Source organism: Triticum urartu, chromosome 5A (genome assembly GCF_056163025.1).
Source record: "Triticum urartu cultivar PI428250 chromosome 5A, HENAU_Tu73, whole genome shotgun sequence".
NCBI lineage: Eukaryota > Viridiplantae > Streptophyta > Magnoliopsida > Poales > Poaceae > Triticum > Triticum urartu.
In genome coordinates, this window is record NC_141877.1 from 42,303,443 (window position 1) to 42,374,379 (window position 70,937).

At 47.2% G+C, this 70,937-nt stretch overlaps 7 protein-coding genes and 1 long non-coding RNA gene across 10 annotated transcripts in view; 3 read left to right on the plus strand and 5 right to left on the minus strand.

Annotated features, from left to right (window-relative positions):
* Window positions 1-12,829: 12,829 nt before the first annotated feature.
* LOC147967847 (uncharacterized) lies at window positions 12,830-15,349 on the minus strand. Its single transcript, XM_087522569.1, has one exon. It carries the CDS (start codon window positions 15,347-15,349, stop codon window positions 12,830-12,832), a length of 2,520 nt encoding a protein of 839 aa, XP_087378695.1.
* A 5,306-nt stretch (window positions 15,350-20,655) lies between these two features.
* Window positions 20,656-21,928, minus strand: LOC125555538 (uncharacterized). Of its 2 annotated transcripts, none has more exons than XM_048718453.2 (3): window positions 21,775-21,928; window positions 21,418-21,673; window positions 20,656-21,341 (listed from the first exon to the last, which is right to left on the minus strand). In XM_048718453.2, the coding sequence occupies exons 2-3, from the start codon at window positions 21,637-21,639 to the stop codon at window positions 21,003-21,005; spliced, it is 561 nt and encodes a 186-aa protein (XP_048574410.2). In that variant the 5' UTR covers window positions 21,640-21,673; window positions 21,775-21,928; the 3' UTR covers window positions 20,656-21,002. The 2 variants fall into 2 exon arrangements, with proteins under 2 accessions (XP_048574410.2, XP_048574409.2); XM_048718452.2 differs by having other exon boundaries at window positions 21,418-21,648; window positions 21,775-21,927.
* A 6,462-nt stretch (window positions 21,929-28,390) lies between these two features.
* On the plus strand, window positions 28,391-30,604 carry LOC147967848 (uncharacterized). The gene is made up of 2 exons (XM_087522570.1): window positions 28,391-30,229; window positions 30,448-30,604. Exon 1 carries the CDS (start codon window positions 28,903-28,905, stop codon window positions 29,686-29,688), a length of 786 nt encoding a protein of 261 aa, XP_087378696.1. The 5' UTR covers window positions 28,391-28,902; the 3' UTR covers window positions 29,689-30,229; window positions 30,448-30,604.
* Window positions 30,605-41,398: 10,794 nt separating this feature from the next.
* LOC147967849 (uncharacterized) lies at window positions 41,399-43,948 on the minus strand. The gene has a single exon (XM_087523281.1). It carries the CDS (start codon window positions 43,946-43,948, stop codon window positions 41,399-41,401), a length of 2,550 nt encoding a protein of 849 aa, XP_087379407.1.
* Window positions 43,949-49,255: 5,307 nt separating this feature from the next.
* On the minus strand, window positions 49,256-50,528 carry LOC147967850 (uncharacterized). 2 transcript variants are annotated; one of them, XM_087525407.1, is made up of 3 exons: window positions 50,375-50,528; window positions 50,018-50,273; window positions 49,256-49,941 (listed from the first exon to the last, which is right to left on the minus strand). In XM_087525407.1, the coding sequence occupies exons 2-3, from the start codon at window positions 50,237-50,239 to the stop codon at window positions 49,603-49,605; spliced, it is 561 nt and encodes a 186-aa protein (XP_087381533.1). In that variant the 5' UTR covers window positions 50,240-50,273; window positions 50,375-50,528; the 3' UTR covers window positions 49,256-49,602. The 2 variants fall into 2 exon arrangements, with proteins under 2 accessions (XP_087381533.1, XP_087381532.1); XM_087525406.1 differs by having other exon boundaries at window positions 50,018-50,248; window positions 50,375-50,527.
* A 6,978-nt stretch (window positions 50,529-57,506) lies between these two features.
* On the plus strand, window positions 57,507-58,292 carry LOC147967851 (uncharacterized). The gene has a single exon (XM_087523282.1). It carries the CDS (start codon window positions 57,507-57,509, stop codon window positions 58,290-58,292), a length of 786 nt encoding a protein of 261 aa, XP_087379408.1.
* Window positions 58,293-58,644: 352 nt separating this feature from the next.
* Window positions 58,645-59,413, plus strand: LOC147967852 (uncharacterized). Its single transcript, XR_015603202.1, has 2 exons — window positions 58,645-58,833; window positions 59,052-59,413. It is a non-coding gene; the product is annotated as an uncharacterized LOC147967852 (long non-coding RNA).
* A 10,594-nt stretch (window positions 59,414-70,007) lies between these two features.
* The window catches only part of LOC147967853 (uncharacterized), a 2,550-nt gene continuing 1,620 nt past the window's right edge, over window positions 70,008-70,937 (minus strand). The window contains exon 1 of the mRNA XM_087523284.1: window positions 70,008-70,937. This exon is cut by the window's right edge and continues 1,620 nt beyond it. Coding sequence (XP_087379410.1) covers window positions 70,008-70,937 — 930 coding nt within the window.

Below are 70,937 nucleotides of genomic sequence, written 5' to 3' on the forward strand. Positions count from 1 at the left end.
TCTGGTCAGAACGCATCTAGTCGAGTTCATACTAGTTGAAAATATGTGGTAAACCTAAGTCCATCAAAGCAACAAGACAGAGGAAGTAGCTTGCTATGAAGGCCCGAGGGAAGGAGGACAATTTACTTGATCGGTCGACAAAGATGAAAGAAGTCGGCGATGCGTTCTTGACGTAGTTCGTCGAGGTCGGCCTGCACGTGCGGACGACCTTGATCTTCTCGGGGTTTTTGTGGCGTGTGGGATGCGGCGGACGGAGCTGACGACGCCTCGCCGGCAGGAGTCGATCTAGTCGACGACATGTGCGAGGAGGAGGAGATTATATACGAGGTCGACGCCTAGGTTGTCGTAACTTCCCTGTGGCCAATCTCGCGATCTATATTTTCCTCCGTTGAAGCGAGGCTGAACGTGCTCGTCAATCGTAGGATTAGGAACATATGGATTAGCACGATCCCAGAATTGTGTAATAGAACGGCAACTACTCCCGTGATCGACGTGCGTGTGATCGACGTGCATGGAAAGCGCAGCGTTGTGGGCTCCACAATATGGATCCAACACTTATTTGCGGTCTAGGCCGGCCCACCTACCTTTATTGTTTCTTCCCTCAAAATAAATATCATTGGTTCATCCCTAAAAAAACTCTTTGTGACACGTATTAGTTATTGTATACTTGTATATGTTCAACAATATTTATAGTATCTCTATCATTTCTACAATATTATACATGCATCGAGTGTCGGAAATGAACGATACTTGTCATGCATGCATGCCATGGTCATCGTAGGTTACGGATTAAGTTTGGGATCATTTTGTGAGATCGTAGGTTACGCATAAACCATTTTCAGACCTGCCTTCCGGCAGACCCGAATGGTCCTGCTTGTACATGTTGCATGTGGAAGCATGCATGAGATGACCCCAACTTTTGGGAGATTGTGGGCTTGGCCAATGTGGTCCCCCAGGCAAGGTGTGCATGAATTCGGACACAAAACGCACGTTGCGTCACGTGGGGGCAGTGTTGTAGGGTTTTGTCGCCAGAAAACCCTAGAAATTGCATCGAGTGTCGCAAATGAACGATACGTGTCACGATGCAAGCCATGGTCATCGTAGGGTATGCATGAAGTTTGGGATCATTTTGTGGGACCGTCAAGGAAAACAAATTTCAGACCTGACCTCCGGCAGACCCGAATAGTCCTTCTTGTACATGGTGCATGTGGAAGCATGCATGAGATGACCCCAACTTTTGGGAGCTTGTGGGCTTGGCCAATGTGGTCCCCCAGGCAAGGTGTGCACGAATTCGGACACAAAACGCACGTTGCGTCATGTGGGGGTAGTGTTGTAGGGTTTTGTCGCCGAAAACCCTAGAAAATGCATCGAGTGTCGCAAATGAACGATACTTGTCACGCATGCATGCCATGGTCATCGTAGGGTATGCATGAAGTTTGGGACCATATGGTGGGACTGTCAAGGAAAACCAATTTCAGACCTGATCTCCGGCAGACCCGAATGGTCCTGCTTGTACATAGTGCATGTGGGGGCATGCATGAGATGACCCCAACTTTTGGGAGCATGTGAGCATGGCCAATGTGCCCCCCAGGCAAGGTGTGCACGAGTTCGGACACAAAACACACGTTGCGTCACGTGGGGGCAGTGTTGTAGGGTTTTGTCGCCGGAAAAACCCTAGAAAATGCATCAAGTTTTGGAAATGAACGATACTCGTCATGCATGCTTGCCATGGTCATCCTAGGGTGTGCATACAGTTTGGTCTGAATTGGTGAGACCGAGAAGATAAACCTGCTCCTAGTACATGGTGCATGTGGAGGTATGCATGCGACTGTCCCAACTACATTTGATTTAATAATATTTCAAATATCAAACAGAAAATAAAATTTATAATTTGGAACGAAGAATTGAAATAATGAAGAAGTGCAATAGAACATAACATATTATCTTATATTTTGAAAATATTTCGAATATAAAGAAGAGAACAAATATTAGAACGAAGAAGTGAAATAAAACAGAACATTTTATCTTACAAACTAAAAATATTTCAAAAATAATAAAGATAAGAAATATTAGAATTAACAATTAAAATAAAACACACCATTTTAGTTTATATTTCGTAAATATTATCAATATACAAAAGAGAACGAACAGATGAAATAAAACACAACAGAATTTGGCATATTTTTTAAATTTTAGTAAACACTTTTAGAAATAATATAGAAAAAAGAGATTTGATTTTAAATATTAGAAATATAAACAAGAAAATACAAAACATATCAGCGCGCGGGTAAGGCTGCCCTGGGCCAGCCCGCCCGAATTGGGCCCAAGGCGGAGCCGCGCAGGGCACATGGCAGCGCACAGCCGTTGGGTGGTGGGAGTTTAGTCCCACCTCGCTAAGCGAGGGAGCGCCGCACTGGTTTATATACCGGCTGCGACTCCCCTCCCAAGCTCCTATCAATTGCAGGCAGTACATTGCCTAACTCTCGTCCCCTCTGCCCCGTGGGGCCTACTAGCAGCAGCGATATTTTGCACCACGGGCCTGCATCCTGGCCCATGCACCGCAGGGTTCCTAGTCGTATGCAGGCCGTGGAGTATGAATTCTCCTGCTCTGGTAGGTGGGCACTTTTTTTGGCATATTGCCATGTGTATTGATCTTCAAAGCACACACTAAATTATACACATGCTCACTTGCATTCAATACACAATTTTTTTGTGCATACATGACAAGTTAATGTTTTGACCTTCAAGTCATCTAATAAATTTTACACATGCTCACTTACATGTAATACACATGGATATTAATTGGATTTCAACAAAAATGAGGCCGTGGTGTATGAATTCTACTACCACATGCATGCCATGGTCATGGTATGGTGTGCAAAAAGTTTGGGATCTTTTGGTGGGACCGTCAAGGAAAACCTCTTCCAAACTTGCCCTCCGGCAGACCCGAATGGTCCGGCTTGTACATGGTGCATGTAGGGGCATGCATGAGATGACCCCAACTTTTGGGAGCATGTGATCATGGCCAATGTGCCCCCCAGGTAAGGTGTGCACGAGTTCGAACACAAAACACACGTTGCGTCACGCCGCGGCAGTGTTCTAGGGTTTTATCACCGCAAAACGCCTACAAGATGCATAGAGTGTCGGAAATGAACGGTAGTTGCCAGGCATGCTTGCTATGGTCATCGTAGGGTGTGCATAAAAGTTGGTGAGACCGAGAAGAAGAACCTGCTTGTAGTACATGGTGCAAGTGGAGGCATACATGCGATTGTCCCAACTATATTTGATTTAATAATATTTCAAGTATGAAACAGAAAATAAAATTTATAACTAGGAAAGACAACCATGAAAAGTGAAATATGAGAGAACATTATATCATACATTATTTAAATTTATAACTGTCAGAACAAAGAAAAGAGGAGAATATAGAAAACATAAGAAAAAAATTGAACGAATAAGTGCAATAAAAGACAACATATTATCTTACATTTTGGAAATATTTCAAATATAAAGAAGAGAACAAATATTAGAATGAAGAAGTGAAATAAAACAGAACATTTTATCTTACAAACTAAAAATATTTAAAAAATAATAAAGATAAGAAATATTGGAATGAAGAATTGAATTAAAACACAACATTTTAGTTCATATTTCGTAAATATTATCAATATACAAAAGAGTACGAACAAATGAAATAAAACAACAGAATTTGGCATATTTTTTTAAATTTTAGTAAACACTGTTAGAAATAATATAGAAAAAAAGAGACTTGATTTTAAATATTAGAAATATAAATAAGAAAAGAAACAAAGAAAATATAAAACGTATCAGCGAGCGGAGTAAGGCTGCCCTGGGCCAGCCCGCCCGAATTGGGCCCAAGGCGGAGCCGTGCAGGGCACATCGCAGCGCATAGCCGTTGGGTGGTGGGAGTTTAGTCCCACCTCGCCAAGCGATAGAGCGCCGCACCGGTTTATATACCCTGCTGCGACTCCCCTCCCAAGCTCCTATCTATTGCAGGCAGTACATTGCCTAACTCTTGTCCCCTTTGCCCCATGGGGCCAACTAGCAGCAGAGATATTCTGCCCCACGGGCCTGCATCCTGGCCCATGCACCGCAGGGTTCCTAGTCATATGCAGGCCGTGGAGTATGAATTCTCCTGCTCTGGTAGGTGGGCACTTTTTTGGCATATTGCCATTGTGTATTGATTTGATCTTGAAATCACACACTAAATTATACACATGCTCACTTGCGTTCAATACACATATTTTTTTTGCATATATGACAAGTTAATGTTTTGACCTTCAAGTCATCTAATAATTTTTTTTGAATTTGTTTGAATTTTTTATTAATTTATAATGCCTTCTAGACTGACTGGTCAAAACATCGGTCTATACCTCAGGGGGGCATTGTAAAATATTCTTTTTCAAAAATTTCTTTCATAGCCATGATTGGCACATGTGGGTCACCATGTTCAAGAAAGTTTGTGTGATTTGGAGGTGGTGGGAAAAATCACATTTTTTTAAAAACTGGCTTAAGTTAGACCAAATGGCCCCTCCGGAATGCGGTCATTTTTTCGACCACCTCCAAATGACCTCAACTTTGGCACACATGATCTATTGCACAAACAAAGGTGGGTTTCCAAGGTTTTATATTTTTTTGATTTTTTAATTAATTTATAATGCCCTCTAGACTGACTGGTCAAAACATCGGTCTATACCTCAGGGGGGCATTGTAAAATATTTTTTCCAAATTTTCTTTCATAGCCATGATTGGCACATGTGGGTCACCATGTTTAAGAAAGTTTGTGTGATTTGGAGGTGGTGAGAAAAATCACATTTTTTCAAAACTGGCTTAAGTTAGACCAAATAGCCCCTCCGGAATGCAGTCATTTTTTCGACCACCTCCAAATGACCTCAACTTTGGCACACATGATCTATTACACAAACAAAGGTGGGTTTCAAAGGTTTTATATTTTTTTGAATTTTTATTAATTTATAATGCCCTCTAGACTGACTGGTACCTCAGGGGGGCATTGTAAAATATTCTTTTTTAAAATTTTCTTTCATAGCCATGATTGGCACATGTGGGTCACCATGTTCAAGAAAGTTTGTGTGATTTGGAGGTGGTGGGAAAAATCACTTTTTTCAAAAACTGGCTTAAGTGACCAAATGGCCCCTCCAGAATGCGGTCATTTTTTCGACCACCACCAAATGACCTCAACTTTGGCACACATGATCTATTGCACAAACAAAGGTGGGTTTCCAAGGTTTTATATTTTTTTGAATTTTTTTTAATTTATAATGCCCTCTAGACTGACTGGTCAAAACATCGGTCTATACCTCAGGGGGGCATTGCAAAATATTCTTTCTATATTTTTGAATTTTTTTGAATTTATAATGCCCTCTTATATTTGTTTACTTTTTTAATGCCCTCTAATTTTTTTGAATTTTTTATTTATAAAGCTAGGTTTCCAAGATGGCTAGGATGGCCCATGCTTTTCCTTTTGTTTATTTTTTTCCTTTTCCTTCACTTTACATAAAAATTACCTGAGCACTCCAAAAATAACATAAAAATTACATGACCCCTCAAATAATAACATACCAAAAATTCAAAAGATATTTTTATCAAACACATCTTTTTGAATATTTATATTTTCTTTTCTTATAAATAAGTGACATTTTCAAAATTCTAATAAGTAGGGTAATATAACTTTATTACAAAATAAAGTAGATCTTATTTCAAATTCCTTTTTTGCACACATTATTTTTAACTAGTATTACATTACTCTTCTAAATTTACATTTAATTCCTTCACACTTTGATGATGGAATATTTGCTCTCTAATTGCAACATAGGTTCAAATGATGGAACATTTGATCTTTTTGCTTATTCCAATTATGCGTTGATGGAATGTGTGAGGATGAACAATTATTAGTAACTTTACTAAACCCCATGTACTATAATTCATGACAGCCATTTTGGAACATTGCCACATTCAATATTTGGTATAATTGGCACATGGGCACAGCATGTTGCACTTGCCCACAGCATAGACAAGTGTTGCAGCATGTCTCAAGCAACACTGAAGCGCCATTTGTGATCATTGCACCATCGAAACAACAACTAAACATGAAGGAATCGAAGCATTCACCACCAATAAAGTTAAGACCACACATATATAGATAGCATTCTAGGTTACCACCATAGGTAGCAGGCAGTTCACAACAGATCCAGTTCAAACACATAATACATTACATTACATTAATATAGCAAGTTTTCAAGCAGTTCAGACCCAGATGCAGCTTTCCAAAAGTAAAACATCATCAAATATACTGATGATGAGTACGGCTTCCAGCTTCCGATGATCAGCATGATGTACGACTAGAGGTCAGCGTTTCTCAGGACCTTCAGGAGGGCAGAATACTGACCAATGATCTTGTAGTCATGACTGGAGATCGATGTAGCCCGGCAATGTTCCATCAGATGCTCCAATAACCCAGACCTGGGCTTGGGCTTGCTGCCGTAGGGGCATCGGTACTTTTTATTCCTCCAGTTGTAGTACTTAGCAGGTCCTTGGACCCTGATATTCAACACCTCCTTCTCTTTAAAGGACTCGACGTTCCCCTCGACCACATCATCTCCAGATTCATACTGCACACATTAATGACTGACATTAATACATTATGCATTCAAAAACTATAAACACATAATACTAACTCAATGCAGAAATAACATTTCAACTAGGCCTTACCTCGTACGGCTCATCTTCATCAGACTCATATGGGTAGAACCCAGTCTTGTCCCACTTCCTCTTGTTGCCTAGAAGATCCTCCTCCTCCTGCTATATTCTCAAACAAGCACATCAATTACAATGAATTGAATTGCAGTTCATAGAATGTCATTACAAACAAAATTGTGAATGTGAACCACATTGGTATGTTACAAGTGACCAAATGCTTTCCTTATAAATATAGAATCTAAGCAATCAATCAACAGATAAATGATGTCCTTCATAAATGCTAATGAAAATGCAAGTTGGATTCTTGACATTCCCTGGATTAACCCAACACTTTTCTTTTGAGGGAATCCCCCCCCCCACACACACTACTTAATGGAAACATATTGTATATTTTGTTGCTAGGATCCTGCCTTGGAATGTTTACTTCACACTTTACATATAGTATATACTAATTACAGAAGCGAACTATAAACTTTAATATGCAGAAATTACTGTTTTTGGGATAATGCAGCAAAGCTCCTACACATATTAACATAATGCAGTAGTTAATTAGGTACAACTTCAACTATAAATGCATACATCTCCAACAAACATCTAAAATTTCATTACTTACCTAAACAACAACAAATTATACCATAGATGAATCTTGTATCATCTAAATCAATTCATTGGCACATCTTAATTAATGCATTCCAAATCAAATATGTTTCCATCCAGCATCAATGAACCACAGATCAAATCAAATAATCATAAATGTCAGCAGCATTGAACTACAGATCTAATAATCATATGACATCTATCTGACCTTAAATTCCCCCTTAAATAAGGTATTCATCCTCATACTAATTAAATTCTAACAAGCAAAAATTAAACTACTAATCTAATAAGCATTTGAAAAAACCCCAAGATGCTTCTATCTCTGAAGCAACGGCATTGTAGAGGATGTTCAATGCTGTCAATATCTCTGAAGCAACGACAAAATTCCACTACTAACCCAAAGTAAATAAGCATAGACTGCCCCTTCCCCTCGACCATGCTTCCCCTCTTCTTCAGAAGCCCCAATCCAGCACAAAAAAATCCAGCCCTTGAGAAGCTCTTTTTGATTAACATGACAACACCCAGTACATGAGCACATCCTTCACTATATTTACAACCAAACTAATGCACCATCTAATCACCTCACGTAGACAATTTCCAAAAACACAAGGCCATGCACAACTCATCTCATAGCCTCTGCCTGACAGGCATCAATCAAGCATCAAATAACTGCAACTATGACAACATGCATCAATCAAGCATCTAAGAATTGCAACTATGACAGCCATAATCCCTAGAACTAAGAATCCATTTAATTAATCATCAAGCCAAAGAACTAAAGCAGGCACCAACCCAAACCAATACAGAAGTATATATTTGACTCCAAACACCTAAAGAATTGCAAAAGTTCCACTACTAATCTAATAAGCATCTGAAAAAACCCCATCCCTCAATCTGGCTACTTCTAACCTAATCTAATAATCATATGTGGTCCACCATTCTTGCACGAATCAAATACAGAAAAACCCTAATGCAGAGAAAACCCTACCTCCAACAAATCTAACCAAACAAAGTTCTGGCCACAAACCCTACAATCTAAAAACTACCAACTAAAAGTTAGCCGCAGATACCTTCTGCTCCGCTTCCTCCTCGCCAGAGTCGGCCTCCACCTTCTCCACCTTCTCCACCTCGTGCGCCTCGCCAGAGCCCGCCCCCACTTCTGCACCTCGCCAGAGCCCGCCTCCACCTTCTGCGCCTCGCCGGAGTTCGCCAAAGCGGGCGCATCTGGCTGGACCGCGCCGTTGCGGCCCGTCCCCGCCTTCTCCAGATCTCCAGCGGAGGGAGCACCACGCTGGACGCCGGCACGCCCCCTCACAAAGGTGCCCGCAGCGACCTGCCGCGCCTGCTCCACCAGATCTGCGCCCCAATCGGGGCGCTCGCCTCCTGCGTCTGCCATGGCGATGGAGAGGATGCGGTGAGGGAGACGAGGAGGTTGGAGAGGAGAGGGAGTGGAGAGTGGAGAGTGGAAAGAGGGAGACGATGCGGCGGGGGGAAATGGTGCGCGATGCGGCCGGAGGTGGTTGCCGTCCACATTTATATGATGCGACAGTTTTGGCAACTACCCGTGACACGTGCTGCCCCACGCGCGGGCGGCTTCACGCGTGCACTAAAGGCTGTCGTATACAAAAAAATACGTATACGGACGGGCATACATATACGGCCGGGCATACGATCTAACCGGGCCCGTACGGGCCTCCCAGGGCTCCTCGGCGGCTATACGCGAGGGCAACAAAGACGATCGTGCCCCTCGTTATGAACCGTTTTTGGTTCATCCTGGCCGTCGATGTGTTTTTCCACCCCGCGTTCAGCCCAGGGGGGAGCACCGGAGCAGAAACGGTGTGTGCCACGGACGACGGGAACTCGACGGGGACAGGGCCGAGCGCGGATCTTGCTCCGGCGTGGCCCACGGCATTGACGTCCTCCTCGCCACCTTCATCACCCAGGTCGAGTCGCCCTCCCGTGGGCCGTGGTGACGGAGGTGGAGCCGCCGAGGAGCGGGGATAGCCCGAAACCGAGCGTCCAGGTCGTGCCCTGCCGCGTCGGCGACGTTGTGGCACTCCTGGGAGAAACGAGGGTGTCCGCTGTGGCTGGCCGCTACGTCGGCGCGCTCCACGAACCGGAGCCCGGAGAGGACGGGTCCGAGCGCGGATCCTGCTCCCGCGTGGTCCACATGGCTGAAGCCCTCTTGCGTGGTCGAGCGCACGGACGACGACTCCGCCGGGGTGCCGTCGTGCCGGAGCCGCCGACCGCGCAGGTTGAGCCGGTGGGTACGCCGAAGAGCGGGCGGAGTCCGAGCGCCCCGGCCGTGCATGTGGCTGTGCTCCGCCACGTTGGAAACGGCATGGCATGCGGTGTACACACGGCCCCTTCTGCTGTTGCTGGCGGTGACGGGGTCAGCGGTGTGACGACGGCGATAGGAATGGCGCGCCACTGCATGAGTTCCATTGAGGAAGAGAGACAGGGGCGGCGAGATTGGAGGGAGGGACTGGTTGCGTGTCCGCAGACGGGATTTGGGGGCGCACAGCGGGGAAGATTTTATAGTGTCCGTAGCCAGGATTTGGGAGCGCACAGCGAAGGTACAGCGGCAAAGCGGTGACCGGTTGCAAAAGATCTTTCCAGAGCCAGACAAATTTAGAAGCAACCATCTAGAACCAATCGACCTGGCGCAAGGTCAATCAACGTGGCGCAAGAATAGAAAAGGAGTGAGTTCACCAGTAATAAAAATATCAACCACACGTGTCACGTTAACAAGGGCTGTAAAAAAAATTCAGAATAAACCAGGTAAATCGAACCTTTACGGGCCTAGTCTTCTTAGTATTTTAGAGTGCACGTACATGTAAACCGTACGACCCAAACTCGAACCGTCATACATATTAAAAGCATGCATGTATGTGTCTAAATAGTACCATTTAGACACATACGTGCATGTTTTTAAATACTTGGTATATTTTATTTCATGTGTACACACATTTTTAAAAATGCATGCTTTTGTAAAAGCATGTGCTTTTAATACATACTATTTTTTGTATACGTGAACATTTTGAAATAATTAATAAATATTTATTTCATATATATTAATATTTTTGCACACGTGAATATTTATTTTTTACCATAACATAGTTTTCATTTTTAAGAAAATTACTTTTGATAATATAATAACCTTTTAACTAAAAACCATAAAATTACTTTTCATTCATATTACGTAAGTTTGGAAAAACCATATTTGGAAAGGAAAGTTCAATTCAAGCCTTAATGGACAACGTTAAAGCCAAACCATGTAAGGTGCTTCAGGTGTTTTGCTCGACTATCTGATACGGCAATTCCTATTTGTCACTCGTTGCGACAAGATGTCGAACAAACCCACACAACGAGCAAATGGGCTAGAAAATAGTGTTCGCCTATATTTCGGTTTGGCTCTAGTTCCAGGTTCTAGATGGTTTTACAAGGTTATCATTCGGTTTTTCATTTTTCTTCTTCATGTTGTTTCCTCTACCGGCTTAAATTTGTTCTGCTTTCAGTTTTAATTTTCCATCTGCATATTTTTTTGGTCGTTTTATTTTATTTTTGAAATGTACACAATTTTGAAAAAAAATCTTGGAGTTGAGTAAATTTTCATGTTTCTTGAAAAATGTTCACATTTTTGCAAACTGTTCATAATTTCTAAAAAATGTTTGTTGTTAGATTTTTATAATAAAATGTTTACAATTTTTTAAAAATGTGACTTAAAGAAATCGTAATAAACTTGTGAAACACGGGACCTAAAGCACTAATGCACATAGTAGTGGAACGCTAACTGGTCATGTTCATCTGAGTGATTGCGTTTGCCCAACATTCTATCACAAAGTGCAACATATAGGAGCCCTTAGTTATGCCCTGCAATGAGATGGGAAAAGGAGGACTCGGCTTCTAGGCATTAGTTCTTGCTTTTCCATCTTTCTTCAAATTCAGTCATTTGAGAAACTACAACATATATAGAAGATGTAATTTTGTTTACATGTAAACATCACTATATAGCATAATGAGGGCGACTATAGCATCTATAGAAGGGACGCAGATTTGGTGTACATGGGTGCACGTGCACCCTTTATGAATAGTAAATTTGAAAAAAAATGCTAGAAATAATATGAAAAATCTGAATTTATTTTTGTAATATACATAGTCAATCGGTATACTTGCATATGAGTTAGTTTCACGAAGAAATCACATCCATGGTAATCTGGCAAAAATGACAAAATCAAAGTTATATTCAAAAGAGAAAGTGTTCCTAAATTACCTTGGGAATATTTCTGACTAAATGAACATTTCTCCAAGGTTTTTTAACAATCTATATTTTGTCAATAACTAATGGGCCCTTCGCAATGTTGCTTTATTTGCTTTCTGTTTTTCTGTTTATTAATTTACTCCAGAATTTTACTTATAGTTTAATTACCAAAATTAAACTATTTTTAAAATATCATTCACTAGAGAATAAATAGGGCAAATATAATATTAGGAAATTTTCTTTCCTGCCCTTATGCAAGTTTTCCGAAAATAATTTTTGGGTGGGACCATCATGGTTTTCAACCAAATTCAAATTTCCATTTGAATTCAGTGTTGGCATTATTGGTCTCAAAATCCACATATGCAAGGAAATCATGGATGCATATGCTCCTAATTTCACAACCAAAATTTAGGAGAAATTTGGGTTTTTGTGACACTCAACCGTCGCCATCTTATACGCTCTCGTCGGAGTCATCATCATCGCTGCCGTTGAAGTAGCTGAAGAATTCTTCCACGTTAGCGGTCGAATTCGCTAGCGTCTCCACCGACTCCCTCAATGCCCTCATGTACCCCGGCTCATCTACCGGGTCTGCAGAGTCCATGAGCACCGGCAGTGCAACCCAGCTTGGCGCAATGGTGAAGTCACAGATCGCGTGGACGAACCCCGGCATGTCCTCGGGGTCGCCTGCCTCGTTCGGCGCAAATGGTGAAGTCACGGACAGCTAGTAGTACAGCATTCACTAGAATAAAGCTAGTAGTACAACATTGTGGCTGAAACGTTTGATTTTTATGTACTCATTTTTTGCTCGGATGCCATTAGTAGGTAACCAAAAATTTAAGTTACATTGCCTATTGTTACAATGTGATGGATCAACCATTAGGTTTTTTACGAGCCCACTCATCGGCTTACTTATTTTTGTCAGAATGGGAGCTCCAAAGGTCAACATGGTCCATCTTGACTCATGTCATTGTCTCAAAAAGCGTGTCAAAAAAATATAAAGGCAATGATGCGGATTGATGGCATGCTTCCAGTGGCGGCGCCAGGAAATGAAGCCTGGGTATTCATCCAAATTTTTTTTGCTCTAAATGTAGTATATGAACCAAACAACACAACACTAGCAATATATGAACAAAACAACACTAGCATAACGGCAATAGCAATATTTCAATGTATCAGACCATAATGACATGAATACATAAGTACCTTTTGATTGATAAAGTGATGATATCCTTCTTACAATATAACTTTGTGGTCGCCTTTTTGGAAGAGATTGATGACATCTTCATCCTTCACTTGATTGAAAAATTCTCTCTCAACAAATGTAACCAAACAATTGTTCAAATATTCATCACCCATTTTGTTCCTTAGCTTATTCTTCACATGGCTCATTGAAGAGAACACCCTTTCAACACTAGCAGTAGCTACTGGCAGAATCAATACCAACTTAAGAAGCTTGTAAACAATATGATATTGTTCATGCTTGTTTGTCTCAACAAGCATAACTGAAAGCTGACACAGATTTTTCAGGTTTTGAAACCTTTCATCTCTATGCACATTAATAACATACATGTTTAGTTGCCATGGAAGTCTTGCCAGTTCATCACTTGTAAAATCAGAAGCATAAAACTTTGTAGCAAGCCTAACCAACTTATCTTGGTCATAAGCAGCAAATAGATGAAGTGGACAGAATGCTGCCATGCAAGAAAGTAGCTCCGTGTTTACCTCATCAAATCTGCCATTCAGCTCACTGATTTGCCTATCAATGACACTCACAAACATATCAACCTTGAAGCGGTGGTAATTGATCACACCATTACATAAACCCCTTCTAGGCCAGCCAACGGAAAAGTAAGGACCCTCCATATCAACAACTTTGATCTTATGCTTTGTACAAAAAGATGTGACCTTTGTGAGAAAATCATCCCATCCAGCATCGGTCCTCAAAGCCTCCAAGTAATACTTTGTGTCACCAACAAGCTCAATAGCATGAACAATATCTTCGTCTTGCTTTTGCAAAGCTCTACACAACTCATCTATGTATCCAAATATTTCTTGCATCAAGTGTGCCATGAAAACAAACTCAAATGATCGAAATATTGTCTCTATGGATAGAGCCGCTTGTGCCTCCGTACCATGGTACTCGTCTCCAATCTTGCGAAGGACTCGTCGTAGTGCACCATACATAGAGATGACATGGTTCACAGTTTTGAAGTGAGAGCCCCAACGTGTATCACATGGCCTTCCCAAACCCATTTCCTGATTCAGCCCACTCCCTGTTTCTACTTCTTCCAATTCCAATGCATTAATGAGTTCTTCAGCCTGAGCTATCCGAAGCATTCTCATCTTTTTACAAGACATGCCAAGAGCATTTAACAAGTGTGCAAGCTGCTGAAAGAACCAAGTACAATCACCACTCTCCTTAGCAACAGCAACAAGAGTTAACTGTAGTTGATGGGCAAAACAATGAACATAGTAGGCAGAAGGGGACTCATCCATAATCAGTTTTTTCAGGCCATTAGCATTACCTCTCATGTTACTAGCTCCATCATATCCTTGCCCACGAACCATTGCAAAGGTTAAATTGTAGTCCATAAGCATTTTCTGAATTGCAGCTTTTAGTGTCTGAGAGGTAGTATCTTCAACATGAGCAAGACCAAGAAAACTTACAACCGCCCTTCCTTTGTTATCAACATAACGCAAGCAAACAGCCAACTGTTCATTCTGATACACATCACTAGACTCATCTGCAAGTATTGCAAAATGACCACCATCAAGTTCCTCAATGACTAGTTTAGTAGTCTCTTGTGCACAACATTTTATCACCTCTTGTTGTATATCATGGTGAGTCATCTTGCAGTTCCGTGGAGCATTCTTGAGAACAACCCTGTCAACCTCTTCAAAATTTCCTGCTAGCCAATTTAGAAGCTCAAGGAAATTTCCTTTATTTAGTGAGTCTTCACTTTCATCATGTCCTCTAAATGCCAAGCCTTGGCGCAACAGAAATCTCACACACTTGAGTGTCCATGTCAAACGTTGTTTATACAAAGCCTTGTATTGTGAGGTGTTGGAAGCAACAGACTCCTGAATTGATGTTTGTGGTGTAGTGAACATATCATACTTCTCTTGAGCTTCAGCGTGAGCACTACTTACATCACCAACATGCCTTGTCAATCTTGCTTTCATGTTCCAGTTTCTAAACCCACCCTTAACAAATGAATCTCCACCGGGGCTTTTTGTTTTATCCTTGAACAAATAGCAAACAAAGCAGAAAGCAGCCTCTTTGTTCACACTATACTCAAGCCACTTGTAATCCTTAAACCAAGAAGGACAAAAGCGACGTTGTAATCCACTTATGTCTCTGTACTCAAAATTATGTTTCTTTGGTTGACATGCCCCCAACTCGATGTATCTCCTTCTAACTTTATCCTGGTCATTGACATTGTACCTAGAGATGGGGATCCGTTTCCCGGGATCTGACTCAAGTGCGTCCAAATCTACTTCAAATTGAACTTCATCATTTGCTTCATCATCTTCTATAATTGGGGCTGGGGAGCCACTCTCAGGTTCTGTGTGACTATCATCCGGTTCATGTGCTTGCACTAGTGCCAGTTGCAGATTGCTCTCAACATCAGGAGGAATGCTACTGCTCTCAACTTCAACATCAGGAGGATTTGGTGTAGATGTGGAAGTTCTTTTATTTGCCTTTGAAGCTCTTTCCCACAATGCAACAATGCTAACACCCTTCTTCTTCATCTATGATAAAAGATCAGAAAAAGATAGATTAGCAATCTACCAAAATATACACTCTGAAAATTGTAGGTTAAAAATTAAAATATCAAAATTTCAATCTAGCAACCTGGTCGTTCCACCAAACTAGATGTACTAGCAGTAATATGTACTAGGAAGAAGCAAGCAACCTGCTCTGCTGGTCGCTCCAGCAAACTACATTAAAATAGCAAAACTGCAGTCTAGCAAACTAGTGACCAGATACTAAATTAGGAACTGGCTGGCCCTTAAGAACGATTGCAGATTTGCTATTTGTCCGGATACTAAACGCCAGCAAACTAGTACTAGTAATCATTTTAATCTGGCTGGGGGCTGGCCTTCTTACTTTCTTAGGGGAAGAGATCAAGAGAACTAGAGAGAAAAGACATGGACAACGAGAATAGAACCTGGACGCTCGTTGGACGCCGGCCGCCGGCGGCTCCGCTTGCCGCTGCTCGCCGCCGCCGCTGCAGGAGGCGCTAGGTTAAGTTGGGGAACGAACGACCGAGTGGGGACTGGGGTCTGGGGAATGGATTCGGGTCGAGGTCAAACGAATCAGCGAAACGAGGTGCCGAGGTGGTCAGCGTGTTGGAACTGCTCGCTGTGTGGGCTGCAATACTGGTGGGCTCTGGGCTGTGGGCTTGTGGGTCGCCGAATAATACATATAATAAATTTTTTGGGCCAAATCTTTGGTATTCACACGAATACACGTGAATACCCCTGCCGCCGCCACTGCATGCCTCCACCAAAGCATAAATTGGCGAGGCATCATGTGCTTTCCAAGCATGCACGTGTTCAACGCACTATCTTGAGTAAGACTATTTTTCTCTTTTCTAACAATTTTTCCTAATTTCTAGAAGAGGACAACAAACCTACCCATTCCCTATTGCTTTTCCTTCAACTTTGTATGGAAAAGGGTGGATCATCTAAATAAATTAGCATTGGTCTAATTAAAAGCAACAATTCAGATGTTGTTGGACCGTCGGAGCCTACATAACTAGCTAGTTGCTTTAACAAAGTAAGATGGTCACTGTTTAATCTATTCTGAGCACATGGAAACTCAATCGATTGCAAGTCATGATGTCTCAACACATGAAGTATTTTGGCATCTAGGGAAATATCAAGATCCTAACGAATTAATCCCTCACATGCTCACATATTTAGTGTTAACTAACGTTCAAAGAATGCACGACATAACAAGATTGGAGCCTGTCCCCCGCGTCGTCCTCCTCTGGCGACACGGGGGAATCCCAGCCGCCGGTGCTAGCACCTCCCTCCGCCGCCCTCCCCCACATCGCCACCGCCGGAGGGCCGGCCGGCGAAGCCGCGCCGAGCCACAGGAAGGCGGCGGCGGGGCGGATCTGTCCTCTCGCACGCTCCCCCGCCCACCCGCCTCGCATCTCGCGGCGGCTGGCTCCCGCCGGTCCGGCAGGTCTCCGGTGTGCCCTGGCCGCGCGGATCCGGTTCGCCTCCACCACCTCCAACCCTCCCCGCGCGCGGATCCAGGATTCCCCGGCTGTCACAGGCGCCCCCCTCCATCACCGCAGCGGCTGACCCCACTCCTGTCGGTCCGGCAGGGGGTGCGGCGTTCCTTGGCAGCGGCCATGGGCTCCCATCCCCACGGCCCTCCCCTCCCCCCCGGCGGCGCGGCCTTCACTGTCGCTGGCGCTTCGGTTGGGTGCGGGCATGTGGCCGGTTGCGGGGGTGCACGCAGCCTGCTCGCGCAGGCGTCCCCCCCATGATCCAAGGTAACGGCTTTCGCGCGGCGGTGGCGAGGTTCCAGTGGTAGTGGCAGACAAGGGGCGCCTCGCGATGGGTTCTTTGCTGCGCTGCTCCGGCCCCGGCAGCCTCGACCCCGCGTTCTCCGGTGTTCGACGCTTGCTGGCGTTTCCTATGGGCGGCTTCGGCCTCGGCGCCAGTAGCTGCGTCCCTTCCAGCTAGCCTGGTTCGCCGAGACGGCCACGGCCACGGCAGCTCAGATCTGCGTCTCTCCGGTCCTATCTTGCCGGCGTTGCCGGTCGCCGTCGTCCCCCCATTGCGGTGGTCTTCGCTTCGCGCCGGCCTTACCCTGTACACCTCAAAGCCTCCCCCTTTGGCCTGATCCTTTGTTCGTGGGTTCGGAGGCAGTGCCACCCTCCGGCGGCAGGTGCAGCCCCACCAATCCAACCAGAGCTGGCTTCCTCATCCTCGACTCCATTATCGGCGGCTATGGGATTGCGCAGCCTCAGGCCAGGGAGAAACCCCTGCTCGGCTTGCCCGTGCTGGCAGCGGCGGCGCCTGCGGGTGTCGCTGTCCTTCTTGGAGGCGCTGCCACAGCCTTTTGGCTACGCCCCTCTTCTAGCTCAGGGAAACCCTAGGTCTGGCTCCTCGGGACCGGATGGCGACTGCATCTTGGCCTTGTCTTCCTTCTTGAAGGTGCTATCTTGCTCGCTCGCGGTGTCCCCGATGTTGGCCTCGGCGATGTGTTTTGCCGCTCTTGGTTTTGGCTTGGTTGGCTTTAGCTGTGTTGTCTCTTCTGTTCGGGCTGAGCACCCCTTGTTTCTCTGCTCCGGACACCATGTTCACACCTGTTTGAGTTCGTGTCATGTGTTGTACCATTCACTGTACTTCTTCTATTCCTTCTATCAATGAAATGATACGCAAGCTTTGCGTATTCGTGAAAAAAAACAAGATCATCAAAATAAGTTTTACTGTTAGAGGAATTGTGGCATATCAAATCAAGTGTGGATTAGCATCTTATAGGGGATAACAGCAAATAACTGCCACAATGCAGTGGATATGCATCTGGCCCATCAAAGGATGTGCCCCAATGGCGGGCGAACAAGATGAAATTAGCATTCCCAAATCTCATAAGGCACATGTCCCGATGATGTGTGTCGTCGCACACCATGCATGATGTGCCTTCCTGATGGTGGTTGCTGAGTTGGGCTCAGCACCTATATTGGCATGCCTATTGCACCGTGGCATAACTGAGTGGCGCTGCTGATGGACACCAAGTGTCGCCACATGTGGCATTATCGCTTATCGCACACCGTCATGGCCATGTCAAGGGATTCTGTGCTGGCCTCCAAACTTGCTGATACGCCCCGAGTGTTTCATGGACCTTGGCAAATTCAGTTTACGTACCATGGCAATTTTCCTTTCTTATATGTACCATGGTAAAAAAAATTAGGGACCATGACCAATTCAGTTTAGGGACCATGATAAATTAAGTTTATGGAACATGGCAAAAAAATTTAGGAACCGTGGCTAATTAAGTTTATGGACCATGACAAATTCACTTCAAGTACCATGTCCAATTCAGCTAATGAACCACGGCAATATTCACTTTTTAATAGAACCATGCAAATTTCTATATTTAAGAACGACAACAAATTTATATTTTTTTTCATAAACCTACCATGTTGTACACGCAACAAGATTAATATTTTTGCCATGTATCCATGGCAAAATTCCCTAATATTTGCCATCCTTTTGAAATTACAAAATTCCAAATTTTGCCATGTGCCCACTACAAATTATCAAAAAATCCATGTTTTATTGGTCAATATTTTTATATTTTTTTCATGTGCAATTTTATTATAGGTAACATAGCTGCTATATTATTTTATAGCATGGAAATTTTATATTCATTAGACCATGGTAGTTTTTTCCGTAGGTACTTTAGCAATTTTCGTTATGTAGACGATGGCAATTTCTTTTTGGTTAGACCATGGTAATTTTTTGTAAGCAGGATGGCAATTTAGACCATAGTTCTCTTGTCTTGCAACATTTTCTTGGACCATAGCGATTTTATTTAGCGTACCATGGTAAATTCCTTTTTTACGTGCTATCAAATTTTTTGACATGGCAATTTTGGACCTTCTTACAAGCACAACCTTTTTTCCGCAATGTAGACTTTTGCTATGTGAACTCTTCTGTTTTTTTTATTAAATTTGCCATGTTATTTCCACAAAAAAAATCTTAATTTTTTATGAGATTTTTTTGTTTGAAACAAAATATTTATGTTTGTTCTTGTTTTTAATATGACAAATTTTGTCATCCAATTTTGTTGTGTACAACCTGTCAATTATACTATTTTTTATTTATACCTACATCATGAAAAAACTTTCTTTTTTAATATTTCATTTATTTATTTATTTGCATAGGGGAATGATGATTGGGCCAGAAGCCTAGCGAAGGTCATGTACGGCTTTGTATTCGCTTGGCGGGTTACCTGTAGCGAATAGAACGTTCGCGCTGGAGGGGGTTCTCCAGCGAACTACTCGTTCGGGTTGACATCGCTAGAAATCTGATGTTCGGTAGATATTGGAGGTCCATACTTTTTCCCTGAGTTAGACAAAAGATATTGTTTGTACTTATTCTGTTGCTTGCAACTCCATGAAAGAATTCAGTGTTTTTATCTTCTATTCACCTTCAAGGCCATTCTTCACATTATTTCATACGCTAGTATTCCTCTTGATAAATTATAAAGCATACCTAGAACTTACCGGCATGAGGATTTCCATCTGAATACTGACACAAGCTACTTTAATTTACTAGTTATAAGCTGATGTTGACGACCTCGTTATTTCGTACTATTATATTGTGTGAACCTTGGCGGACGCTAAACAAGTTTTGTTGTCCGTAGCAATAGTCGCCAAGTGAGCTGTGAGCATGCATGTGAAGATTTCCTTTTCCTTGAGGTCACACTTGAGGCATTTTATTGGTTGGGTTTCGTCATGGTTTCTAGAGGGCTTGAGGGGTTATTCATGAATCATCATCGTCCTTTTTTCTTCTGCTTTTGATGGGTCTTTTGGAGTAGATGACATGGGTCAAGTCGAGTACACTGTAGACCTTTTGTTTTTGTGAAACAAAAAACCGTGTTGACAGACCTTTGGATCCCCACCACCTCTCATATTCTTGGCAAAGATAGAGCGGTGCACATGGTGACATGCATGCATGCATTACCGCATGTAGTCACGGGCATGGCAAAGCAGCAATGGCACGCTACCCGGGCTGGCAAAACCAGCAGGGCACGAAGCACGCGGGTTACATGCGTAGCTGAAATATCACTGTGCAGCTAAATTGAGGTAGCTTGCTAAGCTAGATCAAAACAGCTAAAAACCATGATGAGACGTTTATTGCACAACTCTAGAAAACTGCATGCTTAATCAGCAGGTAGGAGTAAGTTGAAACTAGGAACCTAGTTACATTTGCATTTTCAATTATACACAAGTTGGAACAACAGCTTTATCCCCAGTGGATTAGCCAGCGGTTGCATGAAAAACCATAGTTAACATATACTCCTATACTGCATGAAGTGACAATCTCACCAACATCAATTATATCGAAGCTGGATAAATAAGCATATAAATGATGTCTGATCATACTACAGAGGAAAGGTGGAATACTACTGCATCAAAGACGGGCACAATTCAGGGTACGTAACACATTACACAAATACGTACTAGCATCTCCGATCTATCCAATTAACAGTCGAGTACACTGGTAGATTCACGCATACGGCACTCGGTCAATTGTGGCAGCTAGCATAATGCATACTCCTACTCATTATTTATCAGTCCCTCATTAGTACCTCACCAGCTGATCCATGGACATGATCGCTGCGACGCTGCCTACGTACCCCTGCTTCTCAGTCCTACTCCTCACCGCTGCCGAGGAGGAGGGCCAAGAAGCTGATGATGTCTCCCGCTGCGTAGATGAAGAGGCCCCCGGTGGAGCAGATCCGGAAGAAGAGGTCTCCTGGGTCGGCGACGAGGAGGATATGGGCTATGGCGGCCATGATGAAGTGGCCGACGATAGTGAGCACGAGCGCGAGGTAGGCGAGGGCGCGGCGACGGCGGCGGCACGGGAGCCGCAGGGCCAGCACCGCCGCGGCCGCCTGGAGCACGAGGCAGCACAGCAGCCCGATCCCTAGGGCGTTCACCATGGCTTCCTCCGCGTCCGTAAGCTGGTCGCAGCGCAGAAAGAAGGAGGACTGTGGAGGAGTGGAAATTGAGAAGGCATGGAGAAGGGCAGCAGCCAAGGGGTAGGGCAAGGGGAATCGGGCGTACCTGGCTGCAACGGACGTGGAAGTGGTAGAGTGCGTAGGCTATTACGGTGCCGATGGCCAAGGAGAGCGCGATGTGGCAGGCGGTGAGGAGCGCCCATGAACTGACTCCTCGGACAAGATCAGGACGAGGCGTCTTCTTGGCCAGGGACAGGGTCACCGGCAGCAGATGAGGCGCCTTGCTGCCGTCCATGGATGCAGGAGCCTTCTTTTGCGGGGACTCCATGGATCAAACCTGGACAAGATGAGGAGATGAGACACTGAGGCACTGTTAGTCAAGGTCAACAGGAAGAAAGAGGAAGAGAAAGAAGAATTCAGCGACAAAATGCAAGAACGAGGAGACGGAGGGGGAGGGACTCACCGTCACTCGTCGGATGTGGGAGGTGCTTCCTTTTCCCTACGCGAGCGACGTGCTACACTCCAAGGGTGGTGTTGGAGGCTGCCGGCCACTGGTGTTGTGGACTGCGTAGCTGTTTAAGTAGCGAGTGTGGTCGTGTGCGATGCAAAGTGAGGCCGCGACGTGTCGAGCCCGGGCTTCACACACACACACACACACACACACACAACCACGGGTTAGTTGCATGTGGGGTGGGAGGAGCGCCTAGACCATCTTTGGCAATGCTGCTCACCCAACACACACAGGTGCACATGCATGCGTAGTGCTCCTAGAAGCTAGATGAACGGGGAAGGGAGGGGGAGGAGACTCACCGTACATGTGAGCATGCAAGGCTGCGATACGCGAGAGACTACGCGAGCGACCCAGGCGGAAGCATGTGATGGTCTCGGTCGTCGCATTGATGTAGAGAGGAAACCACGTGCAAGTTTCGTCCGATCAAGGGAGCGCGTATAACATTTTTGGCAATGCTGTGGGATGCATGCCTGCCTAGTTAATATCTTTCCATACGTAAAGAAATGCTAGTGAAGCTCATCACGCACACGCATGCACATGCTCATTTTAATTAGCTACGGTGATTCTCAACTAGCGAGATTTCAGAGTAGCATGCCCATTCACCACCCTTAACGACGGGTGGCCAAATCAATCATTTCGATAAGCTTGCTTCTACCACATTTTGGCAGAATAGTTTCATTCTTTTTAATATCTTTTTTATGCATGATTGGCTGTCATTAACGGATGCAACCTTACTTTGACATACATTGAGTATTACAACGTGACATTATATTTTCTTAAGCTTATTTGTCTTGGTTGAGAATGGGTGGTGGGGCTCCAAAGGTCTGCATGGTCATCTTGACCCTACATAATCATCTACTCGAAAAAGTGGCAAAAGAATAAATAAGGTGATGGTCATTGATGGCATGCTTCCACCAAGGCATAAAGTGATGAGGCATCATGTGCTTCCCAACAACGCGTGCTTTTAACATATTATCTTTAGTGGGCTTATTAATTTTTCTGCTTTTCATATTTTTTATAGTTTCTAGAATAGACAATAAACCAAAGTGATTCTCTATTTTTTCTTCTTCTTTCACTTTACTTTGTAGGGAAAGAGATTGTCTCCTCTGAATGAATTAGCGTTGCTTTAAAAATAAATTAATAGTTTAGATGCACCACCCAAACTAGTTGCTTTAACAAACTGGGATAGTCATTGTTTGATCTCTTTTCAACACATGGAACATCCTAGCATATTAGTCCATCACATGCTCACATATCAAATGACCATGACTCTAAACTATTTTTGCAATGACCACTAAACTTTGTTTAGCGCCAACCGAGGCTCAGAGAATGTACGACATAACGAGATCATCAATGTAAGCTTAACCATTAAATTAATGTAGGCCGCGCAGGAATTCAGATCGGGATACACATGCACGGCAAGTTGTAAATTTGTTTTTATAATTGATCAAGTGGAATTATGGCATAGGAAATCGAGTGAAGACTGCCTCCTTAAATAGGATAACAACGCTTAACTGCCATTATGCACCGAATGTGCATGTGTCCCCTCGATGCATGTGGTGCCCTAATGGCGGATAGTGAAGATAATCTCGTCATCACCGAAGATCGCAACTCCCACATCTCAACGATGTATGTCGTGGTGCACCATGCACGATGCGCTTTCATGGCACTTTGATGGTGCATGTTGTCAAGTGGTCACCTATGCGTCGTGTCGAGCTGTGTCACGCTTCCTACTACACCACGCAACGACTAAGCTAAATGATACTCCCTCCATCCGCGAATAAGTGTACATCTAGCTTTTGTTCTAAGTCAAAGTTTTAAATTTTTGATCAACTTTATAGGAAACAATAGTAACATATATGACATAAAGTTGATATATTATCAAAGTACATTTCAAGACGAATCTAGTGATACTAATTTGGTGCCATAGATGCTTTTACTTATTCCTAGAAAGGTGGTCGAAGTTTTAAAACTTTGACTTAAGACAAAAACTAGATGTATACTTATTCGGGGACGGAGGGAGTATCAAGTAAGGCACGTATCCCCACAAAGAATTGGGGCCTTAAATTTAGTATGAACACAACGCAACCTATTTTGAGACATATTCGTGATTATTGTGTGTGATGACATATTGAAAGCAACAAGCACAATTCGCCAAAGGAGATATGCAAATGGGCACAAGAGAATCATATCATTATGGTTAATGATTAAAGGAGAGACGCAAACTCAACTTTAAGTTACATGGAGGGGCTCCAAAGGTCTGTTTGGTCATCTTGACCCTTGTGGTCTACTCAAAAGGCTTGTCAGAGGAAGAAAGAAGGTGATCTCGATTGATGCCATGCCTCCACGAAGGCATAAAGTGGTGAGCCATCATGTGCTTCCAACAATGCAATGCGTGTTTTCAAGGCATTATCTTGAGTGACCTTTTTCTTGCTTTTTCATAACTTTTAATAATTTGTAGGCAGGGAGAATAAAGATAAGTAATTCTCTTTATTTTGTACGGGAAGATATTGTCTCCTCTGCAAGAATTAGCTTTGCATAATTAAGATGCACACAACCAAACCAAGTCCAAACTCATAAAGAGAAGATGCGAAATACAAGTAATCGGACTATATGATGCCTAAACCGTGGGAGAGCCAATCCTAAGATCATGCTGACATCCATGTCGCATAAAAGTATCTCTCGCCGTGTTCTCCAAGCGTGTACACACCTAAACAGGTCTGGATTCTCCACACGTTGTAGAGACGGCCATAAGTGGAGCATACCGGTACATTTGTAGATAACCTGCATCAGAGAAGCGCTTTTATGGTTGAAAACATTATCATTTCTACATAGTTAGAGCGACCAAATAATGACGAGCGCTCCCACCCTAAGAAGAATTCTAAACTTATGATCAATCTCATGTAACCAGTTGCCAAATATATTAGCAACACTACATGGAGGATACAAGCCAGAAGCTAGTTAGATGAAGAACGAGCTAATTTGCATTGAAAAAACAAGTGTTTTATTGTTTCATCATGTTGACAAAAAATACATTGCGTACTTCCATGCCAATTCCTCTTAATAAGATTATCTTTGATAAGAATGACTCCTCGATGAAGATACCACACAAAGATTATATTCTTAAGTGATATCTTCATCTTCCAAATCTTATTATTATTAGAGTTCTATACATAGAGTCCACCGTGAATTTACCACTCACATGTAGGTTCCAACGAAATTCATCGGTTCCTTGTGACAATTGTACCATGGATATGTAACAAAGTATTTCACGGTTCAAGTCTGGGACCAGTTAAATCTCTTCTAAACGTTATACTTGCCGAAAAAGATTCCATAATCATAGTAATAGTATCACTCTTGTGACACACTGAGCAGTCGAAACATGCAAAACACGGATGTGGCCGAGAGCCACCTGCTCTCGCACGAAGTGGCTGGAGGGCGGAAGTGGGGTCGTAGGAGGAAACTCTATCTGATACCATGTAGGAAGCAAGAAGAAGAATTGCAGCACATATTGTATTCACCGTATGCCGGAGCATATATGCACGTACAGGGCAGCCGTAGTCTTACTGTATCCTCATATCTAGGAAAGGATCGGGAGGTTTGGCTGGTTAGGAAAGAGTATAAACAGATTCTAACATACCTAAGTTAGATGCACTAAGAGCAACTCCAACCCGACGACCCATTTTGTCCACGCGCGTTCGTTTAGGTCGCCGACGCGCCGATTCAAACGGACGCGCGTCTGCTTTTCGTCCGCCTGCCGATCCATTTTTAGCTCATTTTTTAGCCTCATTTGCGTCGGCGCGAATATGAAATGGACACGCACCTGCCTCCTCCTTTCCCTGACCCGCTAGTCGGTGGCACATTGCGCGGGGGGGGGGGGGGGGGGGGGTCCATTTTGACTATCACTGTTGTGGCGGACGGCCGGCACAGCGGGTTACAACGGGCGGATGAGAGCCATTAATTCCCTATTTTTACTGAGAATGGTTGCGATTGGACTAAATTTGATGACATGGAGTGTTGCTTTGTGGGGAAAAGAATAATATCCAAGGGAATTAACTTGTTGTGGAATCTGCTAGCTGATGCTTAGTTCCCTAGAACAAGACAAATCTCCTCAAATATGACTTTTGAGGGGTCTCCTACAGATGCTGTAACAAGGCCATATTTCCCTTCATTGCCAATCTTCAATTTATTTCCTATGCCAAAACCCGTGGTGATCAATTCTAAACCATATTCCTAGAACTTGACGTGCATATGGATTCCCATATAAATTCTGGCGCAAGCTGCTTTAATATACTGATTAAACCTATGTTGAGGACCTAGTTATGTGGTACATTCTTACAAACCTTAGCTGATGCTACACAAATTTTACCAGCCATGGCAATAGCTGTTCAGTGAATTGTGAGCATGTTAGTGATTTTTTTTATCTTGAGCGTGCATGTGCGGGATTATTTAGATAGGATCTTGATATATTTTTCGGGTCTATTCCAAGATGTTCCAAGTGTTGAGACCTCTGAAGTTGGATTTTTTATGGATTGATCTTCCATGTGTCCAAAACGGATAAATAGTGAGCTCTTTACTCGGATAAAGCAGACTAGCTCGGTTGCTCGCTGCCAAGCTCCAGCGGGTATGGTGTGAGTGCTTTGCTTAGGTTTGGTTCGTTGAGCGAGCAAAAAAAAAAGACAGATAGATGGTGGAGACGTACGTGTAGGTCACTGTTAGCCGTCATCATCATCATCATCACCCTTCTTCAAGCTAGAGCTTTCCTTTTTTTCGGAACAAGAAAACATGGCCAGCAAGCTGGGAACGGCACCGCACACCACTACCAGCGTACTATGTTCATCTGTTACTAGCAACTAGTATACCAGAAGCAGTTTAACTTCACAGACCGCACTGCATTGCACTGGACTCCCATCGCAGCTGTTCACAGACCACACTGCACTGTTACTTAAACAGATCATCTACCATAGTCCTCCGGCACGATCAAGCTACACAGCTCCACCATCCGATTCCGACCAGCTACGGTGAGCCCCTCCCCGTCTCTAGAAAATTACATTTGCTCAACTCTAGAAAACTGCTTGATCAGCAAGTAAGATCAAACTCGGAAACTAGTTGCATTTGCATTTTCAATTAGGAAACCACCTAGAAACTAAATTAGCCCAAAAACCAACTCTGGAAAACTACTTAATCAGACATAACTCTAGGAAGCAAATTATTTCCTTCAACCCGTAATATAAGAGCGTTTTTGACACTAGTGAAACACTGAAACTCCCGACTCTAGGAACCATTGCTGAAACATGGAAACTTAACTGAATGACCGACATTTCTGGAATACAATGGAGTCTATGTGAGGTAATATCACGAGTCAATCAAAACCGAAAAGAAGGAGAATATCGAAGAGTTTCAATTAGCCTCCGCTGTGCATAATCCGTGCATAAACTCAACAAGAAGTTGATCAATCAGGTACACAATGATGACCGGCACAATGAACCCATGTCTGAGTTGTTGGACGGTACGAATTACTGTAATTGTATATGTGTCATGTGTGTGTCCGTATGTGCTCTGCTGCCTGAAATTCAGAGCTTGTATACAACACTAGTCATATTTGGGGGAAGATATATGTGTAATTCACAAGTTAATGACCCTGGGAGAAGGGCATATACAACAGAATTTGCAGTTGCAAACACGGTATAGAAGCAACGTGGCTGGCCAATGCAAAATGCAAAGCAGGGCATGTGTAACATGCATGTGATCTAAACATGTTTCTCGGCAGTTCCTTTCCTTGTCCTGTTCTCAGTCCTACTCCTCGCGGTCGCCGCCCATGGTGGATCCAGCCTTTTTTTGCGGGGAGTCCATGGATCCAAGCTAGCTAGGAAGAGAGATGAGCAACAAGCCAACAACGCACGGATAATTAGTTCCCATGTTTAATTTTCTTTGGGAGAAACCTTTTTCGTTATTTTCTCTGGGAGAAGAAACAATTGACATACACTAGCTTAATTTCAACCGGAAAGAAAAAGATCATCAAGAAGGCACGTACGTTTTGCTCGTTAATTAATATCAAGTTATCAACAGGAAAAGAGAAGAAGATTTAAGCTAAGAAAAGAAAGCACCAACAACCGTCGCTGGTTGGAGCCTGGTGGTGGTGTGGAGCTTCGCCGTTTATAGCGGAGGCGCCAAGCAACGCAACGTGGGCGAAGCGGCGATGCGAGGACGGAGCAAAGCGAGCATGAGGCCTGAACTGTTCTGCACACACAGAAGATCACAGTCCGGTCTCCGGCGCGGCATGTGGGGTGGGGCCGAGCGCGTAACTTCTTTGCACGCAATTGCATTTGCATGCCATGGTGTGGAGTACAAGATTAGGAAGATAAACTCACGGCGGCGTACTTATCTCCTCTCAATCTGTCCACAAGATTAGGAAGGCCGGCTCAACAACAACTCTGCCGCAACGTCCGTAGCTCGTGTATATCCATATTACCGTGGCGCTCCCGCGAGGCCGTAGTTATCCATTCTCACACCTCTGCCTATATATATACCCATCCATCAGATCGAGGGGAGGACGCCCAGAGAGAGGCCCAGGGGATCGCCCAAAGGAAGCCCCACACAGAGGCAGCGACTACACGTGCTGTTGAGCGTACGTTGTACACTGCATATGTATAGGACCAGAGTCTGTATTTATACCGTTGTCCCTCCGTATATTTGTATATCTTGGGAGACAAGTAGAGGCTGGTCCACCCTGTACCTATATATGTGCACCTTGCACACGATCAATGATTATTGATTCATGCAATCTCATTCTTCCTAACTAACATGGTATCAGTTTAGCATACCGATTCCTTTCCCACCTTCCGCACTAGCGCCGCCGCCGCGCCCTACAGCCGCCGCCTTCCTCGCGTCGCCGCCGCCGCTGTCCACCGCCGCCGCCGCGCCCTCCCCTTCCCTCGCAGCAGCCGCCTTCCTCACTGCCGCCGCTGCCTTCCTCCCCAAGTTGCCGTCGCGCCCCCCAAAACCCTAACCCTACCCCACGCCACCGCCACCCTACTCCTCCCACCCGAGCCGCCGCACCCCTCCCTTGCCGCTGCTCCCATGGCGTCCCCTCAATCCAGCAACTCCAACCCGTTCGTCGGACTCGTCCCCGACGCCACCGCCGTCCGTGATCTTAACATCCACACCCGTGTTCCCATCAAGCTTGATCAATCCACCTCCTCGTACTACGCGTGGAAGACCTACTTCAACCTCGTCTTCCGCGAGTACCACCTCCTCGAGCACGTCGACGGGACCGTGGATGGCGATCTCATGGTGGATGATCCGGACTGGGCGGCCATTGAGGCCTCTCTCATCCGGTGGTTCTACCTCACCGTCTCCCCGGATATCTTCCACACGGTCGACTCGGAGGATGATGACGCGTGTGCCGTATGGACCAAGATCAACAACCTCTTCACCGATAACAAGCTTCAACGTCTTGTGTTTTTGCAACAGGAATTTTTCGGGTGCCACCAAGACGATTCCTCCATCGATGACTACTGCATGCGTCTCAAGCGCCTTGCCGATGAGCTCCGTGACATCGGCGCCAAGGTGTCGGACGAGCTCATGCTTAGCACCCTCACCGCCAGCCTCAATGAGGACTTCGGCAACGTGGCTTCGAACCTCTCCTTGCTGCCGAACCCGACTTTCCAGTCCGTCACCGCGTATTTACGCTTGGAGGAACGGAGGATGAAGAAGGTCAAGGCCCGCGTCCACCACACCGCCCTCGCCGCCGGGACATCTCGCGGGCAGCCGCAGCCCGCCCCGCCCCAACAACGCCCGCCGGCGCCACCGGGGTACTACCCCCTCCCGCCTGCTCCGCCCGCACCTCCCGCTCCTCAGCAGTAGCAGCAGGGTGGGGGCGGCGGTCGCCGCAACAGGCGCCGTGGGGGAGGAGGCGGCGGTCGCTCCCAGCAGCAGCATCAGCAGCCCGGGTATGGGGGGGCCCAGCGCCAACAACAGCCCTCCCCGCCCTGGGCCGTCGGCCCCAACCCGTGGACCGGCATGGTCCACGCTTACCACATGCCGGTCCCACGGGCCCCGGGCATCCTCGGGCCACACCCGACCGGGCCGCAGGCACACCTCGCCGCCACACCCTACCAGGCAGGTGGGGGCGGTCACGCCCCTGGCGGCTACGCGCCGGGCTGCTATGCGCCAGGCTTCGCGCCGGGCGGCTATGCCCCTAGTGGCTACGCGCCTCCGTCGGCGTCCTTCGGCTATGCGCCGCCGTCTGCACCACCTCAGCCCGGTGGCTACCAGCTCCCTCCGGCTCCATGGGATCCCGCTCTGCTCGCAGCACTTCACTCGGCACCGTCTCCCTCCAATTACGGAGGTGGCGGCGATTGGTATATGGACACGGGGGCTACCGCCCACATGACGTCGCACCCCGGTAACCTTGCCTCTTCCTTTCCGTTCATCACTTCGAACCGCATCACTTTTGGTGATGGTTCCTCCGTACCCATTACTCATGTCGGTCATAGTTTCTTTCTGTCTAATTCTATGCCTATTAACATGTCTAATGTTCTTGTCTCACCTAACCTAGTTAAAAATCTTGTCTGTGACCATCCTCTCACTGTTGAATTTGATGGCCTTGGTTTCTCTGTGAAGGACGCCCGTACACGGATGGTGCTCCACCGATGTGACAGCCCCGACGACTTATACCCGGTGCACTCCACCTCCACCGCCACCGCCTCACCAGTCGCCCTCGCCGCCGGTGTCGACCTCTGGCACGCACGCCTGGGTCATCCCAACTCCACCGTCCTTCGCCAGATTCTCAAGAGTTCTTCATTTTCGTGTAATAAATTCGATGAGCACACTTGTCATGCTTGCTGTCTCGGCAAGCACGTTCGTCGACCGTTTAGCGAGTCAAACACTATCTCTTCTTTTCGGTTTCAGTTAATCCATAGTGATGTTTGGACATCTCCCGTTGAGAGCAACACCGGTTTCATATATTATCTTGTTTTACTTGATGATTTCTCTCACTTTGCATGGACGTTTCCGCTCCGTCGCAAATCCGATGTTCTTGCCACTCTCACGGCCTTTTACTCCTACGTCACTACCCAGTTCGGGCGCCCTATCCTCGCCCTTCAGACTGACAACGGCAAAGAATTTGACAACGCTGCCACTCGCCATCTCCTCGCCTCTCACGGCACCACCTTTCGTCTCACATGCCCCTACACATCCCAGCAGAACGGCCGCGCCGAGCGGATTCTCCGCACTCTTAACGACTACGTCCGCACGTTGTTGTTTCACTCCAACGTGCCCCCTCGGTTCTGGCCTGATGCTCTCGCCACCGCCACTCTCCTAGTTAACATTAGGCCTTGTCGTCCACGCTGGAACTACACACCCCACCACCTTCTTTTTGGTTCCCCTCCCTCCTATGATGGTCTTCGCATCTTCGGATGCTTGTGTCATCCCAGCACCACCTCCACTTCACCACACAAACTCGCTCCTCGCTCCGTAGCATGTATTTTCCTAGGTTACCCTCCTAACACCAAAGGTTACCGGTGCTACGACCCCGTTTCCCACCGTGTGTACACCTCTCGACACGTGTACTTTGACGAGCGGGTTTTTCCCTTTCATCAGGTGCCTGCAGCAGACTCGGCGCTTCCTGATGGTGCCCCGTATGCTGACTCGATGATGCCCCCGGCGCGGCCTCTCCTGGCCCCGGCGCGGCTCCTGCCAACTCCTCCTGGTGCAGCCTCGGCGCCCCCCTCGCGGGCCCCTCTGCGGCGCAACCCGCCGTAGGCTCCTCTGCCGCGGCCCCGGCTGCACGCCCCCTGGCGCGGCCCTGCATGGCCCCGGGTGGCCCTTCGGCTTCCAGCCTGCCAGGCGCCGTGGCTGGCCCCGTACCGGCCGGCCCCACCTCGGCTGGCCCCGCCATCGTAGCCGGCTTCGGTCCCGCTGTGACGCCGGGCGTGACGGACTCTTCATCACCCCCGTCCGTCCCCCCCGCCGCAGCCGACCCGCCTTCCACCGGCATGGTGACGCGGTCCCACACCGGCATCCATCGCCCCAGCACGCGCTATGCTGCTGACGAGTACGCGTGCGCGGTGTCGACATCATCCTCTCCACCGTCGCCCATACCCTCGTCCGCACGCGCCGCTCTCCGCGATCCCCATTGGCTCGCCGCGATGCGCGAGGAGTTTGACGCGTTGCAGCGCAACCGCACCTGGCATCTTGTGCCGCGACCCCCTCACGCCAACGTCATCAATGGCAAATGGGTGTTTCGCCACAAGACCAATCCCGACGGTTCTCTTGAGCGCTACAAGGCTCGTTGGGTGGTGCGCGGTTTCCGCCAGCGCGCCGGTGTGGACTTCACCGACACCTTCGCTCCGGTTGTTAAACCGGGCACGATCCGTACAGTGCTTCAGCTAGCGGTCTCCCGGGCGTGGCCGGTGCATCAGTTGGATGTCTCCAATGCGTTTCTGCACGGCCATCTCACGGAGCGGGTCTTCTGCGAGCAGCCGACTGGTTTCGTTGACGCCGAGCATCCCGACCATGTCTGCCTGCTCTCTCGATCCCTCTATGGACTGAAGCAGGCCCCCAGGGCGTGGTACCAGCGTATGGCCGGGTTTCTACAGCAGCTTGGGTTTCATACAACCCGCTCCGACGCATCGTTGTTCGTCTATCATCAGGGCACTGCCACTGCATATCTACTGCTCTATGTGGACGACATTATCCTGATGGCATCCTCGCCTGGGCTTCTTCAGCAGCTCACGGCTCGTCTACGTGATGAGTTTGCCCTCAAGGATCTTGGAGCGCTGCACTACTTCCTTGGCATTGAGGTCGTTCGTCGTGCCGACGGGTTCTTTCTGCATCAGCAGAAGTACGCTCATGAGCTTCTCGAGCGCGCAGGCATGCTTAATTGCAAGACCGCGTCCACGCCTGTTGACACCAAGGTGAAGGTTTCTGCTTTGGAGGGTTCCCCTGCGCCAGATGCGGCGTTCTACCGCTCCATTGTCGGCGCCCTGCAGTATCTCACCCTCACTCGGCCTGACCTGCAATATGCAGTTCAGCAGGTGTGCCTCCACATGCACTCCCCGCGTGATTCCCATTGGACTCTGGTGAAGCGTATCCTTCGGTATATACGCGGCACTATGACCATGGGGCTCACCCTGACGGCTTCCTCATCCATCGACATGGTCGCCTACTCCGATGCTGACTGGGCTGACTGCCCGGACACGCGTCGTTCCACGTCAGGCTACTGTGTCTACCTCGGACCTTCGCTGATATCGTGGTCGTCCAAGCGGCAGCCCACGGTCTCTCGCTCGAGCGTCGAGGCGGAGTATCGGGCAGTGGCTAATGCCGTTGCTGAGTGCTCTTGGCTCCGTCAGCTTCTTCAGGAGTTGCTCTGTGTGGTTCCCAAGGCCACGATCGTCTACTGTGACAACGTCTCCGCCGTCTACCTCTCCGCCAACCCCGTACACCATCGCCGTACAAAGCATATTGAGCTTGACATTCACTTCGTTCGCGAGCAGGTAGCTCTTGGGAAGGTTCATGTTCTACACGTTCCTACCACTCAGCAGTTCTCCGATGTCATGACTAAGGGATTACCGACCCCAGTTTTTGAGGAGTTTCGGTCTAGTCTCTGTGTCTCCGGCGACGCTTCGACTGTGGGGGGGGGGGGGGGTGTTGAGCGTATGTTATACACTGCATATGTATAGGACTAGGGTCTGTATTTATACCGTTGTATCTCTCTCTCCCCCCGTATATTTGTACATCTTGGGAGACAAGTAGAGGCCGGTCCACCCTGTACCTATATATGTGCACCTTGCACACGATCAATGATTATCGATTCGTGCAATCTCATTCTTCCTAACTAACAGCGTCCGCGATGACGACGGGCATCCGTTGGCGATCCCGACAAACCCGTCACTCATCCACGCTGCCACAAGCTACATCAACAATTAACCCAAGCATTCTTCTTCGTCAACGACATGTATAATCAATCTTCTCACTTTTCATCTCGAAGGGAGAAGACCAAGAGGAGATGTGACCTGGCGGCAGCATCAGCAAGATCGGGACGGATGGCAGCCAGAGATACACACGCCCACTGCGGCGGCGCGTACGGCAGGCGGCTCGCTCGCGGTGGTGCAAGCACACATGCAGAAGACCAGCTAGATGACATGGCGGCGGGGGCAGTGACACCCGTCCGAGCTCGACGACGTCGACGGCATCACATACGAAGCTGTTGTGTGTCAAGTCAAGCTAGCTCTTCGAAGACTTAGACATTTTGAGTTGCATGGTACATGCATGCAAGTGCACGTACGCGCTCTTCTCTTCAGTGAGTCGTTTCTTTTTCTTCCGATTTTTAGTAGCACATCAGATCACATCAAGAGGGACCCAAGTTGAGACGTGCCCACGGCGACGACGGCGAGGAGATGGAGGGGAGCCACACCAGCTCCATGGACGTACCCCGACGTCGACGGCCGGAGAGTCCGCCGGCGGCGTCTTCTTCCATGTACTCTTCCACACTACACATCAACCCACACAGCCAAGAGGCAGCGGCTACACATACACGCGCCAATGGAGGCCACGGGCACCACGTTGAGATGATGCCATTTAGGCCCTGTGTGGTTCATAAGTCCCAGGACTTTTTTTAGTCCCAATTTATAAGTCTCAAATCCCTAAAAAGTCTCTACCTGTTTGGTTCCTGGGACTTATAAGTCCTATAAGACCATATTACAACTATAAGTTTCTATAAGTCCCTCCTTGAGAGTCTTATTTCATAAGTCCCAAATGCACACTTTAAGTCCCTATAAGTCTCTCCTGTTTATGGGCATCCTAACCCCGCGTTGGGCTGGTCCGGTCACGACAGAGGGGGTGCGACAATGGCGCATTGTTGGCGCCACTAGGTCGACATGCACATCCTTCACATGCTGCTACCTGGCTCAACGTGTGTTTCGGTTGCATGTTGCGGGCTGGCAGCCTCGTTCGCGCGAGCCGGTTTGTGCCTTGGTCGCTGCCCCGTGAAGTGCTCGGTCTGTTCGAGTCAGGGTGAGCAAAGTCGGGGTGTTTTGGTCTTTTTACTAATTCGATTGAGTTTTTCTATAAATTTATTGTTTTGTGTCGTTTGTCGGACATGGTCACACTGGCTTTCCTCTCACTTTGTTTTGCAGGGGCTTTTTCGAGCTTATTCATTGCCCAAGGTTTTGAGCCTACTCCGCGTAGGCGGCGGCGCTGAGATCGCTCCGAGCTAACTTGGCGCCATTGGCGTACGTCGTCCCATTGGCTGTTCATTGGCGAGCGTGCTGGAAACATGAAATGTGTGGCAATGCACGTCTATTTGATGTTGTCAATGGTCCGGTCAAGCACTTCTGAGCGAGATGTTTTGTTTGGCATTACCTTTTTTGTATGTTCTTAATCGCCTGCGTTTATTCGAACTAAGTTAATTGCATAACTTGTGTCTTTATAGAACGAGATATAAAGTTGTCGTTATGTTGTCCTTTCTATACGTGTTCTTAATCGTTTGAAGTTATGCACTGCACGGGTTCTTCATAGATGCGGGTGTATTGCTTCTAGTCACTGGGGTTCGTGTTTGCTTCGTTACTTGGAGCACACAGACTTTTGTTCAGTCATTTAGAGGTGTTGTAGTTGCCATGGTGGTTTGGTGTGTTGGTTTTGGTTGGTGGACGGAAGGAGAGGGCACATTGCTGGGTAGCCGGTTGGTGTAGATGCGACGCGGAGAGCCATGTTGATGGTCACATCCAATTACATGGTTGGCATCACATCCAACCACTACGTACGGTTCTGACCGGTGGGTTGTACCGTCCCGTTGCTTTATTCATCGTATTTATTTGATGCACACTCCAGGGTGCAGTGGGTGGTTTAGGGCGGCTGGGTGCACAGAAAGGAGTGCCATAAAGGACACCATCTCCATCACGCACCAACCAACATCCAAGAAGATAACAGTTGAAAACACTCGAGGCATGTGCTCCCACCCATGCTGATATCGTCGTGTCAGAGCTCAAAACCCACCCGGCATGACACAGGCAAAGGAGCGCTGAAATTGGCTACATCCCGCGGCAATGGAAAGACGAGTAGGCATCCGAAGCCGGGATAGATGGCCAGGACCAACGACGGCGATAGGCCAAAAAAGACTCCTTCAGATCTGAATGAGACTAACCGGTGGACCTATAGGGAAACCTAACACCCGCTCGTCACGACAGAAGCAAGAGGAAACCAAAACTGGACAGGTCTCGCAGCAGCCAAAAGCCGGGTGGACATCCAAAAATCGTTAGTCGGTCAGGAATACGACAAGAGTCTGACAGGCAAGGCATCTTTGGATGTGAGCGAAACCCGTCAGTGGGGACCACAGGAGCGTGGGGAAACATTTGTCCTTTATGCCTGCTTATTGCTCTGGTCAGGCAAGCGTGTGAAGATGATCACTTACTATTTACCTATTGTGCCCCACGGGCGCCAGCCGGCAAGGGTTTGCGCTGGGGAGGATCCAGGCAGCCAGACCACGGGTAAAAGCGTTGCGCAGCGCCCGGTGGGTATGTGCCCCGGTGACCCGTTCGTAAGCAGACAAAGGCAGGAAGCTGGCCCCTCACAATCTCATATGTCATCAAAGCAAGCCAAAGGACCCGAATCTGGATCTATGTGCAATAATGACCGGTGACTCAGAAGGTTCGGGACTAACCGATTTCTTAGTCAACTGCTTAACCAGGAGCAAATAGTTCAACATTTAAATTCAAGCCGTCACAATCTTGTTATATTTTTATGGATTTCCTCATGTTTGATTGGTATCCTCTTACACAAGGTGTTAGTACAGAAGGATCAGATCACCAGGAATGTTTTTTGAGAGTGAGTGCGAAAAAATCGATCGTCTGGTGGAGCTATATACACGGTATGTTTAGCTTCTTTTCTTTTCTTTTCTTTTGCAGGAGATGGTATGTTTAGTTTTAGGATAACCGATGGAACTGTTTTCATTTCCTTGTTATGTACTGATTGAATAATCTGCTTGCACTTTTCTATGATGATAGTGTTGAAATAATAAAGCTCGCCGTTGGCCCGAGGTACATTGATGTGTTAGTTCGTTTGACACCGGATGGTTTGCAGTGGCGGAGCACCTTTGTTTACGGAGAACCGAAAGCTCATGAAAGACACCTCATGTGGGAACTGTTGAGACGGATAAAAGATAACTCGAGTGCCCCGTGGCTAATGGTGGGGGATTTCAATGAAACGATGTGGCAGTCTGAACACCTATCAGCCAGGAGGAGATCGGAGAGAAACATGGAAAATTTTAGAAGAGTCCTCTCTGACTGTAGCTTGTTCGATCTTGGCTTCAAGGGACCGGCGTGGACATATAATAATAAGCAGGATGGAAGGCAGAACGGTACGTGTGAGATTGGATAGAGGGGTGGCGTCTGCAACTTGGACAGAACATTTCAGAAAAGCCACAGTCGAACACATCTGTTCGAGCCGGTCCGACCACCTACCGGTCCTTATCAGATGCGGAAATAGGAAGGAATGGAGACCTGTGGGTGCTAAACCTGACCGCCCCTTTCGCTATGAGCATATGTGGGAACGGGTGGAGTCGCTGCAGAAAGTGATTGATGAGGGATGGAGTGGCCCAGGCAAAGCTACAGACCTTCGAGATGTGAGAACAAAAATCAGGGAAATGGAGCGGGTGTTGAGAACTTGGGCTGGAAAGGATTTTGGATCAGTACTAAAAAAGACGGCAGAATATAGGAGAAACCTGAGCGTCTTGTGGAACTCCCCAAGCTCGGCTGAAAACCAACAGAAGATAAAACTATGTGAGGCAGAACTAGATGAACTTCTCTTGCGAGAAGAACTGATGTGGAGACAGCGTTCACGAGCTACCTATTTGCGTGAAGGGGATCGTAATACGAAATGGTTTCAGAGAAAAGCAACTTGGAGGAAAAAGAAAAACGAGATCAGCAAATTAATGGATAGTAGTGGTGTGTGGAAAGAGGACAGAGAGGGGATACATGAAATCACGAGCAGTTTTTTCAAAGATCTATATGATAAGGAACGTGGGGTAAAGGTAGATGAGGTGCTGCAGCATGTGGAAACAAAGGTCACGAAAGAGATGAATTCATCATTAACAAAGCCTTTCACAGAGAAGGAAGTGAGTGACTCCTTGTTTCAGATTGGACCTTGGAAAGCGCCTGGCCTGGATGGTCTACCGGCTAGATTTTATCAGAAAAATTTGGAAGTCCTGCGTGATGATGTGGTCAGAGGTGTTCTAAGTTTTTTCGACAATGGAATAATGCCCGAAGGAATAAACGATACCGTAATACAAATTGATCCCTAAAGGCAAAAACGCACAGTCTCTAAAAGACTACTGACCCATCAGCCTGTGCAACGTAATTTACAAGGTGATATCAAAGTGTCTAGTAAATCGAATGCGGCCTTTGCTAGATGGAATAATTTCTGAAACTCAAAGTGCGTTCGTTCCTGGACGTATGATCACAGACAATGCCACTATTGCTTTTGAATGCTTCCATAAGATCCAACATAGCAGAAATAAGCATGACACGTTTTGTGCGTATAAGTTGGATTTGGCAAAAGCATACGACAGGGTGGATTGGGGCTTTCTTGAGGGGGTTTTGTTAAAACCTAGGTTCAGCCAGAAGTGGACAGCCTGGGTTATGGAGTGTGTCCGCTCAGTGAGATATCCAGTCCGGTGTAACGGAGAGTTGCTGGAACATTTCATACCGTCTAGAGGCCTACGGCAAGGGGACCCTCTCAGCCCATATCTCTTCCTCTTTGTCGCGGATGGTTTGGTTAATCTCATGAACAAGAATATGAGAGAAAGTAAGCTGACGCCCATTAAAATTGCAAGAAATAGCCCGGGAATATCAAATCTACTTTTTGCAGATGACAGTCTGATCTTCTTCAAAGCGATAGTGGAGCAGGCATGTGCCATGAAAGAGGTGCTAGTTTCCTTTCAAAGAGGCACGGGCAATTGTTGAGCGAGAGCAAGTGTTCTTTGTTGTTCAGTGAGCTATGTCCAGAAGGGATTAGAGAGGAGATTAAGAAAACTTTGGGAGTTGTGTCAGCCTCTTTTGAGAACAAGTATTTGGGGCTACCCACTCCGGAAGGTAGAATGAAGGATGAGAACTTCCAACCGATCTTGGACAGATTTGCAAAAAGGTGTAATGATTGGTCAGGAAGGTTCATGGCCTATGCTGCAAAGGAAGTACACGTCAAATCGGTCGTTCAGGCTCTCCCATGCTTCACTATGGGTGTTTTCCTACTTTCGAAAGGATTTTGTGACAAATATGAAAAGAACGCATGACCCAACCTAAAAAAGCGGGTGGCATTGGCTTCAGGGATATGCATTGTTTCAACGTGGCATTGCTTGCAAAACAAAGTTGGAGGCTCATTCAGAACCCCGATAGTTTGTGTGCTAGAGTGCTCAAATCGAAGTACTATCCACATGGAAACCTCATAGATACGGTGTTTACCTCCGATCCTTCTCCGGTGTGGAAGGAGATTGAGGCCGGCTTGGAGCTACTTAAGAAAGGGATTATATGGCGAGTCGGCGATGGGAAGAGTATTCAGATTCAAAGAGATCAATGGATCCCACGTAATGAAGGATTTAAGACGGCTGCTTTTGCCAGGAGGTCAAGATTACGTTGGGTAAACCAGCTTATGCGATCGGACAGCAAAGAATGGAATGTTGAGTTAGTGAGGCAAATCTTCCACCCCTTTGATGCTGATGAAATTTGCAAAATTCCAATTCCAAAATCTAATGCGGAAGACCGAATCGCCTGGCACTATGAAAGGAATGGAGTCTTCTCAGTTAGGAGTGCCTATAGACTGGCCGCCTCAATGTAAGGTCAGACCCATCAAATTCCCTCGAGCTCATCCAGCGACCCAAACACTAGAAGCATTTGGGATCTCATTTGGAAGGCAAAGGTCCCACCCAGAGTTAGAATTTTTGGATGGCGGGTGGCTACAAATACGCTTGCTACTAAGAGGAATAAATTCAAGAGGACACTGGAAGCAGCGACGAATCCAGAAAGAAAATGAAGGGGGGGCTCAAAGTTAATGACGAGTAAATTAAACACCTTTTAGACGAAAAAACCAATTTTCTCCTAATCCTTTTGTGCAAATAAGCTCAAACTTTACCAGATTGCTACTGGTCATATGTAGTATTTACTAGAGTTTTTTTTAGAATTTTTGACAACTATCAAATATTCAACCAAAATTAGGATCAGTTGAGCAAAATAGCTGTTATCTCCTAATCATATTGTCAAAATAAGCTTACAGTTTCCTAGATTACTACTGTAAGCATGTAGTACTTACTTGATTTATTTTTATTTTTTATATGACAATTTATGAACCGAAATTTGGACATTTTGTCAAAATAGCTATTATATACCAATCCCTTTGTCCAAAGATGCTCAAAATTTCCCAGATTCATACTAGTCACATCTAGTATTTACAAGAGTTTTCTCAGATTTTTTGGAAGTAGTCAAATTTTGAGGTAAAAAATGGTATTGTCAATTTAAACAGCCATACGTGCCAAATATGAGGCGTCGAGAGGTGTTGCAGGCAGCAGCCCGCTGGAATTGGTGCTCGAGACCAGCGTTTACAGGGGCTGAGCAGATGGCCTGTGTTTTCTGGGCTGGGCTGGGCTGCACTGATGACTTGATGAGTAGTAGTAAAAAAATTGTTCGATTTTGGAGGGCAGGCTTGAGCCCATCCAAGCCTGCCCCTTGGATTCGCCGTTGACTGGAAGTGGATGCCACATGCGGTATATGCGGATGTGGTGAGGAGGATGAATTCCATGCGGTAGTTGCTTGTACCAAGAGTAAAGCTCTAAGGTATGAAATGAGAAAGGAGTGGGAGATCCCTGATGAAATTTCCTTCAGGTATACTGGCCCGGACTGGCTGCAAGTGCTTCTAGATAAATGCTCAGAAGACATGCGGGCGAGGGTGCTGATGCTGCTATGGAGAGGGTGGCACCTGCGAGACAATTGTGTTCATGGGAAAGGCGATGAGATTATCAGAAAATCTGTACTTTTCCTCCTGAAGTATGAGGAGGATTTTCAGCTTGCAAATGCTTCATTGATAGAATCTGAAACAGGGAAGGCAATGTGGCCTTCGGACACCCCAGGGCCGGGTCCATCTGGCCAGACACCTAAGAGATGGACTGCCCCGCCTCAGGAGACAATAAAGATCAATTCTGACGTCACTTTCCTGCCGGCCAGTGGACAGTGTTGGGCGGGTGTGATCGCACGGGACTCCAGTGGACGGGTTTTGATGTCAGTTTGCGAACAGATTGGCACTGCAGCAAGTGTGGAAGAAGCGGAGGCCAGGGCGGCTTTGGTTGGCCTGAAGGCGGTGGCAGAAGCTTACAGAGGGGCAATTGTGCTTGAAATGGACTGCTTGGTGATAGTAAATGACTTAAAAAGTGAAACTCAGATGCTATCACCATGTTATGGAGTGCTACAGGACATTCTGGACGTCTTGGGGATGTTTGCATCCTTCAGCGTCAGTCATGTGAGTAGGGTTTGCAACACCTTGGCCCATGAGCTAGGTGTGGAGGCAAGACAACATGGCGATCTTCGACTCTCCGCTACGGTTCCGGCCAGGCTGATGACAATGATGCAAATATAACTTTGTGGTCGCCTTTTTGGAAGAGATTGATGACATCTTCATCCTTCACTTGATTGAAAAATTCTCTCTCAACAAATGTAACCAAACAATTGTTCAAATATTCATCACCCATTTTGTTCCTTAGCTTATTCTTCACATGGCTCATTGAAGAGAACACCCTTTCAACACTAGCAGTAGCTACTGGCAGAATCAATACCAACTTAAGAAGCTTGTAAACAATATGATATTGTTCATGCTTGTTTGTCTCAACAAGCATAACTGAAAGCTGACACAGATTTTTCAGGTTTTGAAACCTTTCATCTCTATGCACATTAATAACATACATGTTTAGTTGCCATGGAAGTCTTGCCAGTTCATCACTTGTAAAATCAGAAGCATAAAACTTTGTAGCAAGCCTAACCAACTTATCTTGGTCATAAGCAGCAAATAGATGAAGTGGACAGAATGCTGCCATGCAAGAAAGTAGCTCCGTGTTTACCTCATCAAATCTGCCATTCAGCTCACTGATTTGCCTATCAATGACACTCACAAACATATCAACCTTGAAGCGGTGGTAATTGATCACACCATTACATAAACCCCTTCTAGGCCAGCCAACGGAAAAGTAAGGACCCTCCATATCAACAACTTTGATCTTATGCTTTGTACAAAAAGATGTGACCTTTGTGAGAAAATCATCCCATCCAGCATCGGTCCTCAAAGCCTCCAAGTAATACTTTGTGTCACCAACAAGCTCAATAGCATGAACAATATCTTCGTCTTGCTTTTGCAAAGCTCTACACAACTCATCTATGTATCCAAATATTTCTTGCATCAAGTGTGCCATGAAAACAAACTCAAATGATCGAAATATTGTCTCTATGGATAGAGCCGCTTGTGCCTCCGTACCATGGTACTCGTCTCCAATCTTGCGAAGGACTCGTCGTAGTGCACCATACATAGAGATGACATGGTTCACAGTTTTGAAGTGAGAGCCCCAACGTGTATCACATGGCCTTCCCAAACCCATTTCCTGATTCAGCCCACTCCCTGTTTCTACTTCTTCCAATTCCAATGCATTAATGAGTTCTTCAGCCTGAGCTATCCGAAGCATTCTCATCTTTTTACAAGACATGCCAAGAGCATTTAACAAGTGTGCAAGCTGCTGAAAGAACCAAGTACAATCACCACTCTCCTTAGCAACAGCAACAAGAGTTAACTGTAGTTGATGGGCAAAACAATGAACATAGTAGGCAGAAGGGGACTCATCCATAATCAGTTTTTTCAGGCCATTAGCATTACCTCTCATGTTACTAGCTCCATCATATCCTTGCCCACGAACCATTGCAAAGGTTAAATTGTAGTCCATAAGCATTTTCTGAATTGCAGCTTTTAGTGTCTGAGAGGTAGTATCTTCAACATGAGCAAGACCAAGAAAACTTACAACTGCCCTTCCTTTGTTATCAACATAACGCAAGCAAACAGCCAACTGTTCATTCTGATACACATCACTAGACTCATCTGCAAGTATTGCAAAATGACCACCATCAAGTTCCTCAATGACTAGTTTAGTAGTCTCTTGTGCACAACATTTTATCACCTCTTGTTGTATATCATGGTGAGTCATCTTGCAGTTCCGTGGAGCATTCTTGAGAACAACCCTGTCAACCTCTTCAAAATTTCCTGCTAGCCAATTTAGAAGCTCAAGGAAATTTCCTTTATTTAGTGAGTCTTCACTTTCATCATGTCCTCTAAATGCCAAGCCTTGGCGCAACAGAAATCTCACACACTTGAGTGTCCATGTCAAACGTTGTTTATACAAAGCCTTGTATTGTGAGGTGTTGGAAGCAACAGACTCCCGAATTGATGTTTGTGGTGTAGTGAACATATCATACTTCTCTTGAGCTTCAGCGTGAGCACTACTTACATCACCAACATGCCTTGTCAATCTTGCTTTCATGTTCCAGTTTCTAAACCCACCCTTAACAAATGAATCTCCACCGGGGCTTTTTGTTTTATCCTTGAACAAATAGCAAACAAAGCAGAAAGCAGCCTCTTTGTTCACACTATACTCAAGCCACTTGTAATCCTTAAACCAAGAAGGACAAAAGCGACGTTGTAATCCACTTATGTCTCTGTACTCAAAATTATGTTTCTTTGGTTGACATGCCCCCAACTCGATGTATCTCCTTCTAACTTTATCCTGGTCATTGACATTGTACCTAGAGATGGGGATCCGTTTCCCGGGATCTGACTCAAGTGCGTCCAAATCTACTTCAAATTGAACTTCATCATTTGCTTCATCATCTTCTATAATTGGGGCTGGGGAGCCACTCTCAGGTTCTGTGTGACTATCATCCGGTTCATGTGCTTGCACTAGTGCCAGTTGCAGATTGCTCTCAACATCAGGAGGAATGCTACTGCTCTCAACTTCAACATCAGGAGGATTTGGTGTAGATGTGGAAGTTCTTTTATTTGCCTTTGAAGCTCTTTCCCACAATGCAACAATGCTAACACCCTTCTTCTTCATCTATGATAAAAGATCAGAAAAAGATAGATTAGCAATCTACCAAAATATACACTCTGAAAATTGTAGGTTAAAAATTAAAATATCAAAATTTCAATCTAGCAACCTGGTCGTTCCACCAAACTAGATGTACTAGCAGTAATATGTACTAGGAAGAAGCAAGCAACCTGCTCTGCTGGTCGCTCCAGCAAACTACATTAAAATAGCAAAACTGCAGTCTAGCAAACTAGTGACCAGATACTAAATTAGGAACTGGCTGGCCCTTAAGAACGATTGCAGATTTGCTATTTGTCCGGATACTAAACGCCAGCAAACTAGTACTAGTAATCATTTTAATCTGGCTGGGGGCTGGCCTTCTTACTTTCTTAGGGGAAGAGATCAAGAGAACTAGAGAGAAAAGACATGGACAACGAGAATAGAACCTGGACGCTCGTTGGACGCCGGCCGCCGGCGGCTCCGCTTGCCGCTGCTCGCCGCCGCCGCTGCAGGAGGCGCTAGGTTAAGTTGGGGAACGAACGACCGAGTGGGGACTGGGGTCTGGGGAATGGATTCGGGTCGAGGTCAAACGAATCAGCGAAACGAGGTGCCGAGGTGGTCAGCGTGTTGGAACTGCTCGCTGTGTGGGCTGCAATACTGGTGGGCTCTGGGCTGTGGGCTTGTGGGTCGCCGAATAATACATATAATAAATTTTTTGGGCCAAATCTTTGGTATTCACACGAATACACGTGAATACCCCTGCCGCCGCCACTGCATGCCTCCACCAAAGCATAAATTGGCGAGGCATCATGTGCTTTCCAAGCATGCACGTGTTCAACGCACTATCTTGAGTAAGACTATTTTTCTCTTTTCTAACAATTTTTCCTAATTTCTAGAAGAGGACAACAAACCTACCCATTCCCTATTGCTTTTCCTTCAACTTTGTATGGAAAAGGGTGGATCATCTAAATAAATTAGCATTGGTCTAATTAAAAGCAACAATTCAGATGTTGTTGGACCGTCGGAGCCTACATAACTAGCTAGTTGCTTTAACAAAGTAAGATGGTCACTGTTTAATCTATTCTGAGCACATGGAAACTCAATCGATTGCAAGTCATGATGTCTCAACACATGAAGTATTTTGGCATCTAGGGAAATATCAAGATCCTAACGAATTAATCCCTCACATGCTCACATATTTAGTGTTAACTAACGTTCAAAGAATGCACGACATAACAAGATTGGAGCCTGTCCCCCGCGTCGCCCTCCTCTGGCGACACGGGGGAATCCCAGCCGCCGGTGCTAGCACCTCCCTCCGCCGCCCTCCCCCACATCGCCACCGCCGGAGGGCCGGCCGGCGAAGCCGCGCCGGGCCACAGGAAGGCGGCGGCGGGGCGGATCTGTCCTCTCGCACGCTCCCCCGCCCACCCGCCTCGCATCTCGCGGCGGCTGGCTCCCGCCGGTCCGGCAGGTCTCCGGTGTGCCCTGGCCGCGCGGATCCGGTTCGCCTCCACCACCTCCAACCCTCCCCGCGCGCGGATCCAGGATTCCCCGGCTGTCACAGGCGCCCCCCTCCATCACCGCAGCGGCTGACCCCACTCCTGTCGGTCCGGCAGGGGGTGCGGCGTTCCTTGGCAGCGGCCATGGGCTCCCATCCCCACGGCCCTCCCCTCCCCCCCGGCGGCGCGGCCTTCACTGTCGCTGGCGCTTCGGTTGGGTGCGGGCATGTGGCCGGTTGCGGGGGTGCACGCAGCCTGCTCGCGCAGGCGTCCCCCCCATGATCCAAGGTAACGGCTTTCGCGCGGCGGTGGCGAGGTTCCAGTGGTAGTGGCAGACAAGGGGCGCCTCGCGATGGGTTCTTTGCTGCGCTGCTCCGGCCCCGGCAGCCTCGACCCCGCGTTCTCCGGTGTTCGACGCTTGCTGGCGTTTCCTATGGGCGGCTTCGGCCTCGGCGCCAGTAGCTGCGTCCCTTCCAGCTAGCCTGGTTCGCCGAGACGGCCACGGCCACGGCAGCTCAGATCTGCGTCTCTCCGGTCCTATCTTGCCGGCGTTGCCGGTCGCCGTCGTCCCCCCATTGCGGTGGTCTTCGCTTCGCCGCCGGCCTTACCCTGTACACCTCAAAGCCTCCCCCTTTGGCCTGATCCTTTGTTCGTGGGTTCGGAGGCAGTGCCACCCTCCGGCGGCAGGTGCAGCCCCACCAATCCAACCAGAGCTGGCTTCCTCATCCTCGACTCCATTATCGGCGGCTATGGGATTGCGCAGCCTCAGGCCAGGGAGAAACCCCTGCTCGGCTTGCCCGTGCTGGCAGCGGCGGCGCCTGCGGGTGTCGCTGTCCTTCTTGGAGGCGCTGCCACAGCCTTTTGGCTACGCCCCTCTTCTAGCTCAGGGAAACCCTAGGTCTGGCTCCTCGGGACCGGATGGCGACTGCGTCTTGGCCTTGTCTTCCTTCTTGAAGGTGCTATCTTGCTCGCTCGCGGTGTCCCCGATGTTGGCCTCGGCGATGTGTTTTGCCGCTCTTGGTTTTGGCTTGGTTGGCTTTAGCTGTGTTGTCTCTTCTGTTCGGGCTGAGCACCCCTTGTTTCTCTGCTCCGGACACCATGTTCACACCTGTTTGAGTTCGTGTCATGTGTTGTACCATTCACTATACTTCTTCTATTCCTTCTATCAATGAAATGATACGCAAGCTTTGCGTATTCGTGAAAAAAAACAAGATCATCAAAATAAGTTTTACTGTTAGAGGAATTGTGGCATATCAAATCAAGTGTGGATTAGCATCTTATAGGGGATAACAGCAAATAACTGCCACAATGCAGTGGATATGCATCTGGCCCATCAAAGGATGTGCCCCAATGGCGGGCGAACAAGATGAAATTAGCATTCCCAAATCTCATAAGGCACATGTCCCGATGATGTGTGTCGTCGCACACCATGCATGATGTGCCTTCCTGATGGTGGTTGCTGAGTTGGGCTCAGCACCTATATTGGCATGCCTATTGCACCGTGGCATAACTGAGTGGCGTTGCTGATGGACACCAAGTGTCGCCACATGTGGCATTATCGCTTATCGCACACCGTCATGGCCATGTCAAGGGATTCTGTGCTGGCCTCCAAACTTGCTGATACGCCCCGAGTGTTTCATGGACCTTGGCAAATTCAGTTTACGTACCATGGCAATTTTCCTTTCTTATATGTACCATGGTAAAAAAAATTAGGGACCATGACCAATTCAGTTTAGGGACCATGATAAATTAAGTTTATGGAACATGGCAAAAAAATTTAGGAACCGTGGCTAATTAAGTTTATGGACCATGACAAATTCACTTCAAGTACCATGTCCAATTCAGCTAATGAACCACGGCAATATTCACTTTTTAATAGAACCATGCAAATTTCTATATTTAAGAACGACAACAAATTTATATTTTTTTTCATAAACCTACCATGTTGTACACGCAACAAGATTAATATTTTTGCCATGTATCCATGGCAAAATTCCCTAATATTTGCCATCCTTTTGAAATTACAAAATTCCAAATTTTGCCATGTGCCCACTACAAATTATCAAAAAATCCATGTTTTATTGGTCAATATTTTTATATTTTTTTCATGTGCAATTTTATTATAGGTAACATAGCTGCTATATTATTTTATAGCATGGAAATTTTATATTCATTAGACCATGGTAGTTTTTTCCGTAGGTACTTTAGCAATTTTCGTTATGTAGACGATGGCAATTTCTTTTTGGTTAGACCATGGTAATTTTTTGTAAGCAGGATGGCAATTTAGACCATAGTTCTCTTGTCTTGCAACATTTTCTTGGACCATAGCGATTTTATTTAGCGTACCATGGTAAATTCCTTTTTTACGTGCTATCAAATTTTTTGACATGGCAATTTTGGACCTTCTTACAAGCACAACCTTTTTTCCGCAATGTAGACTTTTGCTATGTGAACTCTTCTGTTTTTTTTATTAAATTTGCCATGTTATTTCCACAAAAAAAATCTTAATTTTTTATGAGATTTTTTTGTTTGAAACAAAATATTTATGTTTGTTCTTGTTTTTAATATGACAAATTTTGTCATCCAATTTTGTTGTGTACAACCTGTCAATTATACTATTTTTTATTTATACCTACATCATGAAAAAACTTTCTTTTTTAATATTTCATTTATTTATTTATTTGCATAGGGGAATGATGATTGGGCCAGAAGCCTAGCGAAGGTCATGTACGGCTTTGTATTCGCTTGGCGGGTTACCTGTAGCGAATAGAACGTTCGCGCTGGAGGGGGTTCTCCAGCGAACTACTCGTTCGGGTTGACATCGCTAGAAATCTGATGTTCGGTAGATATTGGAGGTCCATACTTTTTCCCTGAGTTAGACAAAAGATATTGTTTGTACTTATTCTGTTGCTTGCAACTCCATGAAAGAATTCAGTGTTTTTATCTTCTATTCACCTTCAAGGCCATTCTTCACATTATTTCATACGCTAGTATTCCTCTTGATAAATTATAAAGCATACCTAGAACTTACCGGCATGAGGATTTCCATCTGAATACTGACACAAGCTACTTTAATTTACTAGTTATAAGCTGATGTTGACGACCTCGTTATTTCGTACTATTATATTGTGTGAACCTTGGCGGACGCTAAACAAGTTTTGTTGTCCGTAGCAATAGTCGCCAAGTGAGCTGTGAGCATGCATGTGAAGATTTCCTTTTCCTTGAGGTCACACTTGAGGCATTTTATTGGTTGGGTTTCGTCATGGTTTCTAGAGGGCTTGAGGGGTTATTCATGAATCATCATCGTCCTTTTTTCTTCTGCTTTTGATGGGTCTTTTGGAGTAGATGACATGGGTCAAGTCGAGTACACTGTAGACCTTTTGTTTTTGTGAAACAAAAAACCGTGTTGACAGACCTTTGGATCCCCACCACCTCTCATATTCTTGGCAAAGATAGAGCGGTGCACATGGTGACATGCATGCATGCATTACCGCATGTAGTCACGGGCATGGCAAAGCAGCAATGGCACGCTACCCGGGCTGGCAAAACCAGCAGGGCACGAAGCACGCGGGTTACATGCGTAGCTGAAATATCACTGTGCAGCTAAATTGAGGTAGCTTGCTAAGCTAGATCAAAACAGCTAAAAACCATGATGAGACGTTTATTGCACAACTCTAGAAAACTGCATGCTTAATCAGCAGGTAGGAGTAAGTTGAAACTAGGAACCTAGTTACATTTGCATTTTCAATTATACACAAGTTGGAACAACAGCTTTATCCCCAGTGGATTAGCCAGCGGTTGCATGAAAAACCATAGTTAACATATACTCCTATACTGCATGAAGTGACAATCTCACCAACATCAATTATATCGAAGCTGGATAAATAAGCATATAAATGATGTCTGATCATACTACAGAGGAAAGGTGGAATACTACTGCATCAAAGACGGGCACAATTCAGGGTACGTAACACATTACACAAATACGTACTAGCATCTCCGATCTATCCAATTAACAGTCGAGTACACTGGTAGATTCACGCATACGGCACTCGGTCAATTGTGGCAGCTAGCATAATGCATACTCCTACTCATTATTTATCAGTCCCTCATTAGTACCTCACCAGCTGATCCATGGACATGATCGCTGCGACGCTGCCTACGTACCCCTGCTTCTCAGTCCTACTCCTCACCGCTGCCGAGGAGGAGGGCCAAGAAGCTGATGATGTCTCCCGCTGCGTAGATGAAGAGGCCCCCGGTGGAGCAGATCCGGAAGAAGAGGTCTCCTGGGTCGGCGACGAGGAGGATATGGGCTATGGCGGCCATGATGAAGTGGCCGACGATAGTGAGCACGAGCGCGAGGTAGGCGAGGGCGCGGCGACGGCGGCGGCACGGGAGCCGCAGGGCCAGCACCGCCGCGGCCGCCTGGAGCACGAGGCAGCACAGCAGCCCGATCCCTAGGGCGTTCACCATGGCTTCCTCCGCGTCCGTAAGCTGGTCGCAGCGCAGAAAGAAGGAGGACTGTGGAGGAGTGGAAATTGAGAAGGCATGGAGAAGGGCAGCAGCCAAGGGGTAGGGCAAGGGGAATCGGGCGTACCTGGCTGCAACGGACGTGGAAGTGGTAGAGTGCGTAGGCTATTACGGTGCCGATGGCCAAGGAGAGCGCGATGTGGCAGGCGGTGAGGAGCGCCCATGAACTGACTCCTCGGACAAGATCAGGACGAGGCGTCTTCTTGGCCAGGGACAGGGTCACCGGCAGCAGATGAGGCGCCTTGCTGCCGTCCATGGATGCAGGAGCCTTCTTTTGCGGGGACTCCATGGATCAAACCTGGACAAGATGAGGAGATGAGACACTGAGGCACTGTTAGTCAAGGTCAACAGGAAGAAAGAGGAAGAGAAAGAAGAATTCAGCGACAAAATGCAAGAACGAGGAGACGGAGGGGGAGGGACTCACCGTCACTCGTCGGATGTGGGAGGTGCTTCCTTTTCCCTACGCGAGCGACGTGCTACACTCCAAGGGTGGTGTTGGAGGCTGCCGGCCACTGGTGTTGTGGACTGCGTAGCTGTTTAAGTAGCGAGTGTGGTCGTGTGCGATGCAAAGTGAGGCCGCGACGTGTCGAGCCCGGGCTTCACACACACACACACACACACACACACAACCACGGGTTAGTTGCATGTGGGGTGGGAGGAGCGCCTAGACCATCTTTGGCAATGCTGCTCACCCAACACACACAGGTGCACATGCATGCGTAGTGCTCCTAGAAGCTAGATGAACGGGGAAGGGAGGGGGAGGGGACTCACCGTACATGTGAGCATGCAAGGCTGCGATACGCGAGAGACTACGCGAGCGACCCAGGCGGAAGCATGTGATGGTCTCGGTCGTCGCATTGATGTAGAGAGGAAACCACGTGCAAGTTTCGTCCGATCAAGGGAGCGCGTATAACATTTTTGGCAATGCTGTGGGATGCATGCCTGCCTAGTTAATATCTTTCCATACGTAAAGAAATGCTAGTGAAGCTCATCACGCACACGCATGCACATGCTCATTTTAATTAGCTACGGTGATTCTCAACTAGCGAGATTTCAGAGTAGCATGCCCATTCACCACCCTTAACGACGGGTGGCCAAATCAATCATTTCGATAAGCTTGCTTCTACCACATTTTGGCAGAATAGTTTCATTCTTTTTAATATCTTTTTTATGCATGATTGGCTGTCATTAACGGATGCAACCTTACTTTGACATACATTGAGTATTACAACGTGACATTATATTTTCTTAAGCTTATTTGTCTTGGTTGAGAATGGGTGGTGGGGCTCCAAAGGTCTGCATGGTCATCTTGACCCTACATAATCATCTACTCGAAAAAGTGGCAAAAGAATAAATAAGGTGATGGTCATTGATGGCATGCTTCCACCAAGGCATAAAGTGATGAGGCATCATGTGCTTCCCAACAACGCGTGCTTTTAACATATTATCTTTAGTGGGCTTATTAATTTTTCTGCTTTTCATATTTTTTATAGTTTCTAGAATAGACAATAAACCAAAGTGATTCTCTATTTTTTCTTCTTCTTTCACTTTACTTTGTAGGGAAAGAGATTGTCTCCTCTGAATGAATTAGCGTTGCTTTAAAAATAAATTAATAGTTTAGATGCACCACCCAAACTAGTTGCTTTAACAAACTGGGATAGTCATTGTTTGATCTCTTTTCAACACATGGAACATCCTAGCATATTAGTCCATCACATGCTCACATATCAAATGACCATGACTCTAAACTATTTTTGCAATGACCACTAAACTTTGTTTAGCGCCAACCGAGGCTCAGAGAATGTACGACATAACGAGATCATCAATGTAAGCTTAACCATTAAATTAATGTAGGCCGCGCAGGAATTCAGATCGGGATACACATGCACGGCAAGTTGTAAATTTGTTTTTATAATTGATCAAGTGGAATTATGGCATAGGAAATCGAGTGAAGACTGCCTCCTTAAATAGGATAACAACGCTTAACTGCCATTATGCACCGAATGTGCATGTGTCCCCTCGATGCATGTGGTGCCCTAATGGCGGATAGTGAAGATAATCTCGTCATCACCGAAGATCGCAACTCCCACATCTCAACGATGTATGTCGTGGTGCACCATGCACGATGCGCTTTCATGGCACTTTGATGGTGCATGTTGTCAAGTGGTCACCTATGCGTCGTGTCGAGCTGTGTCACGCTTCCTACTACACCACGCAACGACTAAGCTAAATGATACTCCCTCCATCCGCGAATAAGTGTACATCTAGCTTTTGTTCTAAGTCAAAGTTTTAAATTTTTGATCAACTTTATAGGAAACAATAGTAACATATATGACATAAAGTTGATATATTATCAAAGTACATTTCAAGACGAATCTAGTGATACTAATTTGGTGCCATAGATGCTTTTACTTATTCCTAGAAAGGTGGTCGAAGTTTTAAAACTTTGACTTAAGACAAAAACTAGATGTATACTTATTCGCGGACGGAGGGAGTATCAAGTAAGGCACGTATCCCCACAAAGAATTGGGGCCTTAAATTTAGTATGAACACAACGCAACCTATTTTGAGACATATTCGTGATTATTGTGTGTGATGACATATTGAAAGCAACAAGCACAATTCGCCAAAGGAGATATGCAAATGGGCACAAGAGAATCATATCATTATGGTTAATGATTAAAGGAGAGACGCAAACTCAACTTTAAGTTACATGGAGGGGCTCCAAAGGTCTGTTTGGTCATCTTGACCCTTGTGGTCTACTCAAAAGGCTTGTCAGAGGAAGAAAGAAGGTGATCTCGATTGATGCCATGCCTCCACGAAGGCATAAAGTGGTGAGCCATCATGTGCTTCCAACAATGCAATGCGTGTTTTCAAGGCATTATCTTGAGTGACCTTTTTCTTGCTTTTTCATAACTTTTAATAATTTGTAGGCAGGGAGAATAAAGATAAGTAATTCTCTTTATTTTGTACGGGAAGATATTGTCTCCTCTGCAAGAATTAGCTTTGCATAATTAAGATGCACACAACCAAACCAAGTCCAAACTCATAAAGAGAAGATGCGAAATACAAGTAATCGGACTATATGATGCCTAAACCGTGGGAGAGCCAATCCTAAGATCATGCTGACATCCATGTCGCATAAAAGTATCTCTCGCCGTGTTCTCCAAGCGTGTACACACCTAAACAGGTCTGGATTCTCCACACGTTGTAGAGACGGCCATAAGTGGAGCATACCGGTACATTTGTAGATAACCTGCATCAGAGAAGCGCTTTTATGGTTGAAAACATTATCATTTCTACATAGTTAGAGCGACCAAATAATGACGAGCGCTCCCACCCTAAGAAGAATTCTAAACTTATGATCAATCTCATGTAACCAGTTGCCAAATATATTAGCAACACTACATGGAGGATACAAGCCAGAAGCTAGTTAGATGAAGAACGAGCTAATTTGCATTGAAAAAACAAGTGTTTTATTGTTTCATCATGTTGACAAAAAATACATTGCGTACTTCCATGCCAATTCCTCTTAATAAGATTATCTTTGATAAGAATGACTCCTCGATGAAGATACCACACAAAGATTATATTCTTAAGTGATATCTTCATCTTCCAAATCTTATTATTATTAGAGTTCTATACATAGAGTCCACCGTGAATTTACCACTCACATGTAGGTTCCAACGAAATTCATCGGTTCCTTGTGACAATTGTACCATGGATATGTAACAAAGTATTTCACGGTTCAAGTCTGGGACCAGTTAAATCTCTTCTAAACGTTATACTTGCCGAAAAAGATTCCATAATCATAGTAATAGTATCACTCTTGTGACACACTGAGCAGTCGAAACATGCAAAACACGGATGTGGCCGAGAGCCACCTGCTCTCGCACGAAGTGGCTGGAGGGCGGAAGTGGGGTCGTAGGAGGAAACTCTATCTGATACCATGTAGGAAGCAAGAAGAAGAATTGCAGCACATATTGTATTCACCGTATGCCGGAGCATATATGCACGTACAGGGCAGCCGTAGTCTTACTGTATCCTCATATCTAGGAAAGGATCGGGAGGTTTGGCTGGTTAGGAAAGAGTATAAACAGATTCTAACATACCTAAGTTAGATGCACTAAGAGCAACTCCAACCCGACGACCCATTTTGTCCACGCGCGTTCGTTTAGGTCGCCGACGCGCCGATTCAAACGGACGCGCGTCTGCTTTTCGTCCGCCTGCCGATCCATTTTTAGCTCATTTTTTAGCCTCATTTGCGTCGGCGCGAATATGAAATGGACACGCACCTGCCTCCTCCTTTCCCTGACCCGCTAGTCGGTGGCACATTGCGCGGGGGGGGGGGGGGGGGGGGGGGGGTCCATTTTGACTATCACTGTTGTGGCGGACGGCCGGCACAGCGGGTTACAACGGGCGGATGAGAGCCATTAATTCCCTATTTTTACTGAGAATGGTTGCGATTGGACTAAATTTGATGACATGGAGTGTTGCTTTGTGGGGAAAAGAATAATATCCAAGGGAATTAACTTGTTGTGGAATCTGCTAGCTGATGCTTAGTTCCCTAGAACAAGACAAATCTCCTCAAATATGACTTTTGAGGGGTCTCCTACAGATGCTGTAACAAGGCCATATTTCCCTTCATTGCCAATCTTCAATTTATTTCCTATGCCAAAACCCGTGGTGATCAATTCTAAACCATATTCCTAGAACTTGACGTGCATATGGATTCCCATATAAATTCTGGCGCAAGCTGCTTTAATATACTGATTAAACCTATGTTGAGGACCTAGTTATGTGGTACATTCTTACAAACCTTAGCTGATGCTACACAAATTTTACCAGCCATGGCAATAGCTGTTCAGTGAATTGTGAGCATGTTAGTGATTTTTTTTATCTTGAGCGTGCATGTGCGGGATTATTTAGATAGGATCTTGATATATTTTTCGGGTCTATTCCAAGATGTTCCAAGTGTTGAGACCTCTGAAGTTGGATTTTTTATGGATTGATCTTCCATGTGTCCAAAACGGATAAATAGTGAGCTCTTTACTCGGATAAAGCAGACTAGCTCGGTTGCTCGCTGCCAAGCTCCAGCGGGTATGGTGTGAGTGCTTTGCTTAGGTTTGGTTCGTTGAGCGAGCAAAAAAAAAAGACAGATAGATGGTGGAGACGTACGTGTAGGTCACTGTTAGCCGTCATCATCATCATCATCACCCTTCTTCAAGCTAGAGCTTTCCTTTTTTTCGGAACAAGAAAACATGGCCAGCAAGCTGGGAACGGCACCGCACACCACTACCAGCGTACTATGTTCATCTGTTACTAGCAACTAGTATACCAGAAGCAGTTTAACTTCACAGACCGCACTGCATTGCACTGGACTCCCATCGCAGCTGTTCACAGACCACACTGCACTGTTACTTAAACAGATCATCTACCATAGTCCTCCGGCACGATCAAGCTACACAGCTCCACCATCCGATTCCGACCAGCTACGGTGAGCCCCTCCCCGTCTCTAGAAAATTACATTTGCTCAACTCTAGAAAACTGCTTGATCAGCAAGTAAGATCAAACTCGGAAACTAGTTGCATTTGCATTTTCAATTAGGAAACCACCTAGAAACTAAATTAGCCCAAAAACCAACTCTGGAAAACTACTTAATCAGACATAACTCTAGGAAGCAAATTATTTCCTTCAACCCGTAATATAAGAGCGTTTTTGACACTAGTGAAACACTGAAACTCCCGACTCTAGGAACCATTGCTGAAACATGGAAACTTAACTGAATGACCGACATTTCTGGAATACAATGGAGTCTATGTGAGGTAATATCACGAGTCAATCAAAACCGAAAAGAAGGAGAATATCGAAGAGTTTCAATTAGCCTCCGCTGTGCATAATCCGTGCATAAACTCAACAAGAAGTTGATCAATCAGGTACACAATGATGACCGGCACAATGAACCCATGTCTGAGTTGTTGGACGGTACGAATTACTGTAATTGTATATGTGTCATGTGTGTGTCCGTATGTGCTCTGCTGCCTGAAATTCAGAGCTTGTATACAACACTAGTCATATTTGGGGGAAGATATATGTGTAATTCACAAGTTAATGACCCTGGGAGAAGGGCATATACAACAGAATTTGCAGTTGCAAACACGGTATAGAAGCAACGTGGCTGGCCAATGCAAAATGCAAAGCAGGGCATGTGTAACATGCATGTGATCTAAACATGTTTCTCGGCAGTTCCTTTCCTTGTCCTGTTCTCAGTCCTACTCCTCGCGGTCGCCGCCCATGGTGGATCCAGCCTTTTTTTGCGGGGAGTCCATGGATCCAAGCTAGCTAGGAAGAGAGATGAGCAACAAGCCAACAACGCACGGATAATTAGTTCCCATGTTTAATTTTCTTTGGGAGAAACCTTTTTCGTTATTTTCTCTGGGAGAAGAAACAATTGACATACACTAGCTTAATTTCAACCGGAAAGAAAAAGATCATCAAGAAGGCACGTACGTTTTGCTCGTTAATTAATATCAAGTTATCAACAGGAAAAGAGAAGAAGATTTAAGCTAAGAAAAGAAAGCACCAACAACCGTCGCTGGTTGGAGCCTGGTGGTGGTGTGGAGCTTCGCCGTTTATAGCGGAGGCGCCAAGCAACGCAACGTGGGCGAAGCGGCGATGCGAGGACGGAGCAAAGCGAGCATGAGGCCTGAACTGTTCTGCACACACAGAAGATCACAGTCCGGTCTCCGGCGCGGCATGTGGGGTGGGGCCGAGCGCGTAACTTCTTTGCACGCAATTGCATTTGCATGCCATGGTGTGGAGTACAAGATTAGGAAGATAAACTCACGGCGGCGTACTTATCTCCTCTCAATCTGTCCACAAGATTAGGAAGGCCGGCTCAACAACAACTCTGCCGCAACGTCCGTAGCTCGTGTATATCCATATTACCGTGGCGCTCCCGCGAGGCCGTAGTTATCCATTCTCACACCTCTGCCTATATATATACCCATCCATCAGATCGAGGGGAGGACGCCCAGAGAGAGGCCCAGGGGATCGCCCAAAGGAAGCCCCACACAGAGGCAGCGACTACACGTGCTGTTGAGCGTACGTTGTACACTGCATATGTATAGGACCAGAGTCTGTATTTATACCGTTGTCCCTCCGTATATTTGTATATCTTGGGAGACAAGTAGAGGCTGGTCCACCCTGTACCTATATATGTGCACCTTGCACACGATCAATGATTATTGATTCATGCAATCTCATTCTTCCTAACTAACATGGTATCAGTTTAGCATACCGATTCCTTTCCCACCTTCCGCACTAGCGCCGCCGCCGCGCCCTACAGCCGCCGCCTTCCTCGCGTCGCCGCCGCCGCTGTCCACCGCCGCCGCCGCGCCCTCCCCTTCCCTCGCAGCAGCCGCCTTCCTCACTGCCGCCGCTGCCTTCCTCCCCAAGTTGCCGTCGCGCCCCCCAAAACCCTAACCCTACCCCACGCCACCGCCACCCTACTCCTCCCACCCGAGCCGCCGCACCCCTCCCTTGCCGCTGCTCCCATGGCGTCCCCTCAATCCAGCAACTCCAACCCGTTCGTCGGACTCGTCCCCGACGCCACCGCCGTCCGTGATCTTAACATCCACACCCGTGTTCCCATCAAGCTTGATCAATCCACCTCCTCGTACTACGCGTGGAAGACCTACTTCAACCTCGTCTTCCGCGAGTACCACCTCCTCGAGCACGTCGACGGGACCGTGGATGGCGATCTCATGGTGGATGATCCGGACTGGGCGGCCATTGAGGCCTCTCTCATCCGGTGGTTCTACCTCACCGTCTCCCCGGATATCTTCCACACGGTCGACTCGGAGGATGATGACGCGTGTGCCGTATGGACCAAGATCAACAACCTCTTCACCGATAACAAGCTTCAACGTCTTGTGTTTTTGCAACAGGAATTTTTCGGGTGCCACCAAGACGATTCCTCCATCGATGACTACTGCATGCGTCTCAAGCGCCTTGCCGATGAGCTCCGTGACATCGGCGCCAAGGTGTCGGACGAGCTCATGCTTAGCACCCTCACCGCCAGCCTCAATGAGGACTTCGGCAACGTGGCTTCGAACCTCTCCTTGCTGCCGAACCCGACTTTCCAGTCCGTCACCGCGTATTTACGCTTGGAGGAACGGAGGATGAAGAAGGTCAAGGCCCGCGTCCACCACACCGCCCTCGCCGCCGGGACATCTCGCGGGCAGCCGCAGCCCGCCCCGCCCCAACAACGCCCGCCGGCGCCACCGGGGTACTACCCCCTCCCGCCTGCTCCGCCCGCACCTCCCGCTCCTCAGCAGTAGCAGCAGGGTGGGGGCGGCGGTCGCCGCAACAGGCGCCGTGGGGGAGGAGGCGGCGGTCGCTCCCAGCAGCAGCATCAGCAGCCCGGGTATGGGGGGGCCCAGCGCCAACAACAGCCCTCCCCGCCCTGGGCCGTCGGCCCCAACCCGTGGACCGGCATGGTCCACGCTTACCACATGCCGGTCCCACGGGCCCCGGGCATCCTCGGGCCACACCCGACCGGGCCGCAGGCACACCTCGCCGCCACACCCTACCAGGCAGGTGGGGGCGGTCACGCCCCTGGCGGCTACGCGCCGGGCTGCTATGCGCCAGGCTTCGCGCCGGGCGGCTATGCCCCTAGTGGCTATGCGCCTCCGTCGGCGTCCTTCGGCTATGCGCCGCCGTCTGCACCACCTCAGCCCGGTGGCTACCAGCTCCCTCCGGCTCCATGGGATCCCGCTCTGCTCGCAGCACTTCACTCGGCACCGTCTCCCTCCAATTACGGAGGTGGCGGCGATTGGTATATGGACACGGGGGCTACCGCCCACATGACGTCGCACCCCGGTAACCTTGCCTCTTCCTTTCCGTTCATCACTTCGAACCGCATCACTTTTGGTGATGGTTCCTCCGTACCCATTACTCATGTCGGTCATAGTTTCTTTCTGTCTAATTCTATGCCTATTAACATGTCTAATGTTCTTGTCTCACCTAACCTAGTTAAAAATCTTGTCTGTGACCATCCTCTCACTGTTGAATTTGATGGCCTTGGTTTCTCTGTGAAGGACGCCCGTACACGGATGGTGCTCCACCGATGTGACAGCCCCGACGACTTATACCCGGTGCACTCCACCTCCACCGCCACCGCCTCACCAGTCGCCCTCGCCGCCGGTGTCGACCTCTGGCACGCACGCCTGGGTCATCCCAACTCCACCGTCCTTCGCCAGATTCTCAAGAGTTTTTCATTTTCGTGTAATAAATTCGATGAGCACACTTGTCATGCTTGCTGTCTCGGCAAGCACGTTCGTCGACCGTTTAGCGAGTCAAACACTATCTCTTCTTTTCGGTTTCAGTTAATCCATAGTGATGTTTGGACATCTCCCGTTGAGAGCAACACCGGTTTCATATATTATCTTGTTTTACTTGATGATTTCTCTCACTTTGCATGGACGTTTCCGCTCCGTCGCAAATCCGATGTTCTTGCCACTCTCACGGCCTTTTACTCCTACGTCACTACCCAGTTCGGGCGCCCTATCCTCGCCCTTCAGACTGACAACGGCAAAGAATTTGACAACGCTGCCACTCGCCATCTCCTCGCCTCTCACGGCACCACCTTTCGTCTCACATGCCCCTACACATCCCAGCAGAACGGCCGCGCCGAGCGGATTCTCCGCACTCTTAACGACTACGTCCGCACGTTGTTGTTTCACTCCAACGTGCCCCCTCGGTTCTGGCCTGATGCTCTCGCCACCGCCACTCTCCTAGTTAACATTAGGCCTTGTCGTCCACGCTGGAACTACACACCCCACCACCTTCTTTTTGGTTCCCCTCCCTCCTATGATGGTCTTCGCATCTTCGGATGCTTGTGTCATCCCAGCACCACCTCCACTTCACCACACAAACTCGCTCCTCGCTCCGTAGCATGTATCTTCCTAGGTTACCCTCCTAACACCAAAGGTTACCGGTGCTACGACCCCGTTTCCCACCGTGTGTACACCTCTCGACACGTGTACTTTGACGAGCGGGTTTTTCCCTTTCATCAGGTGCCTGCAGCAGACTCGGCGCTTCCTGATGGTGCCCCGTATGCTGACTCGATGATGCCCCCGGCGCGGCCTCTCCTGGCCCCGGCGCGGCTCCTGCCAACTCCTCCTGGTGCAGCCTCGGCGCCCCCCTCGCGGGCCCCTCTGCGGCGCAACCCGCCGTAGGCTCCTCTGCCGCGGCCCCGGCTGCACGCCCCCTGGCGCGGCCCTGCATGGCCCCGGGTGGCCCTTCGGCTTCCAGCCTGCCAGGCGCCGTGGCTGGCCCCGTACCGGCCGGCCCCACCTCGGCTGGCCCCGCCATCGTAGCCGGCTTCGGTCCCGCTGTGACGCCGGGCGTGACGGACTCTTCATCACCCCCGTCCGTCCCCCCCGCCGCAGCCGACCCGCCTTCCACCGGCATGGTGACGCGGTCCCACACCGGCATCCATCGCCCCAGCACGCGCTATGCTGCTGACGAGTACGCGTGCGCGGTGTCGACATCATCCTCTCCACCGTCGCCCATACCCTCGTCCGCACGCGCCGCTCTCCGCGATCCCCATTGGCTCGCCGCGATGCGCGAGGAGTTTGACGCGTTGCAGCGCAACCGCACCTGGCATCTTGTGCCGCGACCCCCTCACGCCAACGTCATCAATGGCAAATGGGTGTTTCGCCACAAGACCAATCCCGACGGTTCTCTTGAGCGCTACAAGGCTCGTTGGGTGGTGCGCGGTTTCCGCCAGCGCGCCGGTGTGGACTTCACCGACACCTTCGCTCCGGTTGTTAAACCGGGCACGATCCGTACAGTGCTTCAGCTAGCGGTCTCCCGGGCGTGGCCGGTGCATCAGTTGGATGTCTCCAATGCGTTTCTGCACGGCCATCTCACGGAGCGGGTCTTCTGCGAGCAGCCGACTGGTTTCGTTGACGCCGAGCATCCCGACCATGTCTGCCTGCTCTCTCGATCCCTCTATGGACTGAAGCAGGCCCCCAGGGCGTGGTACCAGCGTATGGCCGGGTTTCTACAGCAGCTTGGGTTTCATACAACCCGCTCCGACGCATCGTTGTTCGTCTATCATCAGGGCACTGCCACTGCATATCTACTGCTCTATGTGGACGACATTATCCTGATGGCATCCTCGCCTGGGCTTCTTCAGCAGCTCACGGCTCGTCTACGTGATGAGTTTGCCCTCAAGGATCTTGGAGCGCTGCACTACTTCCTTGGCATTGAGGTCGTTCGTCGTGCCGACGGGTTCTTTCTGCATCAGCAGAAGTACGCTCATGAGCTTCTCGAGCGCGCAGGCATGCTTAATTGCAAGACCGCGTCCACGCCTGTTGACACCAAGGTGAAGGTTTCTGCTTTGGAGGGTTCCCCTGCGCCAGATGCGGCGTTCTACCGCTCCATTGTCGGCGCCCTGCAGTATCTCACCCTCACTCGGCCTGACCTGCAATATGCAGTTCAGCAGGTGTGCCTCCACATGCACTCCCCGCGTGATTCCCATTGGACTCTGGTGAAGCGTATCCTTCGGTATATACGCGGCACTATGACCATGGGGCTCACCCTGACGGCTTCCTCATCCATCGACATGGTCGCCTACTCCGATGCTGACTGGGCTGACTGCCCGGACACGCGTCGTTCCACGTCAGGCTACTGTGTCTACCTCGGACCTTCGCTGATATCGTGGTCGTCCAAGCGGCAGCCCACGGTCTCTCGCTCGAGCGTCGAGGCGGAGTATCGGGCAGTGGCTAATGCCGTTGCTGAGTGCTCTTGGCTCCGTCAGCTTCTTCAGGAGTTGCTCTGTGTGGTTCCCAAGGCCACGATCGTCTACTGTGACAACGTCTCCGCCGTCTACCTCTCCGCCAACCCCGTACACCATCGCCGTACAAAGCATATTGAGCTTGACATTCACTTCGTTCGCGAGCAGGTAGCTCTTGGGAAGGTTCATGTTCTACACGTTCCTACCACTCAGCAGTTCTCCGATGTCATGACTAAGGGATTACCGACCCCAGTTTTTGAGGAGTTTCGGTCTAGTCTCTGTGTCTCCGGCGACGCTTCGACTGTGGGGGGGGGGGGGGGGGGGGTGTTGAGCGTATGTTGTACACTGCATATGTATAGGACTAGGGTCTGTATTTATACCGTTGTATCTCTCTCTCCCCCCGTATATTTGTACATCTTGGGAGACAAGTAGAGGCCGGTCCACCCTGTACCTATATATGTGCACCTTGCACACGATCAATGATTATCGATTCGTGCAATCTCATTCTTCCTAACTAACAGCGTCCGCGATGACGACGGGCATCCGTTGGCGATCCCGACAAACCCGTCACTCATCCACGCTGCCACAAGCTACATCAACAATTAACCCAAGCATTCTTCTTCGTCAACGACATGTATAATCAATCTTCTCACTTTTCATCTCGAAGGGAGAAGACCAAGAGGAGATGTGACCTGGCGGCAGCATCAGCAAGATCGGGACGGATGGCAGCCAGAGATACACACGCCCACTGCGGCGGCGCGTACGGCAGGCGGCTCGCTCGCGGTGGTGCAAGCACACATGCAGAAGACCAGCTAGATGACATGGCGGCGGGGGCAGTGACACCCGTCCGAGCTCGACGACGTCGACGGCATCACATACGAAGCTGTTGTGTGTCAAGTCAAGCTAGCTCTTCGAAGACTTAGACATTTTGAGTTGCATGGTACATGCATGCAAGTGCACGTACGCGCTCTTCTCTTCAGTGAGTCGTTTCTTTTTCTTCCGATTTTTAGTAGCACATCAGATCACATCAAGAGGGACCCAAGTTGAGACGTGCCCACGGCGACGACGGCGAGGAGATGGAGGGGAGCCACACCAGCTCCATGGACGTACCCCGACGTCGACGGCCGGAGAGTCCGCCGGCGGCGTCTTCTTCCATGTACTCTTCCACACTACACATCAACCCACACAGCCAAGAGGCAGCGGCTACACATACACGCGCCAATGGAGGCCACGGGCACCACGTTGAGATGATGCCATTTAGGCCCTGTGTGGTTCATAAGTCCCAGGACTTTTTTTAGTCCCAATTTATAAGTCTCAAATCCCTAAAAAGTCTCTATCTGTTTGGTTCCTGGGACTTATAAGTCCTATAAGACCATATTACAACTATAAGTTTCTATAAGTCCCTCCTTGAGAGTCTTATTTCATAAGTCCCAAATGCACACTTTAAGTCCCTATAAGTCTCTCCTGTTTATGGGCATCCTAACCCCGCGTTGGGCTGGTCCGGTCACGACAGAGGGGGTGCGACAATGGCGCATTGTTGGCGCCACTAGGTCGACATGCACATCCTTCGCATGCTGCTACCTGGCTCAACGTGTGTTTCGGTTGCATGTTGCGGGCTGGCAGTCTCGTTCGCGCGAGCCGGTTTGTGCCTTGGTCGCTGCCCCGTGAAGTGCTCGGTCTGTTCGAGTCAGGGTGAGCAAAGTCGGGGTGTTTTGGTCTTTTTACTAATTCGATTGAGTTTTTCTATAAATTTATTGTTTTGTGTCGTTTGTCGGACATGGTCACACTGGCTTTCCTCTCACTTTGTTTTGCAGGGGCTTTTTCGAGCTTATTCATTGCCCAAGGTTTTGAGCCTACTCCGCGTAGGCGGCGGCGCTGAGATCGCTCCGAGCTAACTTGGCGCCATTGGCGTACGTCGTCCCATTGGCTGTTCATTGGCGAGCGTGCTGGAAACATGAAATGTGTGGCAATGCACGTCTATTTGATGTTGTCAATGGTCCGGTCAAGCACTTCTGAGCGAGATGTTTTGTTTGGCATTACCTTTTTTGTATGTTCTTAATCGCCTGCGTTTATTCGAACTAAGTTAATTGCATAACTTGTGTCTTTATAGAACGAGATATAAAGTTGTCGTTATGTTGTCCTTTCTATACGTGTTCTTAATCGTTTGAAGTTATGCACTGCACGGGTTCTTCATAGATGCGGGTGTATTGCTTCTAGTCACTGGGGTTCGTGTTTGCTTCGTTACTTGGAGCACACAGACTTTTGTTCAGTCATTTAGAGGTGTTGTAGTTGCCATGGTGGTTTGGTGTGTTGGTTTTGGTTGGTGGACGGAAGGAGAGGGCACATTGCTGGGTAGCCGGTTGGTGTAGATGCGACGCGGAGAGCCATGTTGATGGTCACATCCAATTACATGGTTGGCATCACATCCAACCACTACGTACGGTTCTGACCGGTGGGTTGTACCGTCCCGTTGCTTTATTCATCGTATTTATTTGATGCACACTCCAGGGTGCAGTGGGTGGTTTAGGGCGGCTGGGTGCACAGAAAGGAGTGCCATAAAGGACACCATCTCCATCACGCACCAACCAACATCCAAGAAGATAACAGTTGAAAACACTCGAGGCATGTGCTCCCACCCATGCTGATATCGTCGTGTCAGAGCTCAAAACCCACCCGGCATGACACAGGCAAAGGAGCGCTGAAATTGGCTACATCCCGCGGCAATGGAAAGACGAGTAGGCATCCGAAGCCGGGATAGATGGCCAGGACCAACGACGGCGATAGGCCAAAAAAGACTCCTTCAGATCTGAATGAGACTAACCGGTGGACCTATAGGGAAACCTAACACCCGCTCGTCACGACAGAAGCAAGAGGAAACCAAAACTGGACAGGTCTCGCAGCAGCCAAAAGCCGGGTGGACATCCAAAAATCGTTAGTCGGTCAGGAATACGACAAGAGTCTGACAGGCAAGGCATCTTTGGATGTGAGCGAAACCCGTCAGTGGGGACCACAGGAGCGTGGGGAAACATTTGTCCTTTATGCCTGCTTATTGCTCTGGTCAGGCAAGCGTGTGAAGATGATCACTTACTATTTACCTATTGTGCCCCACGGGCGCCAGCCGGCAAGGGTTTGCGCTGGGGAGGATCCAGGCAGCCAGACCACGGGTAAAAGCGTTGCGCAGCGCCCGGTGGGTATGTGCCCCGGTGACCTGTTCGTAAGCAGACAAAGGCAGGAAGCTGGCCCCTCACAATCTCATATGTCATCAAAGCAAGCCAAAGGACCCGAATCTGGATCTATGTGCAATAATGACCGGTGACTCAGAAGGTTCGGGACTAACCGATTTCTTAGTCAACTGCTTAACCAGGAGCAAATAGTTCAACATTTAAATTCAAGCCGTCACAATCTTGTTATATTTTTATGGATTTCCTCATGTTTGATTGGTATCCTCTTACACAAGGTGTTAGTACAGAAGGATCAGATCACCAGGAATGTTTTTTGAGAGTGAGTGCGAAAAAATCGATCGTCTGGTGGAGCTATATACACGGTATGTTTAGCTTCTTTTCTTTTCTTTTCTTTTGCAGGAGATGGTATGTTTAGTTTTAGGATAACCGATGGAACTGTTTTCATTTCCTTGTTATGTACTGATTGAATAATCTGCTTGCACTTTTCTATGATGATAGTGTTGAAATAATAAAGCTCGCCGTTGGCCCGAGGTACATTGATGTGTTAGTTCGTTTGACACCGGATGGTTTGCAGTGGCGGAGCACCTTTGTTTACGGAGAACCGAAAGCTCATGAAAGACACCTCATGTGGGAACTGTTGAGACGGATAAAAGATAACTCGAGTGCCCCGTGGCTAATGGTGGGGGATTTCAATGAAACGATGTGGCAGTCTGAACACCTATCAGCCAGGAGGAGATCGGAGAGAAACATGGAAAATTTTAGAAGAGTCCTCTCTGACTGTAGCTTGTTCGATCTTGGCTTCAAGGGACCGGCGTGGACATATAATAATAAGCAGGATGGAAGGCAGAACGGTACGTGTGAGATTGGATAGAGGGGTGGCGTCTGCAACTTGGACAGAACATTTCAGAAAAGCCACAGTCGAACACATCTGTTCGAGCCGGTCCGACCACCTACCGGTCCTTATCAGATGCGGAAATAGGAAGGAATGGAGACCTGTGGGTGCTAAACCTGACCGCCCCTTTCGCTATGAGCATATGTGGGAACGGGTGGAGTCGCTGCAGAAAGTGATTGATGAGGGATGGAGTGGCCCAGGCAAAGCTACAGACCTTCGAGATGTGAGAACAAAAATCAGGGAAATGGAGCGGGTGTTGAGAACTTGGGCTGGAAAGGATTTTGGATCAGTACTAAAAAAGACGGCAGAATATAGGAGAAACCTGAGCGTCTTGTGGAACTCCCCAAGCTCGGCTGAAAACCAACAGAAGATAAAACTATGTGAGGCAGAACTAGATGAACTTCTCTTGCGAGAAGAACTGATGTGGAGACAGCGTTCACGAGCTACCTATTTGCGTGAAGGGGATCGTAATACGAAATGGTTTCAGAGAAAAGCAACTTGGAGGAAAAAGAAAAACGAGATCAGCAAATTAATGGATAGTAGTGGTGTGTGGAAAGAGGACAGAGAGGGGATACATGAAATCACGAGCAGTTTTTTCAAAGATCTATATGATAAGGAACGTGGGGTAAAGGTAGATGAGGTGCTGCAGCATGTGGAAACAAAGGTCACGAAAGAGATGAATTCATCATTAACAAAGCCTTTCACAGAGAAGGAAGTGAGTGACTCCTTGTTTCAGATTGGACCTTGGAAAGCGCCTGGCCTGGATGGTCTACCGGCTAGATTTTATCAGAAAAATTTGGAAGTCCTGCGTGATGATGTGGTCAGAGGTGTTCTAAGTTTTTTCGACAATGGAATAATGCCCGAAGGAATAAACGATACCGTAATACATATTGATCCCTAAAGGCAAAAACGCACAGTCTCTAAAAGACTACTGACCCATCAGCCTGTGCAACGTAATTTACAAGGTGATATCAAAGTGTCTAGTAAATCGAATGCGGCCTTTGCTAGATGGAATAATTTCTGAAACTCAAAGTGCGTTCGTTCCTGGACGTATGATCACAGACAATGCCACTATTGCTTTTGAATGCTTCCATAAGATCCAACATAGCAGAAATAAGCATGACACGTTTTGTGCGTATAAGTTGGATTTGGCAAAAGCATACGACAGGGTGGATTGGGGCTTTCTTGAGGGGGTTTTGTTAAAACCTAGGTTCAGCCAGAAGTGGACAGCCTGGGTTATGGAGTGTGTCCGCTCAGTGAGATATCCAGTCCGGTGTAACGGAGAGTTGCTGGAACATTTCATACCGTCTAGAGGCCTACGGCAAGGGGACCCTCTCAGCCCATATCTCTTCCTCTTTGTCGCGGATGGTTTGGTTAATCTCATGAACAAGAATATGAGAGAAAGTAAGCTGACGCCCATTAAAATTGCAAGAAATAGCCCGGGAATATCAAATCTACTTTTTGCAGATGACAGTCTGATCTTCTTCAAAGCGATAGTGGAGCAGGCATGTGCCATGAAAGAGGTGCTAGTTTCCTTTCAAAGAGGCACGGGCAATTGTTGAGCGAGAGCAAGTGTTCTTTGTTGTTCAGTGAGCTATGTCCAGAAGGGATTAGAGAGGAGATTAAGAAAACTTTGGGAGTTGTGTCAGCCTCTTTTGAGAACAAGTATTTGGGGCTACCCACTCTGGAAGGTAGAATGAAGGATGAGAACTTCCAACCGATCTTGGACAGATTTGCAAAAAGGTGTAATGATTGGTCAGGAAGGTTCATGGCCTATGCTGCAAAGGAAGTACACGTCAAATCGGTCGTTCAGGCTCTCCCATGCTTCACTATGGGTGTTTTCCTACTTTCGAAAGGATTTTGTGACAAATATGAAAAGAACGCATGACCCAACCTAAAAAAGCGGGTGGCATTGGCTTCAGGGATATGCATTGTTTCAACGTGGCATTGCTTGCAAAACAAAGTTGGAGGCTCATTCAGAACCCCGATAGTTTGTGTGCTAGAGTGCTCAAATCGAAGTACTATCCACATGGAAACCTCATAGATACGGTGTTTACCTCCGATCCTTCTCCGGTGTGGAAGGAGATTGAGGCCGGCTTGGAGCTACTTAAGAAAGGGATTATATGGCGAGTCGGCAATGGGAAGAGTATTCAGATTCAAAGAGATCAATGGATCCCACGTAATGAAGGATTTAAGACGGCTGCTTTTGCCAAGAGGTCAAGATTACGTTGGGTAAACCAGCTTATGCGATCGGACAGCAAAGAATGGAATGTTGAGTTAGTGAGGCAAATCTTCCACCCCTTTGATGCTGATGAAATTTGCAAAATTCCAATTCCAAAATCTAATGCGGAAGACCGAATCGCCTGGCACTATGAAAGGAATGGAGTCTTCTCAGTTAGGAGTGCCTATAGACTGGCCGCCTCAATGTAAGGTCAGACCCATCAAATTCCCTCGAGCTCATCCAGCGACCCAAACACTAGAAGCATTTGGGATCTCATTTGGAAGGCAAAGGTCCCACCCAGAGTTAGAATTTTTGGATGGCGGGTGGCTACAAATACGCTTGCTACTAAGAGGAATAAATTCAAGAGGACACTGGAAGCAGCGACGAATCCAGAAAGAAAATGAAGGGGGGGCTCAAAGTTAATGACGAGTAAATTAAACACCTTTTAGACGAAAAAACCAATTTTCTCCTAATCCTTTTGTGCAAATAAGCTCAAACTTTACCAGATTGCTACTGGTCATATGTAGTATTTACTAGAGTTTTTTTTAGAATTTTTGACAACTATCAAATATTCAACCAAAATTAGGATCAGTTGAGCAAAATAGCTGTTATCTCCTAATCATATTGTCAAAATAAGCTTACAGTTTCCTAGATTACTACTGTAAGCATGTAGTACTTACTTGATTTATTTTTATTTTTTATATGACAATTTATGAACCGAAATTTGGACATTTTGTCAAAATAGCTATTATATACCAATCCCTTTGTCCAAAGATGCTCAAAATTTCCCAGATTCATACTAGTCACATCTAGTATTTACAAGAGTTTTCTCAGATTTTTTGGAAGTAGTCAAATTTTGAGGTAAAAAATGGTATTGTCAATTTAAACAGCCATACGTGCCAAATATGAGGCGTCGAGAGGTGTTGCAGGCAGCAGCCCGCTGGAATTGGTGCTCGAGACCAGCGTTTACAGGGGCTGAGCAGATGGCCTGTGTTTTCTGGGCTGGGCTGGGCTGCACTGATGACTTGATGAGTAGTAGTAAAAAAATTGTTCGATTTTGGAGGGCAGGCTTGAGCCCATCCAAGCCTGCCCCTTGGATTTGCCGTTGACTGGAAGTGGATGCCACATGCGGTATATGCGGATGTGGTGAGGAGGATGAATTCCATGCGGTAGTTGCTTGTACCAAGAGTAAAGCTCTAAGGTATGAAATGAGAAAGGAGTGGGAGATCCCTGATGAAATTTCCTTCAGGTATACTGGCCCGGACTGGCTGCAAGTGCTTCTAGATAAATGCTCAGAAGACATGCGGGCGAGGGTGCTGATGCTGCTATGGAGAGGGTGGCACCTGCGAGACAATTGTGTTCATGGGAAAGGCGATGAGATTATCAGAAAATCTGTACTTTTCCTCCTGAAGTATGAGGAGGATTTTCAGCTTGCAAATGCTTCATTGATAGAATCTGAAACAGGGAAGGCAATGTGGCCTTTGGACACCCCAGGGCCGGGTCCATCTGGCCAGACACCTAAGAGATGGACTGCCCCGCCTCAGGAGACAATAAAGATCAATTCTGACGTCACTTTCCTGCCGGCCAGTGGACAGTGTTGGGCGGGTGTGATCGCACGGGACTCCAGTGGACGGGTTTTGATGTCAGTTTGCGAACAGATTGGCACTGCAGCAAGTGTGGAAGAAGCGGAGGCCAGGGCGGCTTTGGTTGGCCTGAAGGCGGTGGCAGAAGCTTACAGAGGGGCAATTGTGCTTGAAATGGACTGCTTGGTGATAGTAAATGACTTAAAAAGTGAAACTCAGATGCTATCACCATGTTATGGAGTGCTACAGGACATTCTGGACGTCTTGGGGATGTTTGCATCCTTCAGCGTCAGTCATGTGAGTAGGGTTTGCAACACCTTGGCCCATGAGCTAGGTGTGGAGGCAAGACAACATGGCGATCTTCGACTCTCCGCTACGGTTCCGGCCAGGCTGATGACAATGATGCAAATATAACTTTGTGGTCGCCTTTTTGGAAGAGATTGATGACATCTTCATCCTTCACTTGATTGAAAAATTCTCTCTCAACAAATGTAACCAAACAATTGTTCAAATATTCATCACCCATTTTGTTCCTTAGCTTATTCTTCACATGGCTCATTGAAGAGAACACCCTTTCAACACTAGCAGTAGCTACTGGCAGAATCAATACCAACTTAAGAAGCTTGTAAACAATATGATATTGTTCATGCTTGTTTGTCTCAACAAGCATAACTGAAAGCTGACACAGATTTTTCAGGTTTTGAAACCTTTCATCTCTATGCACATTAATAACATACATGTTTAGTTGCCATGGAAGTCTTGCCAGTTCATCACTTGTAAAATCAGAAGCATAAAACTTTGTAGCAAGCCTAACCAACTTATCTTGGTCATAAGCAGCAAATAGATGAAGTGGACAGAATGCTGCCATGCAAGAAAGTAGCTCCGTGTTTACCTCATCAAATCTGCCATTCAGCTCACTGATTTGCCTATCAATGACACTCACAAACATATCAACCTTGAAGCGGTGGTAATTGATCACACCATTACATAAACCCCTTCTAGGCCAGCCAACGGAAAAGTAAGGACCCTCCATATCAACAACTTTGATCTTATGCTTTGTACAAAAAGATGTGACCTTTGTGAGAAAATCATCCCATCCAGCATCGGTCCTCAAAGCCTCCAAGTAATACTTTGTGTCACCAACAAGCTCAATAGCATGAACAATATCTTCGTCTTGCTTTTGCAAAGCTCTACACAACTCATCTATGTATCCAAATATTTCTTGCATCAAGTGTGCCATGAAAACAAACTCAAATGATCGAAATATTGTCTCTATGGATAGAGCCGCTTGTGCCTCCGTACC

Excerpts from the sequence above, each read along its gene's own strand:
- LOC147967850 (XM_087525407.1), bottom strand. The coding sequence starts at position 50,239 with ATGGAGTCCCCGCAAAAGAAGGCTCCTGCATCCATGGACGGCAGCAAG. Across the intron at positions 49,942-50,017 it reads TCCACGTCCGTTGCAGCCAG|TCCTCCTTCTTTCTGCGCTG; the intron begins GTACGCCCGATT and ends ACTCCTCCACAG.
- LOC125555538 (XM_048718453.2), bottom strand. The coding sequence starts at position 21,639 with ATGGAGTCCCCGCAAAAGAAGGCTCCTGCATCCATGGACGGCAGCAAG. Across the intron at positions 21,342-21,417 it reads TCCACGTCCGTTGCAGCCAG|TCCTCCTTCTTTCTGCGCTG; the intron begins GTACGCCCGATT and ends ACTCCTCCACAG.
- LOC147967849 (XM_087523281.1), bottom strand. The coding sequence starts at position 43,948 with ATGAAGAAGAAGGGTGTTAGCATTGTTGCATTGTGGGAAAGAGCTTCA.
- LOC147967848 (XM_087522570.1), top strand. The coding sequence starts at position 28,903 with ATGGCGTCCCCTCAATCCAGCAACTCCAACCCGTTCGTCGGACTCGTC.
- LOC147967851 (XM_087523282.1), top strand. The coding sequence starts at position 57,507 with ATGGCGTCCCCTCAATCCAGCAACTCCAACCCGTTCGTCGGACTCGTC.
- LOC147967847 (XM_087522569.1), bottom strand. The coding sequence starts at position 15,349 with ATGAAGAAGAAGGGTGTTAGCATTGTTGCATTGTGGGAAAGAGCTTCA.